Genomic DNA, 72,089 nt, shown 5'->3' on the forward strand with positions numbered 1-72,089 from the left:
TAACCTAAGTTGTTTCTGGTAGAACACAAGGGTCAACTTGCCTTTGCTGAGCATCCCAACATCAGGAGCTCCCACTCTCGCATGTAAGGCAACATCGACCAACGGGTGTGAGGACTAGCAACCCTCTCCCTAATTGTGATGTAGAACTCCTTCACAAGAGTACAAAATGCAAGCAAGAAAGCTTGCAGAAAATAATCACAAGTAGAGCAGAGTGCAAACAAACTAGCGAAGTGCAAGCAACAACTTTGAGATTGACCAATCTAGAACTAATTTGTGTACACACACAAACCTATTTAAAGTATTACAGTTATTTTAACAGTTACAAAGGATACAATAGTTGATAAATATGCTAACAAAGGATATAACTGCTGAAAATGCAATTTACACCAAAGCAAAATCATTATCATACAATTTAATCTACTTTTATGATCTATATATTTCGCTATTTGTTTTGAGTGTAAGATATTGCTTCATATAAAGCATCTGGATTAGGCTTTTGTGCAATAATGATGGGACTGTTATTGCAAACTATTTCTCGAGCAGTTGATGGCCCAATTGCAACCAATTGAACGTCATCATAAGCTTGACACAAAACCTTCTTCCATAAATCATTGCAGAATTTATAACCAGATGGACTAAAGTAAACAATATGACTTGGAGCTTTGAATTTCTTGATAAATGACAAAATATCTTGATGAATCTTAGGACTTGCTACAGTCTCATATGCAATTATTGTTTTATACCGCACGTTATTTGAATGCAACAAATCTGGCAATGTATCTTTTCTCATCTGACCACAAACAAATAGCAATGGCAAACTTTTGTTTCTCTTCTGATCAGCTATTATATAATGAGCAAGCTTTTCAGAATTTCCACACTCTTTTCCAACACAATTAAATCCTACTTCAGAAGCAAAATCATAAGTTGCTTCTCCAACAACATAACATGGTCTATCTCTCCATACAGACATTCCAATATTGGAGAAACATAGTTGCACCGCTTCAACAGCTCGTTTACTGGTAAAAACAATTCCACTCCAAAGCTGTGATGATTCAAGTTGAAACTTAAGCTTTTCTGAGTTGGTGAATTGAAATGATAACACAGGAATTGAAGTCACTTCACCCAGACTTGATAATGCATTATGATAAGGATCAGGATCATCAACAGTCCTCATCAAAACTATGTTGATTGTCATTCTATCAGTATTGCAGTAACTGATGATATTTTAATATTGCTTAACATGTAGCTCAGTTTAGTAGCCTACTAAATTCTAGCTGCCCAGCAAGATTCTTGCACAGTAAGCTTCTTTTGTCGTTTAGCTACCGGTATATTACTGCAAACTCAAGCAAAGTTTTCATATTGTTTTCAGTAGAAGTGTTAATAACAGTCTAATCAGCACTGGAGTTTGCAAATCGTACTCGCAGGAAGCAGAATATTTGTCAGCAAATCATTGCAGAATTTCACCTTGCAGATGCACACACACAGCAGCGCATTTTCGCTTTTAGTGATCAGCTGTCAAAACTGGCGCATTTTGGTAAAGGTAATTTCCCTATGCAGTGTCAATCAGGTCAACATCGAAGTGCAATCTTTATCACGTGGGCGTTTTTATAATTTTTTGTGAGGGTCTGTGAAATCCAGCAGATTTGTTGCGACTTTCAACCGTTTTTGTCACGAAAGTAGTTGTGTAGCGATTCATTATCACGAAGTCGAATAAGCATTCTTCAATTTAACTAATGGACCAAATTGACTTTTGTACAATTTTCAAAAGATTTTGAGACTTTTCACAAAACCAGTTCTCGCTATACGTAGAAAAAAGGAAGCAGACACGAGTAGGCTAGTTCCATAGGCCTACTCAGTACTCAGCATACATTAACCATACCAATTTTCGAATTCACTACAGCTAGAGCTTTTTCGGTTAGATCAGGGGTGGGCACGTTTTTTGGACCCCGGGCCAAAAACTTTTTCATCTTTGACAAGCGGGCCATGTGAGTATAGTTAGAAACAACAAACCTGATTTAACTTCCACACTGAAGCTATGTTACTACATGTAAGCATAACTTGATTAAGTTTGATACTCACAAAGTTTCCATTTTGTTTCCATTGTGATTATGGCTGTACAATTGCGGCATCCTACATTGTGAATTACAGATGGAGACAACCGGAAGCAGTGAATTTCTATGACAATAACGTCAGCAGTTGCCGATTTTGGCATAGCCTACCTGCATTTTGCTAAGACAGCTGCGTGCATAGTGTTATCAAGGCTAATCTATAAATCTTACAATTTACAAAGCCTGCTGCGTTCTGAAACTTTTTCGGCTGTGATAAAATGTTTTTAGACGATGTAAATTTTCTTGCCAATTAAAGAAAGAGTGTGAACTTTTATTTCGTGTGCTGCGAGAATAGCACGGTATAATTATACACAATATGAATAGAATAGCACCACAGCAATCTAGATACCACAACTGACAGAAAGCAGTGAAAGACTAGGCTATATCTATATCAGTCATCGAGTCAGCTGCTTCCCTGTTCTTAGTGTGACAAATGTCAAGCATCGGCAAATTGCGTTTTAGTTATTTTTCCGGTTTCCCCTTTGTTACTTTGCCGTTCGCTACTTGTTTGCTTTTTTCAAAATGAGCTAAAGCAATCAATAGGCCTAATCAGTGCAGGATTAAGGTGGATGCTATTGATGCTGCAGCATTAGGCCCATTCCTGAAATAGGCCCAGACGAAAACATACGTGAATTTTCCGGACGCTGAACAGTTTTCCTTTGCTTAATTAACCCACAAATAATTCTTATTATGAAATTTGTAGTCCGACTTTCGCACGCCTAGGCACAGTGTTACGCCTAGGCACGTAAGATAAAGCAAGATTTTGGCATAGACTACTTATTTAAGATGAAAAATTATAACACTTTTCGAGCTGTTTCAGGGCCCTTCATTACTTCAGCCGCAGATAAGATGCACGGCTTTATTAACTCTTCCCCAATCGTGTATGCTTTTTTTGGTTTTAACTATTCGTAGAGAAACTAGATAGGATTCATGAAGAAAGGATTTTTCGGTAGTCGTCATCTTTTTATTTGCTTTTTTTAATCGTTCATATCAGAGAATATTCGTCCAAAATATTCAAGTGGCTTGCCTTCAAGATTGTTGTGCTTTGAATGAAAGTGACGAACAACTTTAGAAGGTTTCATAACGTCATTTGGCAGAATTTGGGAACACACCAAACATTAGGGCCGTGACGATTGTTCACTACCCGGAACTATTGTAAAACCAAGCTCCAAGTATTTTTATTGTATTGCCTGACAAATTCCCCTTTTCGTTTCTTACTTCCCTCTGTGACACTCAACTTATCTGCATATGCCCTTTTCGTAGTTTACATTTGCACCTACTGATACTTGGTTCATTTCCATTTTGAGAATTATTTGTTTCAGAAGTCTTAGTTTTTTCCTTCTTGTTAAAATACACTTGTTGGTTCGTTGATTCCATATTAATCCTTCTGTAGTTTAACAGGACAAGCAATTGCAGCATCTGAAAAGTGAAGAATGACCTTGTATTACAAAACTTTTTGAAAGCTAGACGCAGTTTATGACGAAACAATCATAAACGGCACAAAATCTAGGTCATCGGAAGGTTAACCTTTATTATTAAACAGTAAGCGAAAAAGAATGCCTGATGAAGGAGCTGCAAACGAAGAAAACCTCACCCCTAGGGAAACATTCAAAACCCATATATATCTGGTCATGATCGACAGACTGTTAGCTGAACTGGAAAAGCGAATGAAGGCGTATGAGGATATATCTACAACATTCGGATTTCTTTCGGAGCTAACGTCATTGAGCATAAAGCAGATCGAGAATAAAGCTCAAAATCTCGTTTCCTCGTATCCAGATGACTTGGAAGACACGCTGGTGGCTGAGCTCATACAGTTTGCTGCATTTATGCGCACCCAGAAATCGGTGAGTGTGAACGAGTCAGCAGAGCTTACCATGTACAAGCTTTTGTCGTCGTTGAACCTTTCTCAAACATTTCCAAACGTCGAGATTGCTTTGCGCATCTATCTGTGCTTGATGGTGTCTAATGCCTCCGGCGAGCGGAGCTCTCAAAACTGGGAATAGTCAAAGGAGAGCTGCGGTCCTCGATGAGGGAGGAAAGGCTAAACATGCTGGCGCTTATGAGCATTGAACATGAGGTGCTGAGCAGCCTTGACTGCACTGACATGATCGAAGATTTCGCGCTTGCTAAGGCTCGAAAAACAGTAGTATAAGTAAGCAGCACTAGCGCAGCATTGACAATATGCCAACGTTAAGTTGATCTGGATTAGCCTTTTCTTCATTAACTCCGCTTTTCAGGCAATATTGGTATTGAATTGTGTTGGTGTTACATAGCCTGATGTTACTCTCGAGTTTTTACGATAACACGTCGTTATTATTGTTCATGTTCATTAAAATTTGGCTGACTGCGTCGAAAGCAATAAAGGCTCTTTGGTCGGTCTGATTACGCGTGTACGGTGGAGTCAGAGTGTCGAATGCATATGTACCAATGCCTAGAAAAAATAGGCCTGTTTTTGCGCTGCAGCATCAGGCCCAGTTTCGTCTTAATCCGGCCCTGGGCCTAATGTGTTTTTGAAAAATCTCTCTATAGTAGTAGCCTAGCCTATATGCTTACCAGTTTGGAAAAAAAACAAGACGTTTATTGAAACGACGTTTTCACATCAGACAAGTTTAAAGGGTTGATATAAAGAATCCCTCTTCTCTTTTTAAAATACTATTCTGCTACTTTCCTGAAAATCTTTTGTTATCCTAATAGGCTACATATTTCTCAATTGAACATTGTTGGTAGCCTACTATGTAGACTTACTACTCACGAACTGGTGCTACGTAGGCTACTGCTTGGTTGGTTGGTTTGGTTTTGAATGTTAAAGCCTTGATAGGTTAATCCTGCCAATCCTGGTAGTTTCTCATAGCCTACTTGTAGAGGCTCTTGACACAGGGCCGGTTGCCGAGATTGGCAGAGTGAAGTTTTCCGATTGTTGAAGTGTTGTTGCCGGGGAATTATTCCATTCACTCGGTGCCGCTGAATGGAGAGCAGTCCTGAAAGTGCATTGCTCAAGCGCACACCCCGAGAGTCGAACCAGCGCCGAGTGATCTTGGGCCTGGCGTGTAACCAGAATGCTTATTAATGGCTGTCATCTTATTAAATGTACTCAAGTCGGCCTATAAACTGACTATGGTTTCTCTCTCTCAATTAAAATACAATTTCAACTCATGTTTGAATTTAGGCATAAAAATTACATATTATTTATAACCAAAAACCTGTGCTTGCTGGCAAGAGGCAAAATTTGTTGGTTTTATTCTAGCTTATTTGTAAGTTAAAAAAACAAAACTCCTCACTTGGATAATATAAATAGGTTACCGTACTGCGTTGTCTGTAATGGAGAAGCTTTGTCAAGATACTTTGTCAGTTTACTAGTATGACCTTAGATGAAGAATTAGGCTATTTGAAATGGAAGCATGCCTATTGCCTATAGACCTAGGGGAGAGTGGGGGAAGTTGGGCCGTTTTTCACATTTTTGAATGTAGATCACTCAACTCTAATTCGATTGTAGAACGCTATGCATCATTATGATCTTGATCCTTCGAGTAATTTTTTCTGAATTTTGAATTTATTCTAAGTCTTTCAGGCAAAAAGGTATTAAGGTTTAAAAAACGATAACTTTTCGGCCCAATGTACCCCCACCCCTGGGGTATATTGGGCCGTGCATGGGGCACGTTGGGCCGGTGTGCAGAACAATAAAGAAATAACCATACTAAATCAGTGTTAACTGCAAATGATGAATTAATATCATAAATGGACACTTTCCCGAAAAGGACACTTTCCTAACAGGACACTTGCCCGAAAATAAAGTGTATTTTATGCAATGTTCTTTCAGGGAAGTGCAATTGCTGGTAAGGGTCCTTTCGGGCAAGTATCATTTTGGACAAGTGTCCTTTTGGGCAAGTGTCCTTTCGGGCAAGCGTCTTTCGGATAATTGTGTACAGGTTCCCATAATTACAACAAAACATTTATAAACAAACAATGCAGAAATAGGTCGAAAATTAATGTTTTTTAAAGTGGCCCAACTTACCCCAACAGCAGCCATATTGTTTTGTACAACTTGCCAGACTGACCTGTGAAAGATTCGACAAAATTGAGTACCATAAACTGACACTTATCCCCTGGCGATATAAATATATATGAGCCACAAGTATAGCACTTTCAGTTACAGTTCTGCATGCTTACGTTTCAAGTAGATAATTTTTCAAAAAAAACACTAAAAACTAAACTTTCTTACTTCACTCATAAACGGTGACTGCAATCAACTTCACCTCACCATTGTATGATCTGAGAACAAAACGACATCACATGACGCCATCACGTGACATGCAGTGATTGTGTATCGCAAGATATATGGGTGGCCCAACGTGCCCCACCGGCCCAACTTCCCCCACTCTCCCCTACATAGGCCATCTTATTTGAAGCTTTTTAAATTCCTTCTCGCAAGCAATCTACGTTATTGTAGCTGTATGGCGTCAGATAGTGGATAAATTTCTCAACAAAAAAGAATCTACTATCCATGTAAATAAGATAAACAATTAGACACAAAATAATATTCTATTTGAATAGTATGAAGAAGTCGCTTTTACAGTGATGAAGGCTATATCCATAAGTTGCGCAAGTTAACGAACCTGGCTAAATTTATTCACCAGAAGTAAAAAAGCTCAGAATATTTATTCGTCGTTAGATATAGATAGCCTACGGTAAGCTACATGTTGTCAGGTCAGTAAAAATACATAACAGTCGCTCTTAGAAAAAGAAAACAAGCAAAGGGATTAGTTAAATCAGTGAATAATATCAAATCGGATTGTGATGTCGGTTTTAACGCTAACCTAATATCTTTTCGCCAGTTCAAATCAGAACAAGAAAAAATATGATGAAAAAAGCTTTTCTACATACTGAGTAGGCTACAGTAATTGAAGACTTCCCAAAATGCCACAAATAGCTCAATCAATATAAATACAAAAATACCCCAGATTGAGTCAAATATATTAGTTACAAAATATTTACATATTGTAAACTTTTTCCACCAAGCAAAGCTAGTTTCTTGACAGTAAGCTAATAAAAAAAAAAAAACTTCCTGAGTATATCCAAGACACATTATAAACATTTCACCAGTTTTACACATTGTAAAAACTCATAATGTCTCACCCTATAATCTTACTAACATGTTTTATAACCTGATGGTCAGAAATAAATGTAAATTGCGCTGAAATTTAAATCTCAAGTAGCCTATCTTTAAAACAGCCTTCATCCGTTGTTGCGCCTAAACGTTAAGTACGGTACACTACTCTGAAAGAAATCAGCAGTTGCTTCGTGATTTCCAGAACAGTTTTAAACGGACAATGCTGTCGTCAAGGTATATAGCCTATTGGTCGTGTGGTATTTTCATTTACAAGATGATGCAATCGTTCTGTAATTGTGACGTCATTGCACAACGCATTTGCTCGTCTCTCGTTTCGCTCTCGCTCTTAGCTTACGTAGCTCAATGTTCGCGTCATCGATAACAAGAGCTACGTCACAAACATCGTAGCACTCCTGAAAGTTGTTTCGGGTGTACGCAATGCTGGCTTGGCGGTAGAACACGTCACAAAATGCACTACGTCCAGGTTTGATGTGAATAAGGTTTGAAGCTTGACTTCTGGAAATAAAAAACAAAACAGTTGAATTTATTTTGTTGCAAAATGCTGTAGTGGTATTATTACGTTCTTGTTTGTCGAGTTCATTGAACAAAAAAGCAACAGTAAGCTTGTACATCAACATCAAGCAAGGTGTTTTAAAGATCTACCAAATATAAATAATTAAAAGTGATTTATATCCAAAAATAAACCAATCAAGTGTCTATGTTTATAATAATCACAGCAATCACTGCTTATCTTGGTAGAAATGTACATAGCGTAGCTTTTATCCCAGGTACAATATTTTTATTTCGTAAATTCAAAAACGACAAATGCAACCTCACAAATTGTGTCAAATTTTAAAGAAGTCGATCATATTAAAAGGTGAAAATGAGAAAGCTTAGTGACAAGATATAGGTAGGCTGCAGAACGTTAGCAAATAGACAAAATTTCATATGGCCTAGGCTGATTGATTCTTTGCCAGAAAAGCACTGTTTGCTTAACAAATGCCGGAACAAATAAGTGAATAAAGTCTTTTACAAACTACTACAAACAAAGAAACAATTTTTGTCATTTTATTTCCCATTGTAGCGTAACCATCTTACTTGTCAACATCAATAGCTTTCATGTAATCCCTGCACGCCTGGAATTCTTTGCCCTCGATCAAATACAGATTTGCTCTGATGCAGTAATCGTGGGCTTGAGGTTTTCTTGCCAATTCTTTGACGACTTCAGAAATGTCGGAAATGGCTTTCCTGTTAACAATTTTGCTTTGATTTTTAGCCTAGACCTACTTTATTTGTAGAAAAAAAGCATTTTCCAAGTGAAAAATCTTCGTTTAATTTTTTTCCTCACAATTTCGGACAGCCAAACCTCATTAGTAGAAGCTTCTGTATTGGCATTTCCGACTATCCGACACAAATTTACTGGAACAAATGTCTGCAGTATACTACGAATTTCTGCAGAAACGCGAAGTTCAATTGAATGGAAAAGCTACAGCGCTTTGTCAACCAAACAGAAGAGAGTGTTTAACTGTAGACAGTTTATTGTTTTAAGGCAGGTTGCATTTTTTGAAATGACAAGATAAACGTACAATGTCATGATCAGGAAGTTTTACATTGTAACAAAGCTTACATGGTATCTCCTAGTTTAGCATGGCATCTGGAGCGCATTCGCAGTTTGTCGAGATTCAAATGAGAATCTGCCAATAAGCTGAGAGAATAAAAGTCACGTGCCGAAGAAAATTTTTCATCTCGATGCAATAGCTCAGCATGGTTGAATGCTTCCTGCCAATTCCAAAAGGAAATAGTTAGTTCTACGATTAGAAATTTTCATCCACATTCTCATACACACTTTGTCTACAATATTTGTTTAATGTCCTATTTTTGCTTTTTTTGCAAAAGCTGCATCAAAAACAGTGTTTCTAAAATAATTTCAATATGCTATTTTTAATTTTGAATCTTGAGTGTGCTATATTCATATTGTTCTGTTAAACAAGTGAAGCACAAAATAAAATTGACCTTCCTCATAATATTGTACAAGCAATACTTACACGCATAAACAACAATTAAGCATCTTCTTATTTTCTCAACACAGAAAAAAATGTAGTATGTTTTCATGCGGTGTTTTCATATGGGTAGTTGTTTCTCATTTATTTCTTAAAGAAGATCATTATTTCATTTAAAAATTTAATTTATTGCATACCGGACTGCAGTTTGTGACTAACTTACTTCACCAAGCCTACGACGCCTGTTCGAGTCTAAGGCTTTGAGGACGTATTTTAATCCACTGTTGTCGACATTGGCAAGGCTGCTTAGGAGATGACAAGCAACTTTGAAACGATTCATCTTCATGTTGATCAATCCAGCGCGTGCCGTCGCTGTGACGTCTGTCGGAGATAGATCCATCACCGCTTGCAAGTGACGTAAGGCTTCCTCATAATCACCTGTTTCGTCATAAAAAAGTTACTGTTAAGTGAGAAAATCAAGCTTTTATGACTTTACAATCGTAATTACGGTAAATTACCTTTAACAATGAGAATGTCCGCGTACATCCCATGCCACGCAGAATTGGTTCCATCCACGGTGATCAAGAGTTTTCCAAGTGCCAGAGATTTGTGAAGAATCTCAATTTTCTCTAATCCCATTATCGGATCATCATAAACTAATTGTGACGTCGTAGTCGTAGCGGTGGATCCCCTACTCGGATCATGCTGATTGGTTGAATTGCTTTTTTCTTCAAGCGACATCAACGTTTCATTAAGATCCTGGGCATGAGCATCAGATCTGTAAAATATTCTTACTGTGTTAGTAAAAGAGTGGACAAAGTTCTAAGCCTAATGTTTAGTGAGATTGTTCATTTTATGATATACAATTGCATGATGGAAAATCTGCAAATTTTGTCCCAATAACTTCTAGCTTTAACCATGGCCACCTGGAGATGCGGCCTGATTTGTCACATTTTGCAAATTTTGATTACAGCTACTGCTAGTGCTTAACTGACATTTTTTGAGATGTTTTTACTTTTTGCGGTTTCCTAATGACAAAAAACTTTTTTGTTGCCTTGGGAAAGCAATAGCAAATGAGAAAAAGTAAGTTGAAAAACGCAAAATCAGACTGTTATTGAAAATTAACAGTCTGACTAAAATCTACAAAATCAAATTTTCTTTGTTTTTCAACATGTGAGGATGTTAAAACCTATTGTGTCATCTGGGGAAAAGAATAAAGAAAGCGTAAAAATCTAATTTTTAGAAAAATTTATTTAAACGTTCGCCCAAAGTTAAAAAAACCTGGAAATTTCTGCAAAATGTGACAAATCAGGCCGTATCTTTAGGTGGCCATGCTTTAACCTAGGAAGCAATGCGAATCGATGTGAATTGAGAATAAAACTTAATTACAAGTTCTTGTAACAAAGAAATAACCCTGTGGAATCGTTTGCGTTTTTTGTTGCAGGACCTTGGCTACTTATTAGCTTTGACTTTAAACAATTTTGCTCGTCTCTCAAAATTTTTTCTGTCTTTTATATGTGTCACTTACTTGTGAAGCTTTTTAGAAGAATTATCACTTCTCGCTACGTCATTGTTGGTGATGTCAGGCGGTGTCGGGGGATGAATTGATGAAAGTGATGACGTCATCGATTCGTTTTCTCCTGGTTTGAACACTGTTTCGTCAAACATGCTGAAACATTTCAATACTTTGTTATCTTGTTTGTGATAAAGATTATCGCGAGTACGTTACCAACAAGGTGTGTAATGAAGCAACATGGGCTCGTAGTCAAACTATCAAAAAGCCCATTAGTCGACGGACTGTGGAATGTTCGGTCGTCGGGTCGGGAACTCATGGCTCGTGAGCCCATGTATGGCTTTTTTGATGATAGCATCTGGTTCGCAAAGAGCTTTATCTTAAGTTTTCATTACAATTTAGCGCTGAAAATGTGCTCAGAATGCACCAAATTGAACGTAATTTTCCAAATTTCTTGGGAGAAACCCTTCACACCCCACTTTTTTTCTCGTCTCCAGTCAACACTTTTGCAACTCACCAGTTCCCACCACATGTTAGTTGTACTAAATGTTAAAACATTATACTATGGTTCTCACGGAAATACATTTCCAAATATGTAACACCCCTGCTCCCGTTCTAGTATGTAACCAACGTTAGCCACGATCAGTGACGTGCGCAGGGGGCCATTGGGCCATATCCCCTCACCTCCTTCAAAAAATGTTGATTTTTTTAGCGTTGTAGTGATTGTGTAGTGCAGACATGTTATTGTTCAAGAGTGGTCTTGAACAGCAGGCCCGTAACCGCCTCTCATACCTCGGGGTGCACGGTTGTTTAGGTGCCCACTTATTTCAATTTGTTTAATGTTTTTAATGTTGCTATAGAAGCTCGATATTGTAATCTAAATTACGCAAGGCCCTATTTACGGCTTCCAAAACCCCAGTTAGTGGAATCACATCTCTGTTTAGGGGTCTACCCTCACTTATATTTAGTTGGTGCAGCGCTTTTCGGCATTTTAATATAAACAATGTTACTATATACTGCTATAAAAACTCGACCTTCTTTTTCGTTATACATATATATATTGATTATTGAGAGTGCGATGAATTTTGTTTGAAGTACCGTAATAAATTGTATTCGATATTTAAACTTTCACAGAAAGGTTCGATTTAAGTTACGATTTACTCTGAAGGCATTGCCTGTTATTAGAACTATTGCAGTTTTTACTTATCTGATTAGGCCTACTATCATGCTTTTCATATTCGCATATCTCCTGTAAGTTAATAATTCAATCCAAAAGTACAGTGACATACGCAAACAAATAGCCCCGGCTACCTTAAATCTTGGTCAGACTATAAAGTATAGCATTAGGCCAGTGCTTCCCAACTGGTGGGTCGCGAAGATATTTCAGGTGGGTCGCGAAGCATTTCTAAATGTTACTGAATGTTAAAATTTTCTAAAAAATACTGACATTCCTATGGATCTCACAAGCCGCAGTTTGGTCCTGAACAATGAACAGTACTGCGCCTTCGCCATCGCTACTCTTATCTTCACTTCATTTGTTGACTTTTCATTATTAGATCGGAAAATGATTGCATTATCAATACGTAACGATTATGCAACAAAGCAAAAATTTGCATTACAAGTGAGTCGCGAACTGAAAAAGGTTGGGAAGCACTGCATTAGGCTATATTCTTGATAAAAAAAATGTCAAGTTATATTGAACGCTCCTCTCTCCCAGTAACCACTGAACGTACAACGTCAATACGCGTGGTTTATTGGGTTGAGTAAGCTCACTACGTCGTCTATGTAAAACATTAGGCTATATGCGACGTAAAGAGTGTTATATCACTTTTTTTTTTCAATACAATATCTATCCAATTAAGTAAACTAGTTGCTGCAAACTAAACAACTATCGTCAATGCAAATTGCAAGCTGAGTATGGTAGGATAATCTTAAACAATATGATTTACTGGTTGTTATTGGAAAATGGGTGTTTTTTCAATTTGTTTTCGTTTGGATTCGAAAAAAAATTCGAATGCTTCTCACCCTCCCTTGAAAAAATCCTGCGTACGCCACTGGCTACGATAGTTAAAATCCATGTATGATAGTTATCCTGTTGGTGCAGCAATGGGGTATTTACCTAATAGTCGAAGCTGAACCTCCTGTGTTCAATCTATCGCTGGATCTGTAGCCGTAGTTGAGCAGCAAAACCACAACACGATGATCTGAAATTCCAAGTTAAGAAAATCAGAAACAAAAGTCGATTACTTTGTTTATAGTTTATGTTGCTTTGACAACAATGAGATGCCGCATTTTGTCTGTTAAGTTTTTAACACCATACACCTCGCCTAAATGGTGCGAGCATCTCCACGGCGCTTGAAACGACGTCGGTATGACATCAGCTCGACATCAATTGTGAGCGCACGACTGTATCTTGGCAAAATACTGAATGACATAATTGAAGGAAGATGCAGGAAATAGCTTGCTTACTGTTGAATGTTCAGCTACTGGGTATAAGCTACATTGTCGCCAGCTTACCTTATTCTCACTACATCATGCAATACAGGTGATACGTTTTTGAATTCTTTACAACAATCTAAGATGAAGTTGAACTAATAAGACAATACAGCATAACAGGATCAGAGGTAAAACGTCAAAAAAGGCACTGGAGCGTCAAAGAATGAGCTACAATGCCGCATGTCAGTTTGAACACAACAAGTTGCAACTACAGAAGCATGCACAGATTCTATAACTGTGCTTCAACCTTTCACAAAATGCGTACCAATCCAGAAAAGAAGTAGCTTCTTTGCCTCATCCGGGAGTGCACGTATATGCGCGACGACATTGAACAAGTCGAGGTCACACGCGCTTGTGATGTCATTGACGCAATCGTTTTCTTCACCAAGTGCCAGCCGCATAAAGGCGCGACCACATAATCCATCCACACATTGAGAGTTAATCTGTGAAAGGGTGAAGAAAATGTTGCTGTAGCGAATTTTAAACTTGATGTTTCAGCGGTTTGATGTATATTGCGCGAAACAAACCTCAATTGCCGCTGAAAAGTCTAATATCGCAGCTCTCTGGTCTCCCAAATGAGCCATGCACTCCGCACGGGCCAAGTAGGATCGATAGACCCCTGTGCCTCCATTCATTCCTGCAACAAACAATTCAAATATCTAAAAAGGCTGTGTTTATTCCCTAAAATATTGTTTTTATTACGACATGCTCACAATTAAGGCATATAAACAAGAATGTTAAAACTATTATCTTTAATGCAAAAATGTATCAATTATTTGCATTGACTACTTCAAAATGCATGTTGATGGCATGAACAGTTACACTGATAATATGTTTCATTATCATCATGAGCTCACACTGATAATGAAGACCACTTTATGGCACACAGAAGTCAAAATCAACCAAGTTTCATGGAATATTAGGTTGCTGACCTGACTCGCTTGGCTGTAGAACCAGCAACCCAAAGGTCCCAAAGTTGCTGGTTCGACAGTAGTCACAGTACCTGACAACACTTGCAGTGTGGTACCTGACAGTACCTGACAACACTTGCAGTGTGATAAACAAGACGCTCAAAGAATGGTTTAGTCCTATAACTGACTCAGCAAGATGATGTTCTCATGAGATCCATTGTAATACAAATAACAAGAGGTAATCTCTTGCAGAACGTGTCATCAAAACATTTTATTTATCATAAGTAATACATCTCAGTTGGTTGGGCTTAGACTAGCAACATTTAGGCTTACTACAAAGCTGCAAGTCAACAGCAACAAGAACAGTAGAGCACAGACAAATGACAAAGTAAAACCACAAATATCACCGGAGCAAATGAAAAGCAAAAGCAAAGAAGCAATATCACAAGATCACAAGACAAGTCAAGATCACAAGACCACAAAAGCAAAATGTTATCAATTACGGTATCATGTTCATTGTTTCGTGCGGTTTCTGTCTTTTGCTAGAGTGTGGCATCGCCGAAGCATCGGCACTTTTGCAAACATAGGGCAAAGGCCAACAAAAGTCGCTGTTCACAAGAAATTGTAGCCTTTTTGCAGAGTCAGCCTACAGTTCTGATGAATTATGTCACAAACTTATACAATTGAGTTTCAGCTCACACAAATTGATAGTGCGTACATAGCTCCATGTTAAAATAATTAATTAAATACGCCAACCATATAACCTGTGAAAATACTTTCACGTGCTGTCGGGACAGTTAAGCCTCAGGTTTTTGAAGCACTATTTTTTGGTTTTTAGCAAACAGACTTAGGCTACTCGATGTAAGAAAGTTTTGAAGATTAGAGTGATTAGCCAACTATATTTATTTTCAGCATAATATTGTATGGAAAGTGTCGTTTTAGAGTGGATATTTTGCATATGTTTTGTGATGATTTGCATTTATTCTCCACTCAATACTTTGTTCGTATACCTTTGTTCGTTTAATGTAGTCCGGCACGTTTTAGTCAGACACTTTCAAACTTTTTGATACCTCCCTACTGCATCATTTTGCACCCTCTGGTTAAAAACACTGCGTTAGATGAAGCTGGCCACAGCAAACTTACGTCTACGCTTGTATCTTCTAAGTTGAAAAAGTTTGTTTGGATGAAAGCGAAAATGAGAAGAAGGTGGGCGGTCCAGGGCGGCCAAAGACCACGCAGAGTTTGACATTTTGTCTGATGTTTTACGAATTCCAGACAAGCAGTTAGCGTCAGTCAGTAGAAGCCAAAGCTTAGCTGGAGTGTCTGTAGATAAGTCGCTGATAAAAGGAAAGAAAGAAAAGCACCAAAAACACACAAACAAGTTGCAAAAGAATAGGTTTGCAAAAAGCGAAGCACTGACATGGAATGAGTTAGGTCATACCTATACGTCCTTGTAAAAAGAACAATAAAATTTATTATAGTTGTACTTGTCATAACAATTTATAAAAAAATCAATTTGGGTCTAACATATAAAAAATCCCTTTCATTATGTACCGTAATAACTAAACTTTTATAAATCATTATCTAGTATGCTTTTTTTACAAAAGTGCTTTGGCAGACCCAGTCCACTCCACGTCGTTACTTCGCAAAGATCAACAACAAAAGCATACATAGTAATGCATTACGCTATGTTGAAGTGAATAAAGAGAAACAACACTCAGGCACTGCTGTTTTAACCCTAGATCAACAATGAGGAAGAGCAAGAAATGAAAGAGTGAAACGTAAGAATTCAATGCACAGTCACATCAAACCACGAAAACTCCCTTACCCTCCAGCACCAAGTCCGTGCCACGACAGCAGAGAATCGCTAATGTGAAACAATGGATCGCTTGTTTCACCGTGGAGACATCACGGTTGCTATGCAACAGCTCGATGCCATACTGGTGCGATTCGTCGGAAAGTTTTGCGCGTTCGCTAACAGGAATGTCACGCAGCAGTGATGACATGACTCGCTCTCCTTTGCTTATGACGACCTCAATCATGTCACGCATTCCGTCATCTCGACGTTTTGTGAAAATTTTCATCATTCCCAGATGAAGCTTGATCACGTGAATATCAACCCCCTGTGACGTGGTCAAAAATTGCAGTTATGTCATATATGGCATAACGTATCGTCAAAGTTTATTCATCAGTAATGGTGTTTCATTTATCTTGCTTTTTGCACAAGAAACATCACACTCAGTGATGAAATCAAGCAAACATACCTGAGATTTCTCCTGCAGCATTTTCTTGAGTTTCGTCTCAGCGTCGATCACGCATCCGGAGTGGAACATCGCGTGAGCCATGAGGATGTGGCAGGACTGGTCGGAGGGGTTGAGCTTTGTCAAAAGCTGTGAGATCTCAAGTGCCACCGATGAACCGTTCTCTTTCCCGATTGTGTCAGTGACAATGTTAGAACCTGAAATAGAAACAAAAACTAATTGGAGGTATTATTACACAATTTCCTTAACAAGGAGTAAATGCAACGTTTCTAGCACTAGCTGCAACTTTCATCTGATGAAAGTGAAATTAAAAACCACAATGAACAGATAGATTTATTGCGTCACTGACGTTTCGCGCATAATGATAATGCGCATCCTCAGAGCGAATAACATACAAAATAAAATTTACAAACTTATATAACCTACTGCAGTGCGGTTGAAGGCAAGAAAAAATGAAACACACATTATTTTGAAGATTAGCCAAAGATGTGTAAGCAGTTACTTTCCACGTTAAATTACGTAAAAACTTCCAACATTAAACATAAATTCGAAGCAGTGGAGACCAACAAGAAATAGAAACGATAACTGTCCTGATGAACACCCAAGCTTTTTAGTATTTAAACCCTCAGTTTCTGTCGCAAATGCAGCTATAGAACCTGGAAATGTGCATTGTGCATACATGACTTCATAAATCTAATTGATGTAAAAGCCTGTGTGGATTATATGACTGACATGGTTTCGATGAATAAAAGTTTTATAAACTCGTTTTAGAGACGTGGACTTTCAGCAAATTTTAACTTCTAGGTCTTTTGTCCAACCCTTTCGTATAATTTCCCACCCACTACTAACCTTTGTATATCCCAGTCGGTGCTCCCAGCAACTTCGACTTGGCAAAATCAAACAATATTTGCCTCATTCTCGTCCTGTGGACAAGAGGCTCCTTGTTGAGCTGTGTGACGACTAACTTCTGATTGACGTTGGTTGCAATCTAAATATGACATCATTGTTGGTATGATAACGTAATAGATGTTTTCCTTCACTTAACGCGTTTTAGTGTTATTTTTATTAAATATTGTTTTACATGTTTGTCTTATTTGAACAATAAACTTACTATGAGATTTTCGACAGCAGCAGTGATGTCATCATCTTCCATGTAGACCATTGCTCGTTCGCAGAGTAGTGTTACATCTTTGGGATTATTACGTAACAAAGCATCGTAGTCCTTTTTAGCTTCGATCTGAAACGCCACCAAAAAACTAAACTTTCTAATGAAATCGCTTCATTGACAAAACGTAAATATTAGCCCAATTTTTGAAGAAGACAGAATTTTATCAAAAAAATAAAATAAAAACGGCTGAAAAGCTGTAAAGACATTTTACTTGCTACTCTTAAAGGCAGTTGTCTTCCTGCTTTTATATTGAGGATTAACTTACTTGGCGTTCAAAGTGTATTTGCAGTCTTGTCACAATTAAAAAAGGATGCACCAACAGTAGATCAGTAATAACATTCTCCTCAGAGAATTGCGTTTGGTACATATGAAAATTATTTAGCCCACAAAATACATTGCTTAATCAGGAAAATTTCTCAATCAGTAAATAATTTACTGTTGGGGCTGTCAAACCTTAAAATCAAAAGATCAAAATATTTTTTGTCACCGGATAGCCTATACTAACTAGGCCTACAGCTTTGCCAATCTTTACATTACAATTGAAAGAAGTTGTAAAAAATGTAACTTCTTAGAAGCAAAATGGTTGAACACCTGGTTAATCAAATAAAAAAAATAAGGAGACCAGAATGTAGATACTAAACTCATGATAAAGAAATCATTCGAAAACTAAACTAACAGAATTTTCAGTGCTATATTTATTTATTATTGCTTATGTTTTAAAAGCTAACAAAATTTAGAATTTTTTTTTGAAGTTCAATAAGAACTCAGTGCATTGAGTAGCCGAAAAATTCAGATCTACAACAAAGATTTGTAGCTTACTTTATCACCAATCTCTCTGTAGCATGTTGCTCTTGCTGTAAGGATGGCATCGTTTTGGTTGGAATGCGAATCTTGTAAAAGTTTGTCATAAAGCTTGATCGCTAATTTGCTCTTACCAAATCGCGCAAAGCAGTTTGCTATTTTGAAGATTGAATCGTTGTTTGTTGGTTGTAGAACCAGCATCGCGCGGTAATAATCGATAGACAAGCGAATGTTTTCTAACTTCACAACGTTTTTAAATTTTTCTCCTGGATTAAGTTTAAACGCTGCTTTGTCCAGCATTGCGTGCAACTCCGTAACGTCAATTGGTTTTTCTTCAAAGATTTTCTTTGCGATTTTTGCGATAGATTCATTTCCTTTAAGCATTTCATCTATTTCCTTGTCTTCATCACAAATTTCGTTGTTCTTAATTTTTCTCTGATGATCCGTTCGCGCGTTCAAGCCTGCCGTGACGTCAGTGATGGCACGTTCGTTGTCAAGCTTGGTAAGGTGGCAAGAGGCGCGACGGAGCAGAACCTCAGCGACCTCATCCGGATTGAAGGTCTTGTCAAGCAAGAGATCCTCATGAGTCTCAGTGAGCATCGTTATTGCGCGCTCCGTCTTGTGTATTGATTGCAAGCGATCCACAAAGGTCATCTGCAGCTGGAATTTTTTTGGTTCTAATGTGAGGAGGAATCTACAGAACAATAAATGTTATTAGGAAGGTTGCATCGGAATTGACTCAAATTGTAGAGCCAGTTACCGATGTGAAGCAGAAACTTTAAATAAACTCAAAACTTCCTGAATAAATACATTATTTTTTCACCGCAGTCATGTACAGCGCTCAAGAGCAAAACTTTGATTATGAGTGTAGGGCTATAGAAGAGCTATTATTATTACTGACAACTTTTACCTTAACAACCAACTAACTTAACCTTACATGATTTTTTTGTGTCCACACTCAAGCATGCCGTTAAGTGCATGGACAATTGGATATCGTCCAATACCTCAACAGCTGTGTCTTGGCAAGGCATTTAATATGAATTCTGACTCTATGACAGCCTTCACTCCTTCCCAAATGTTTTGTTTTGTGTTGCATCTGGTGTGAGACTACTTTGCAGCTACTGTATGTTTCCACAACAGATTCAGAATATTTTAACAATAAATCTCACGCTTTGTCCTCTTATCCTGCTTTTCACCACTTGCCAATTAAAATATCATAAAGAGCTAAAATAACTCGACTTATATCATCACAATACCTGCAACAATCAACTGTCAAGGCCAGCCATTGTTTATATGCTTTTGCTTCTGCTTGTGGTGGCCGCTTTGAATGAATGCAGTTCCTCATCAGAGTCTTTACGCTCTCAATGTAATCGTTTTGTTCTTCTTTAACTATTCGTATTGTATTTTCTTTGTCTTTGAGGAACGCGCGAAGGTAATCTGATATGGCGTCCTTATCTTGATTCTTCATCAACGCCCGCGCCAAAGCGCGTTGCAAAAGCAAAGAGGTGGAGTCGAGACCGGATTGTTTCAAGACAGCAGTGCTGCTGTCAATCACCTGAAAACAGGATTCTGTGTTTACGTTTTGCTAGCATGACACATTCTGGTGTTTATGTTTTAGCAATTAGAGTCGTTTAGGTTGTTATAACAAAATTTCAAAATTTACACTTCAACAATAGGAACGCACTTTAGCTGTAGGTATACAGTAGTCAGTACGTTTGATGAAAGTTGATGTAAGGTTAAGACACATATGTTAGACATAAGATTAATTTACGCTTTCATTGATTCTTACATTCAGAACCACAGATTTATTATAAGGTCTGATCTTAAGTAGACATCACTTAGCACAACATATCATTTCATATGTGTAACGTCAAACTTTGTGCTTGTTTTGTGTTGTAATTTTTTCAGTTTCCAATGTCATGATAGCACAATAACATCTTGAATGGCCTATAAAGGTTACAACTCAAAAAATGCAGAACCGGCTTCAACAATAATACTAACTTATCGTTGCACAAATAGGTTGAGGCCGAACCAGGGATATCTAAAGAAGGGGATACGAAGGTCCCTAGCGATTGCCTTATTTTCACGACCCTACCAGGGCGGTTGTTTGTAGCAAGTTAAACATGTGGTTCTTTTTTAAATTGCAGGAAGTTTTTTAGCGCAGTTGGTACAGTCAGTTACAGATGACAGTTAGCAAATGTTACGTAGGCTAGAGCATATTTAAAGAATACTTGTTTGGAAAGACAGTTGAAAAGTTACCTGTAAGCTGCTTTTTCTTAACAAAGCATCGGCAGTAGGCTAAATGTAAATACACAGGTAGTTGAATTAACAAGTAGCCATGAGCATGCAGTGAATATACAGGCCTGATGCTTATAGCGCAATGCAGGTTATCATAACAAGATTTGTTAAACTACTATCGGTGCCAATTGTCATTTTACGATAAACAGAGATTATTTACCATAAACAGAAGCCCTTCTTTTGTCAGACGTAATAAAACCTTCGTAATCGTATCCCCTTCGTTTGATATCCCTGGGCAGAACGTATTTAATAGTGAAAGTGGAACCAAATGTACGAACAGCAGCAAATAAACAAGTGTACTGTGGCTGACTATAATACAGTATTAAAAATTCAGTTAAAACAATTGCAAATGCCCCATCGATATGGGCCGTTCAAAACGACCTTTCTTTAGTTGAAATCAAACGAACAAAATTCTATATACAAAAATATTGATTTGAAACAAGGTCAAATCAAGATTAAAGATTTTTGCTTAGAAACGCAGCGAACGACGCTTCGTTTCTGCAAATTTATAAAACAATTTTATTTCGATCACCCGTAAAGATACTTAATAATAGTTGGTAGTTCATTGGAAATCATGGTGTAAGACCAACCATGTTGAATTTTAAATATCTGTCTGAATTATGAAACGCTCGTAATACAAATAAATTTATTTTCACAAAAGTCAGTTCAATCATTAACACCTGTCAGAAGATATTTCATTTTCATGAAATGCCCGTGTGTTTCGAACAAGCAACGAGGAAAGATAATTTGGATTTTGAAATAAAACCAGATAAAATTATTTACCAAAAAATAGCATGGAAGCAAAACGAAACGAATTCAACGATAGTTTTGCATCAAAATAAAGTTAAACGATTCAAACTTCAAAATATTTCTATTTAGAATAGTTCCACAAGCCATCAGTAAATAAATATTGTGGTGTTACCTGCTACCATCCAACATATTGTTTAAAAAAAATAATCCCTGTTCCAGATAATGTATTCTGTGTTTTAAATCATAAAGCACTGATTTTATAATTAGAAAGTAATGTTGATTTTCTTAAAGACATGACGCCTGAATGAAATTAGCAAATTAAACGCGCCAACATGCGGTCGTTACGAGTCCCACAAACTAATATCAAACTACCTCATACAGTCGCTGTCAAGTCAATTTCAGGAGCAGTAAATTAAAGCAACTTGAAGCTATTATTTCAGAGACTTTACACCTTTCAAAGTTTTGCCAACTTTTTCCATTTGTCGACATGATGGTGTGCTATTGACATTTTTGCCCAAAAAATGTCAATAGCAAAAAATAAAGTAAAACGTAATAGCAGTGTCCGATCAATTCTTGCCCTTCAAAAGCACAGACCTCGAGTTGCACCAATGAATAAAAAATTACTGTTTTTTTAACATTTGGTCTAGAATGATTCCATGTCAACTGATTGAAACCATGATCAATCAGAAGCATTTGGAAACAAACTAACCACTGATTAACTGTTCACACGTTTCGTGATGACTGATGAGACATGCCATACTAGTCTACACAATAGCGGTTTCATCAAAGTGCTGCGAAGCTTCAATGCATTACATTTAATTCAAACTTTTATTACAAACTTTGAACAAATATTGGAGTTTTCTTTGTTTGTCAGTGATCTTTGTCAGGAACACACAAAATCGTAATGTTTTCTTTTGCAGAAATATAAAGCATTAAGGCAAAATTTGGACTAGAATCTAGCATTACAATTTTTTGTTAGAAGTTGCAAAAATTGAAGGTATTTTAACTGCAGTATAAGAGTAATAGGCAATTTACAGCCAATCTGTTTCATAAGATAATAGGCCGCAAGTTGTCAACCATTATTCAACGCCCTTAACAAGTATGCGAACCTGTTAGGAAGAAGCGCCCAAACAACTTCCCAATTTGTTAATAAATGTTTTTAGCTAAGTTCTGTACAAACCTCTTGGAAACGTTTCTTTTTGATGAGCTCATTTATTCTCGCCACGCACGAAATCACTTCATCAGGCTCAAGACTGAAGATAAATTCCCAGGCTTGGTCAGGTGCGATAGGTTCTGCATTGTCGAGTCTACAAATCAAATTTAAGCCTGGCAAATTTAGTTCGTGCAAGGTAATTAATGGCCTGATATAAGTTAGTAACACCAATATAATAGAGTAGACCATTCGTTGCCAATAAAAATTGACATCTTTCTTTCATTTCATAACTCATAGCATAAAAACTAAACTAAGCTTTTAGATTCCTTATCTTATTTCTGACAAAGACTAATGAGTTTGTGTCTGCTTACTTGAAAGAAATGTAGATTGGGTAAAGAGCTTTTCAATTCGAGCAACTATCCTACACTTTTCAGCTGTGACAGGATAGTCTGGTTTTGAACTCATTTAATATAAAAAATCACATTCTCAGGTGCCACGAAATAAAACATTTTGATGAAATTTAGGATTGATTCAACATTTCATGGGATCGTATTGGTAAAGTCAACCATGAAATCGAAACTAAATGAAAACAAGAGTTTCGTACAAGCTACTCGTAAAAAAGCATTTTAGGTTACCCTAACGTTTGTTTCTGGTTGAGAATTTTTTTTTGAGTGAAGCATAATTTTGGTTGGTTTTGTTTAAACTAGCTAGAAAAGCTAGTTTAAACAAAACTTCTGTTGTTCCCTAAACAAAAGTTCTGTTGTACCCTAGCGGTTTAAACAAAACCGCTAGGGTACAACAGAACATTTGCTTAATTTGAGTGAGCTAATGCTAACAAGCTCATATTTTAAAATCAAGTTTCTTGCTTTGCTGAAAACTCTAATTTATTCGAAAGCTAGAAAGCAACCCAGGCTGTTCAATCTAGCTTAACCTGCTTCACTGCGTTTGTTCACTCGCTAAACTTGGAAAAAAAGGCTCAAGAGAAACGTTAAAGTATTAACTTTACGACTTTCAATATTGAATAAGAGAAATCAAGACCTACTTGGTGTCTTCGTTCTTTGGCTTTGTCCACTCGTACAGAATTTCTAGAATGCTTTCTCTCTGCTCGTCAGTTAATGACGCAATGTGTTCTTTCGTCAATGCCGCGTCGATTGCATGTGCTTGCAAGTATGACGTCACTGCGGCTAGCGATTGCTTTGCCACAAGTTTAATTTCGCCGTCAACGCAAAACGATTCCGCGCGCCCAGACGACGACATTCTACAGACCTCCGTGAACTACAACATCATAACCGCAACTGACTTTCCATGAAAATATGAAACCAGTAAATCGACATGAAACGTGATCGCCTTGCTTTTATGACGTCACTACGGCACGGGAAACTTGAGATGAGACAAATAAAAATTTCTAGAACATCATCGAAATAATACCACCATGAAGTCGCAAAGGAGATAATAATGTTTTATGAAGAACAACTTGTAAGAAATCCAAAGTTTCACCATGGCCACCTGGAGATGCGGCCTGATTTGTCACATTTTGCAGATTTTGATTACAGCTACTGCTAGTGCTTGACTGACATTTTCTGAGATGTTTTTACTTTTTGCGGTATCCTAATTGCATAAAACTTTTTTGTTGCCTTGTGGAAGCAGTAGCAAATGAGAAAAAGTAAGTTGAAAAACGCAAAATCAGACTGTTATTGAAAATTAACAGTCTGACTAAAATCTTCGAAATCAATTTTTCTTCGTTTTTCAACATGTAAGGATGTTAAAACCTTTCGTATCATTTGGGGAAAAGAATAAAGAAAGCGTAAAAATCCAATTTTTAGAAAAATTTATTTAAACGTTTGCCAAAAGTTAGAAAAACTTGGAAATTTCTGCAAAATGTGACAAATCAGGCCGTATCTTTAGGTGGCCATGGTTTCACCTTTTGTGAAAAGGAAAGTTTTATAAACACTTTAGTGTTTTATCAATACAAAAACTACAGGTATTCGTTGGTAAGGTATGACAATTGTGAATGACATGCACTGATGCACATGAGCTGAGGCATCAGAACCCCCACACGTCTAAACACTACAATATAAAAATTACGAATTTCTGGGTATCTACTAGAAATCTCCTAATTTACTCACGACGTTCAAGTAGGCCTATTTCCTCTGTTTGGAAATCCTGTCCTTATTTTCATAATGACCACTTTTACTTTTTTTTCTGTTGTGCTCATTTCATGCTTTAATTTGTTTTTTATGTCGAAAAACACCTGATCGCCGAAACCAAACGTGGTTTCGCAGATTTGATTCAGTGTTGTGGCGCCAATTGTGAGTCATTTCCAATGCCCTCAGAAATACTGCATCTGTTTCCTTAAGTTTTTACGTATTACAGTAGAATTCGCCTATAACGGCACCTCTAGGAGATTTGCATAAACTGACGTTATAGCCGAATTGATGTTATAGACGAACTACCGCAAACTATTCCACAACTGTCTTTTGATTAAAGAAAGAGGTGTATAATCCAATCAGGGTTACTGTGTAGCCTACCACCAAACTGACATAAGGAACGCAGAAAATACAGTAAACAAAGAAATTGTTTAAAAAAAATAACCTACAGCGAAAGGTACAGGAAATTTGCGCAATGCAACTCGTTACATACAGTAGTAGAGAAGTTCATTGTTTATTAGCAAAAAAGGCATTGATCTTGAGCTGTTTCGGTTTTGACACAGCTGTAGAGCTGCTTTTTACACGTGATAGTTTTTCACGCGGGAAAAAAGTTAATTCAGTTAATTAAAGCCCCTGCTGAGAACGACGTAGCGAAATAAAGGGAAGACATTTCGCAAGCAGCAGCGCTAACTGGATTGGAAGACTGACCGTTCGTGGTGAAGGTGATGGCTTAAAGTAACGTTATAAACGAACAAAAGACGTCTGGGGACCAATAAAGGGTGCTGTTACATGCGAATTGACGTTATAGGCGATGCTGTTGTAGCCGAACTACAATGTACGTAAAAGATAGGAATTCTGCCGGGACCGAGCGAAATGTGACGTAATAGGCGAATTGACGTTATAAACAAAGCCGTTATAGGCGAATTCTACTGTATCTTTGTCAAGTGTAAGCGGTAGTCGAAAAAACGTTTTAGATTGGGCTGTAGACAATTGTTTGATGACTGTTTCTTTTTTTAACTGACATTTCAAAGCGCATTTTTTATTACATTTGGCTATGAGCAAATGTTATGGTTGTACCAAATGATCAAATCTAAACCTACGTAACCAAAAAATTTTGGGTCGAAACAAAAATTTGGTTTACGATTGAAAAATTTTGTTTTAAAACATTAGGTAACTTGAATAACGAAGTTAGTGATTCTTCAAGGGACATAGGCTAACTCAGTGCTTCTTAAACAGGTGAATGGTTCACCCTAGGGTGAATAAAATTTTTGCAGGGGTGAACCAACCAAAAAGGGTGAACCGTCAGAAATGGATGATAGCTCGCGAGCAGGGCGGATATTCCGGGTGTTCAACCTGTTCAGTGAACAGGAGAGAATTTCCAAAAACAAAATCAATTCTAAGTTTTTCATTTTTTATCAAAACCAATTGTTTTTTTTATAAATTTCAATATTTTTTTATAAATATATAGCCTAATAAAAATATTTTGTTATATATTATATAGACGAGATAGTTTTATCATATCATGAGACAAGGGTGAATGAAATCTGGAGATAGATGCTAAGGGTGAACAAAACTAAAAAAGTTCAAGAAGCATTGGGCTACTAACTCAAAGGCACCAACTTGTCTCAGGAGATTGTCGTATGTTTCGAGGTGACAACGAAACAAAATTAATATTTTAAAACGAAACTTTTCACTAAAAAGATGCTTAGAATTTTAGAAAGGCTATGAAAACACGGTATTTTGTGTCAAAACAACATAATATTGTTTCTAACTGCCTTTAAAATATTCCTGAAATCGCCTCCAACGCTTGAAGCTTACTCCTGACAAAGGTGCGTACTTATTTTACTCTGCTGTAACGTATATGCGTTAAACATTTTCGTGATTTAGCTCATATCGCGTTACCTGAAATTAGCAGCGCGGCTGCTGTCCTGTTGTATTCGCCCCACGTGTTTCACTTAACTGGTCTAAAGATGCGCAACCTTTTCACGCATGACTGATTGCTAACAAAAACAAGCGATAATAGTTTTGTCTGTAGCGTCATAATAATAATGCTGCAAGTAAGCCATCATGTAGCATGCAAATATTACAGGCATCACTAAAGCCGCTAAAACGCTTGGCGAAAATTTAGCACAAGACAAACCAGTCGGCCATCTTCTGGCTTTGGGTAGGAATACATAAAAAGTTAAAGCAAAAAGTAAAAGTATCGCATTGTGAATAGCCTATATTTCAATGAGCCAATCAAATTAAGGGAAATGTCTGTTCACGGTGTAGAGAGAAGATATCTTCAAATTGGCGGTGGTGTGTTATGTATATATGAGCCCGTATCGTGAAGAGCAGGCGTTGTGTATATGTTTGTGACTTATTGAAATTTTGCCTAAAGGATATGCAATCCATCGGCATTGACAGTACCAGTTATATCCTAACACGAGATCAGTCAACGGAACGCAATGCAAACCTGCACAAACAAACAAAAAAACTTAACAATTCAACGACATTGTTGACTGGATTCCTTTACGTTGATAATATAAAGCTTTCTTATAAGTTCTGCAGTCAAACAGTTCCAGAAATAATGCAATTTCAAAAAGACATGTAGAAAAGTCTCAAGTGCGAGGGTTAAAACAGTTGCAAAAAAGGCATGTTTTCTTCAACACATAATAGTAACGTCGCGTAGTTCATTACAAACGCGTTCATTTTATTGGTTGACAATCAACTGCATATATGCTGAGCAAGTTACAGAAAAAGCACATAAAGCAACACAAAAGAAGCGCGGTAGCCTATATACAGTCGTGGCCAAAAGTTTAAGACCAAACCTCAAATTTCGAGAAAATCAGTTCTCCATTCTATTTCTTGTCGTTTTTTTTGCTTATTTCTTGCTAAACTATATATAAGAAAACGTAATAAGCATTTATATTGTATTTTGCATCAAAATCTCAAATTTTTAATATTTGATGTGTCCTACTTTCGCTTTGATGACGGCCTTGATTTGTCTGGGCATACTTTCGATTAAATTTTTGAAAAGTTCTTCAGGAATTTCACGGATCCAGACTAATTTGATTGCTTCAATTAGGGAAGGAATACTCGAGGGATGCTTTTCAGCTACTTTATTCTTGAGAAAAGTCCAAAAGTTTTCGATAGGGTTAAGATTGGGACTGTTCCCCGGCCACTGCAGAAGAGTAATTTTTTTAGCCCTAAAAAACTCTGTTACCATCTTTAAACGATTGCATAGGGATCCATCTTGCACAAAAATAGTGCACTCATGCATCGAAATGTGCATTATTGTGCAGTTGTAGCTTCTCCTTCATTAAGTTCAAGTATTTTGGCCGTTCATCGTGGTTCCTGGTTTTAGAAAAAGGAGTTCCGCTGTACCTTTGGTCGAAATGACTCCCCATATCATCACACCTGGTGGATGTTTCATCGTTTGCCGGGTATACTTTTCATCAAATTGTGTTCCTGAGGGTCGACGGACATTTCTTTTTCTTGCACCAAACTGTTGGACACTTGATTCGTCCGAAAATTAAACTTTAGACCATTGGGAAGAAGTCCAGTCTGTGTGCTGCAACGCAAACAGGTGACCCTTCTTCTTCATCGCTGGTGTAAGCCTCGGTTTTCTTGCTGGTTTTTGTGACTTCAGATATAATTCTACAACTAAACGGCGGCTAACAGTTCTCCTGTTGATTGGAATACCAGCTTCATTTACATTGACCCTGATTTGTTTGGCTGAACATGTTGGAGACTTCACCACTTCCCTTTTCATGAAGGTGTCATCTCGAGGAATTGTTTTTCAGGGACAACCACTGCGTTTTGCATCAGCATGAGTTCCTGATTTTTTAACTTTCACAATTACTTGATGCTCAGCAGTTTTACTAAATCTAAGCTGCTCACCAAAGTGACATTCTGTGCATCCTTCCCTGTGGAGAACAACAATTTGACATCGCTGAACCTCAGAAAGAGAGCACCTTTTACCCATTTTAGGCAGATAAATAATACAGAAAAGTAATCTCTACTGGCTAATGTTCAATTGATATTCGCTCAATAATGACTGATTACATCAGATTCCGACCCAGAATAAAGATAATGCAACTGAAACAATATCTGATACAGTATTATGAAGTAATACAAAAAACGTCATAAATCAAGTGTGGTCTTAAACTTTTGGCCACGACTGTACAAAACTACTTCTGGGAAAATCAATTGTCTTTGTCTATTTCATTTCAACGTTATTGTGCCACTTTGTGACGTCACACACGCAACTTCAACTGACGATCTCTTTTGCCTGGAGATGTCTCGATGGTTTTCACGGTGAATGCAAATAAAATCTTCTGATGACTTGAAAGTTTTAACAAAAACGAAACGTTGCTGTCCCAATGGTTGTCATAGCAACTAGGAAAACATTTATAAGATGCGATTGCATGGTGTCTCAAAGAATTATTGGTGACAAACGCTAGTCTTCGCAAGCCATCAAGTTCAAGCTATCAATGTTGATTGACAAAACATTTGATTACATTTAAACATAGAAAGAAAAAAAAGTCCAAGCAATTAATCCAAAGGCAACTAACTAACAACAATTCCGCATTACAAAATGGCTTAGGGGTCCACAAATGACACGGCAATGTAGCGAGTCCCCTTGGTAGTTTGCAACCCCTCATGGTAGTGTGTGAGCCGGCCCGGGTGCACTAGAGCGTGTCCTTTCGGGATGCTTGTGACGGAACAATTGTAACGCAAAAACCTGCAGCCTCCTCCCTGTGATATATATCATTACATTGTAACATAAGATTTCGTAGTTAAAAAATGCAATACGGGGTTGTTTAAATACCATAGGACGCTCTTGTGTGTTGGTCAGAACAGTCAAAGTGCCTTATACACTAACAAAAATAAATATCACATATTAACATTGGGAGTCACACAGAGAGCGAAGAAAGGCAAGAAAATGAGGTCAAATTGCACTTGAGTAGTCCCTGCGTGTGTTCAGGACTAGCCGAAGTTGGCTCAGGGGTAGAGATACTCGTAACATTAGCTCCACTTCCACACCCAGGCTGGTGGTCGGAAGATACAATTAATCAAGAATTCCATAAATGCATCATCAACACTCACTATTTTCTCCAAAACGTTGAGAGGAACACAGCGCTTCATAAAGTATACTGCGGTCGAGCATGATTGTTAAAGCGACGAATAGCGCTATCGTGTTACAACTAAGTGTTGTGGCAGTTGTGGCAACGCACAGTGGTGTTCAATACACGTATTGTCGCGTGCCTATTGTGTCGCCACATAGAAAAAAAACTTCCCACACGACATTGAAAGAGCCACCGAAGCTGCCTGACAATGCCTCGCTAGCACTGTTGGTAAATAATTAAGATTTCACAAATAAACAAAAGATTTTTGTAATTGCTTTTAGCTGTAACTCAAGTCGTTGTTGTGTTTACCTTTACAGTACAAATGTTAAAATGAACAAATTCTATAAGACATAGCCCAAGAGCAAATATTTAGGATTGACTAACATACAAAAAGAAAGCTTCTATCCACTAAGACTGTCTGCTTTGTAAAGCGCTGAGGAGCAACGCATTCTGCTATGGACACAGTGCTATATAAAAACAAGCATTATAATTATCATTAAGCTCTTGCAATAACAATTGACAGCACAGTTATATCGAACGTAAGTAATTAAGTCTGCTTTACCTCATAATCGACTTCATGAGTGTTTAAAGCCAAATTCATGGTCCACGTGGAGGAGTCATGGTGCGGTCGGAGGAAGGATTGCTCGCTTGGTTTGTATCTCACCACAAACATCATGATGGAATGCGCCTACAATGACGTCAAGTTGCCCAGCAATTTGCATCCAGCCAGAAAAAATTGCCCTTGTTACAACGACGCAAAAAAGGCAATTTTTGCTGACTGAATATCACCCAGACGCAAAACACGCTGTGGAATGCTAAAGTCAAGTCTAACTGTGGAATCTTCCATGCTTCATCATTTCAATGTTATCTTCATATTTTGTCTTGGAAAAGTTTAAGATCACTTGGGTGTTTAGAAACTATAATTTGGGCAAACTAGCTCAATACTGTAGTATGAAGGTAGACCTGACAAGTGCATCATAAATCAGGATGCTGATTTAACTTTAATGACATATCAACGGAACATACAACTGAAGATGCCAACGATGAAGAGAAATGCAGAAGTCAATGCAGACGACTGATCGACCCTGATGTTTTGGGATGAAAACCAGACTTCTTTGAAGCAAAACGCAGAGAAAGACATATCAATACTGGCGTATGGCCAATTTGCAGCTTCTGAAAAGGCCCTTTTTGAGATTACGAAAGTATGGAACAGATATTGAATAGAAGAGTTTGGAAGGCAAACAATACACACAATTTTCATTCCATTTCATAGCATTTCCTGCCCTTGCATGTACGCAATGGTTGTGGAAATGAGACTTAGAGCACGATAGTGTACAAACTAAAGTCAAGTTCCAGCACAGCCAGCAATAGGTATGTACTTACCCAAACAGCAAATCAGTCGCTTTTGACATTAATTCAACGTTGAATCGATGTAAAAACGACGTTTGCTGTCTGGGTTAATATTTTCCAACATAGTAAAAATTGATTCAGCATCTAGCAAACTTACGATGAAGTTAAACTTGGCAAGAAACCTTCTCAGAACATGTAAAATAAGCCTGTTTCCGTACCACCTTTATTAAACTGCAAGCACCTGGTGCAAGAATCGAACCAGCATACCTTAGTATAGAAACCAGGGTAGACCTTCTCGACGATTTTCGTAGGATAGGTGGCAAGCATGTGTAGCCACTCCTTCTCATAGCCGACTTGATTCATATGAATGTCAACCGTTGGTACGTTCTCGTAGCCTCCAGCCAGTCTGGTGTCCTGCATTGCCACGTCGTACGTCACACGTTGTTGCGTAACAATGTTAGTTTCGAATGGCACTTTCTTACGTTCAGCTGGTGATTTTTACGTATTTACTGAATAAGACTATACAATTGCGTCACAAATCCACTATTTTTGTCATAGAAACTTGGTTAAAATAGTGACCTGATTCTTTCCACCCGACCATTTGCCGTACGTTTCCATGACGTCAACAAATGCGTCAGCAGCGTGTTCGGTCATCAGCGGAAACATATAAACGTCTGGACAGGGTTGTTTTATCTCGAAGTCATCCACAATTTGATTCCAGAAATCCGGGTGAATGTATTTCTCCTCCCAGTCCTGGAGAGCAAAAAACGACATGATGAAAGAGCTACAGGGGAAATCGTCCATATATTAAAGTTTGCACCAAAAGAAATTTAAAAGTATAAACACAAAACGGAGTTTAAAGCAAAATGAAAATGTTAGCCAAACCTTGATACTTTTGTCTACTAAAAATGCCATTTTTCAACGTATGGGGTACAACTTTACAACCATGGCACAATGGAATTGTCACTCACTGTCGGGTTATCCTTGATTTGCCACAGATCTGGTTGGACTTGCTTCGTCTTGACATTGTCAGTGAACAGAAGCCGACCGAAGGATTCCTCATTGGTGACAAACATGAACACGCCCTGCGAGGCATCAAGTGATTGTTTACAATGCACTGCACGCTTTATCCTATAACGCACAAAACGAGCGTTTTCATTTTGCTTTATTGAGATGAACTAAAATGGATCCGACATCGGATAACAAGGAGGTAAACACCGATTTAAGGCCCAGTGTTGTCAGTTGTAGCCTCACCACAGCAGGCCATAAGTAGCTGAGAAAAGTGCGAGTAACTTTTAAAGTGTCAATATCCTAGTGCTTTCAAACACAATCAACTCGGCTTCGAATATAAATCATAAAATTCATTATTACTTGATAAAAATAATCTCAGTCAATGCTATTGTCATAGACAAAAGTTACGTCACATATCACTCACATCATCACGCAGATGAGCACAGTAAGCCATGTCGGGGTCCAGATCGTCATAGCTGTAGAGTTTCACTTTCTTTTCTTGGAAATATTTCAGGGTTTCCCCTTTTGTTAAGTACAATGCGTTAATAAAAGGGACGTTCCAAATTCCTCTGAAATGAGAGAAAAAAATCTTGAATAAAACGCATTGAACTCATCGGCTGCAAAATCTTATTGTGACGTAGAAACTAAACGTAACAAAAGCACTGCACAGGAAATTAGTTACCAACAAACACATTGGTTTTTGTTGCAATACAAGCTTAAGTGGACAACAATAGTATCAGTGATACCATAACCATTGTGATGCTATAGGTACATCGAAAAGCTAGCCCTCATTTTTAGTCAAACCAACACGACTTGTTAATTAAATCTTCTCAAATCAATGTTGAGGTCAAACTATCGAATTATTCATTTTCGAATTGTATTCAATATTTTAGCAGCCATCTTTTCTAGTATTGTGCATTGAGTAAGATATGCTTTACATGCAATATTAATACATAAAGGAATGAAAGGAAGGCTACTATACAGGATTGCCATGTCTATATACACTGTTGTGGCATATATCGGCATGCAAATATCCCAAGGCAACGTACTGTATGAAACATAGACGCAACATGCATAATAATTAATCCATCACTCACGTTCTTTCCCCGTTCACAATGTCAAGGTAGTCATCGGATCTCGCATAGTAGCCGTCCATGTTTATAGCTCCCCAAAAATTGCTCCATAACTTGCCTTCTCGCTTTACCAATGGCGCCACCATCTGTTAACAATAAGGAACGAAGTCAAAAGCTGGATGGCGCAACATCCTGCAATGTCTCAAGAATGTGACTGTGATTGGAAAAACATAAAAATCATCTTACCTAACAAAACAACATCAATATATCGCGTACGTTTTTTGTGCATTGAGTTGTGTCTATCAGCCGCAGGACTTAAGTTCCAGTAGATGTTTAATCACAGCAAAACGAAAGAGCAATTGGGTGTAAAACCAAATCAGAAAAAAACACCACTAACAGAATGAATATACTGTACTTGGCGCGATACCTGCTTATTTTTCGAGATAAGAAACTTTATAGTTTTTGGATTTGTGATTTGAACGTTTGAATCGATGCTTAGCTGATAACCGCAAGAGGTACTAACACACTGCTCTCTGAAAAATAAATAAAATTGGCAGAATAAAAATACAAATTAAAAAAATAAAACACGAAGATCGCAACAAGCCTTAGTGCTGAAACATTTGCTTTGAACTTTAAATCCTGACGGGTTGCATATTTACAAAAGGTTCCCTATTTTGTGCCTATCTCGAAAACTGACCAATCAGAAGCTGTATCGCTTTCTTACGTCAACTCATTTGCAAAGTTTCTTTGCGTGATTGCGTCGAGTTCGTAGGTTTTCTCCAGGATTGCCAGTTCTGCGGTTTTCCCCTGGAGTTAGGCTAGTTTTATTTCAAAGTCGCGGAAAAATGTTAGCAGTGGAGTTTTTTCTTGTTTTGTTTTATATTCACAAAAAAAGCTTTGACTATATTCTGGACTTGTTTCATCACTTTCGACGACTGGGCTACTTTTCAGTAGCAGTTGGGCTATAAATTTTAAAAACATCTGGCAACTTTAGTTTGCTCGCTGTTCGTGTCTGCTCTGCTGTCTGGCAGGCTAATCGCTAGGCTAGTACTGTGGCAGGCTACATCTCGTAAGATTTTTGTGTATATCAAATAATCACTGAATATACAATGTGCAGTAATGAACCGTGATGATTATCCAATTCTTACAATACATATTCTTACAATCCAATTCTTACAATTTTAGATTTGGACTATCGGACAAAAAGAAAGCATTTCACCCCTACATCTCATTCCTATATATGTTGCAAACATTTCACTGAAGTTGAAATCTTGAAATTTTGACTTTATAATTTACAAATTTTGACTCATAACTTTCTGCGTTTGCAACCCAAATGCAAAATACAAAGCATATTAGAAATCAAACCGTTGGCGTTAAGTAAGGATATGTTTGTTTTTCTAATGAAATAAAAGAAAAATGTGGAAGACTCAACGACAAAATGAAAGACAAAAAATGGACAACAAATGTATTAGGCAAATAATAGATCAATAGCCGCCTCAAAATTGAATTTTTCGAGCTTTCGCCGAAGCAAAATCAGCGATAATATCTTCAAAATCAAGTTTTTGAACGTAATCTCTTTCTATAGAAAGAATCGATAGAGCTGATAGCCGATCATCATTCATGGTAGAACGTAAATACGGCTTTATCATTTTGAGAAACTCCTCTAGATTTATGACCTAATAAATGTTACTAAAAATTGAACAACAGACAAAGTAGGCTACAGCTATCCAACATCACGCAAGAAGCAACTCGAGCTTTTTAGCTGTTGTTATATCCTTAAATTTTTTAAGGTGTACTAGCTGTCTCTTTGTAAATCATTTTCTTGTTTTACTTTTTATTTATTTTTGCATTACTTCATTTCTCGTGCTGTGTGCACTGTGCAGCCTCATTTTGCCGCCCCTGGCGCAGAGCCAGAACCGCCAAGTGGCTGCTACGCCACTGCAGAGAAGTGCGTTGCATGGAACTTGTCTAGAGGATCAGTGTTCATACCTTTAAACAGGTTATATTGATCTATGGTCACAAAGAGCACGCTCTGCAGGAGCTCGTTGATACCAATAATCTTACCACCTGGCATGATTCAAATGTAAACAGCTGCTCTTCATCCTGCTTAAATATGTCCTGCATATGATTGGAATATGATTGTCATCTTTAAGGATACTTTATTGGTAAGATGAAAACATAAACGTTATGCATAAAATTCATTTACTACAATTTACTTCTTTAAGAAGATACATCAGATGGTATAACATGACAGAGCACAATACCATGCAATAGTGACAATCAAGGAAGCAAGTAAATGATAAGATTGATGATACAAGCAATTTGAACAACGTAATTAATGCTTCCAACACTTTGATCAAGTTTACCCAAGTCAAATATTCTATAATGTAAATATCTACTTTATATCGCCATTTAGATTACACTACGTTTCGTGATATACACAAGTAGATGTAAATATACTTAATCAATGACTAAGACAGTTAATCATGCAAACAGCTATAGGCCTATCCCTTCGTAGATAGGGTGATTACATATTAAAAGTCAGCATTTTGTGTCTGCTTCGTAAAGACGACCTGTATTTAATAAAATATATCACATGTTAAATAAAAGAAATAAAAAATAAGCAAATACTTCTTCGAGATATGGCCATCAAAAATAGTCCGGAATGACCAGGAGATTATGTAGTCAAATCACAACACACTGATAAACAATCTACCCTGCCACAATAAGGTATTGCTAATCAATGAAAATTTGATCTTATTCAATAAGAATACAACAGCAATTTCACCAATACTCACTTCATACGATTGGTTGTAAATAAATGTGAAGTAAGCATACAATAAACATTACAGTACAATACTAAGCACGCTTGAAAAAACTGTTAAGGTGTGAGAGTAGCAATTCCATTGGCTGTGAGGTATAACAAATAACATAGGTGAAATGATGATTGGTTACTGGGTTTTTTTTTTCGGTCATTTATCGGTCATTGACCGATTTTTTAGCAAAATGTCCGAAAAAAATATAGTCAATTCGGTCAAAATGTCCGAAAAAATACGTACGCGCTCAAATCGATTTCAGTGATTGCAAAGAAGCTTCTTGCGCCACTGTACGATTTCTTGTCAATCGGAAATACAAGACGTAGACTTAGTGTTTAAACGTTGATTCAATGTCTTATTATATGTGATAACGCAAATACAGAAGTCAGTCTTCGAAATTAGCGTGGGCAATCGGCACTTGCCGAGGTGATTGCCGACGCAGATGCGTGAATGGCGCATTAGCGTTGGCAATAAAAATGCTGAGGCCACAGGAGCGCTTGTAAGGACCAAAAGATTACAAAAAAAAATAATTTTCTTGGACTACACCAGACTCTTACTATTGCTGGATGTTTTATTTGGGTTACTTCCTACTTCGCCGGCGCTTAGACACGTGCCCAGCTGAGAGAATTGAATCTTTCATAAAAATATCATCCTATTTGCATTGATTCAACGATGGTAGACGTCAAATTAGTCTAAGCATCTACTCCTTATCGCGCCTCGCGACTTTGTGTTGCTCGCAGTATCTCAATTGTGCCGAAATTATGTTAGTGTAAACGTAAATCGAGGCAATCTTTTCGCAGGAAGCTATTAATTTGTTACTGGTACCTGGTTGAGCAATTAACGTTATTTTATGATAATTCAACGCCACTAGATGTCGAATTAATGTAAAACAAACGTAAATTTCTTATTGGGTACTGTTGTTACGCAATATAACCCGCCGGGAAAATTAAATCGATTTGTGTTGCCTCGAACATTGAATCAACCCAAAATTAACTTACTTTCCCCCCGTCAGTTATATAACGTTTATTACTTAACAGCGTGCGTATCGCGTTGCTCGCTTTATCGCTAGTTTTTGGTATTATTACATCACAATAAATCAAACAGTGCGGTCGTGATAGACTACTCTAGTATATATTTTGCTTTTCGCTTTACATGTTTTGGTACAATTTTTTCGTAATAAACGTTCACATGCAATTGCCGAGGCAATTTCAACTTTTGCCGTTTGACCTTGACAATGTTTTTGCAAAAATAAAAATATGTTAATTTCGAAGACTGAAAGTAACGTTTGTCTGTTCTAACTTTTCTCAGATAAAACACGACAACGTTTCTCAGCGAAACTTAATGTTGTAGCTAGTCAGGAAGTGCAAATTTTCGTTTGTATCAGCTACTTCAAAGGAAATATTTTCATCAGAAAAAATGACCGAAATAAATAAAAAATGACCGAATTTTTTCAAGTCATTTCGGACAAATGACCGAAAAGTCTCAGCGAAAAAAAAACCCAGGATTGGTTATCAATGTTGCGCGAACTCTGGAACCGCACCCATGGTCTGAATGCATGCAGTAAATGTCTGTGAAGTGAGCCCAGAAAGGTTTCTTTTTTTCCAAAGTATAAATAGATCTCTAGCTTTTCCCAAGAAGGTCAAACTCGGTTGTTGTTTGATTCCATCAGCTTCAATTGGAAAACACATCTCATCTCTTTTTCGAAAAGCTGAAAAAATACAGTGCACATTAGCAATTTCTGAGTAGTGTACACCCATTGGTACACAACATACAATTTAGACCTACTATCCTCGCTAAAACGAACCTTTTTTGCCTCGAATTAAAGTCAGAAGACGGTGAATAAATGAGCAAAACTTATTTGCTGGGCCGTAATAAGTACTGTTGTCCCTCTACACAATTTCAATCTAATTAATTAAATTTAACAATCAAACTAAAGCCATTCTTTTGATCTTATTCTTACCTTTTGTAGGTGTTGTAACAGACATGATTTTCCACACATTTGCAATTAAATTTATGAAACAGGCAGCATCTTTTTTTCATTTCTTCATCTTTCGGAAATTAAAACATTGGTACTTTCACTGCAGTCTTGCAAGACTTGTACCCACTTTTACAGCTTGTTACACAACACACAAACCCCATTTCACAAATATAGATTATTAAAGCACTGAATTAATCACAATAAAACCTAAATGAAAGATCCGATTAAAACCTTGGATTGCTACTAAAATTTAACATATGTATGTATATACTTTTGTTTATAAATAACTTTCTGGACTACTAACAAGCTAGCCTTTTAGTTAGCCAATATTGATTTACTTCCTACTATAGCCTAGGCCTACAGCTATAACCGTACAGAACCACTTTAGGGGGCAAAATGTGTGCAATTTTAATAAAACATTGCTTAATTCAGTGGCGTATTCTCCATACATGCACTGCATGCCTTACAATTCTGATGAAATCAGAAATCTTTCAAGGACAACGAATTTATGCGTAGAAATAGAAAATGTTAATAGCAGAACCTCCTCGCTCTCTTAATTTCAATATTCGAAACAGCTGTTCATTTTTGAACTTTGGCAACTTTGCTGACCCTGGCAACCAGCCTAGACTATCTGTGGTTTTGTTAGCCAGCTTGGAGAAAGATATTAATTGCACAGGCTTTCTCAAGTTTGCAACGTTCTAACCGCTTTACCAATTGCACAGGTGGTAGGCTACCTGAGAAGCCATGATGCCAGCAATTGCCTAGGTTAGGCTACCAAAGAATTAACATTGCCAATTTGTCAGGCTCAATTTCACTTGCACCAGTAGGCTACCTAGGCTACAGTTAACTGACTAACTTGCTATAACTTCTACATCGAGTGCCAAGAAAATTACACTAACTCATTTTCCATTGATAATTATTTTATGCGCGCTTTCATTCATTTCAATTAACTGACTAACTTGCGAACTTTAACCTACCAGCCTGCTCCTGTACCAGACATTACTAGCAGAAGACCAAAGAAAGAAAACGTAAATGACGCAATGACGTAAGAAAGCGATACGGCTTCTGATTGGTCAGTTTTCGAGATAGGCACAAAATAGGGAACCTTTTGTAAATATGCTGACGGGTTAGAAAATAGTTTGACGTAGTGGAGTTTTTTCTTCCCCTAATTGAGACAAAACAAGTCGGTTAACTTATCAATATGAAATATCACCGGAACCTTTGCAACTTACGCAGCCATATTTCTTGCCGTTGATTGGTCTGTATAGTCATGCGGAGCGATGACGTATACACCCGAGTATGCTGAACGGTAACTCAGCAGAAATTTCGCCAAGATTCGCTCAATATTTTCGTCCTGAAACCAATGATATAATTTTTGTTGAAAACTTTAAACTAAAATGCACGCACCACCAAACAGCGCGAGACAAGTTCCTTGGCAGTGAGTGGATGCTAGAGAGTTGAGGTTACTCATAAAATGACGTAAGAATATTCGTCACATTCTGGAATGTGGCCTTTGTGGATGATAATTTTCTGGCGTTCTGGAATGGGATGTAAAAACTTGTGATTTCAAAACGGTGCCAAGAAAAAGGGTTAACGACCTCTGTTTTATGCAGTGATTTGATCTCTTAAATATCAAGATGCAAAAACTATCGAAAGTCACAATAATCAAACCACGACAGTTTGGTGACAAAACATACGTCATAGGTGTTTGTAAACTCACTGTGACATGAACAAACAGATGGATCTTGTTCTTGGGATAATCCAGTAAAGCGACTTTGTCAAGAAACTCTCCAAAAAATGGGGTGGGGTGCTCCTGAAAGATGGCCACTTGGATGATGGGGAGGGAGTCCTGTAAAGTGGAAAGAACAAGGTGTCACCTTGACAATGACAAAGAATTATGGAATGACGAAGAACAAGTCAATTTTTGAAAAATCAAAAACAATCTTAATGTTTTTGTTGTGAATAGCTCTATCTTGGTATGTTTGAACTACAAAGAGAAGTAATATGTTAAATATAATGTTAAATGTAGTGTTGTTGCTGGGTCACGTCTGTTTATGATTTAACAAAAAGAAGTATTCATTCATTTCTATTTGCTGGCAAGGCCTGGACAACATCTTGCGTCATTAGAGTGGTCCGCCTGTTGGCAGTGAAGCATCCGTTTCTTAAGGGCATTCTAAGTCAGTGTTGCAAATGTTCAAGGAGTTAGTTGATTTATTAAGGTCTTTTTCTTAACATGACACGCTTGAGTCCTGTCATTCACTCACATCTCCCATCTCGTTGATGTTGATTAAATCGTGGTCGCATTTCCTGCATCCGTAGTTGCTATGCCAACCATCGGGAGCGTAGTTGGCGATGTAATTCAAATGGATCTGAAAGATCAAAAGACGTGAGAACGATGGAGACATGTACCGCTGGGACTTTACAATAACGGCATTTAACAAGGCAAACAATAATAGGTGATGATCGGTTGTAAGTTACTTGTAACACCAAATGTTTTGGAAACATGTCTCTTACTACGATCCTACGGTGACGTTGAAAGTCTCATAAAAACCGCATGTGAATGAAGGAAATAGAAAGTAAAACCAAATGGATTTCACGTCCTGTAGTTAAAATTTCACCTAAAAAAACTCACTTACTGTATGTTGCTTGAACTAAACACTTTCAAAGGATAAACGTTTTAAACATGTAACGTTTTTCAAGCAGTCGGTTGGTGATGATTTGTGTTCGTACGTGAGTATAACGCATCAAGTTGTACTACAATATTAACAAAAAGAAATATGTTCCTGCTCATTCAAAACTTCGTCCATCTAATCATTAGGCTTCGGTTTGTCAGTGATAAAATTAGACTTTTTCAGTCCCACACCCACCTTGCTTGGACCATTACCATGTACCATACTTGGGTAGGTGGAATACTTGTTATTCTTCACCCTCGATAAGTCACCTTGCTCAACAACCGACAGTTCACCTGCAGATGACAGGATCACTGTGAGTTTAAAGTAATAATGAAAAAAACAAGCCCTGCCGTTGCGATTTTTTCCATTGCCGTGTCATCAGCATCTTCAACATCTCACCATCCTTAATCAGAAAGCAGACATTGGTGGGCTGCGAAAGTTTTATAAGAATTAAACAATGTTAGTAATCCTTCGTTATAGTATGCAATCTATCCATGAAAGTGCCAATTGTAATTACTTTCCCCCAGAGCGAAAGTGCTGTCTTGCATATTTTGAGTGTAAAATCAAAGATGATTTTTTTTAAATGCAGTTATGCTCGCAACGTTCTGACGAATGAATTCTGAATTAAACCTACACAGTCTGAACAGTTCTAACAAAGATCTCATGGGAAATATTATAAAATGCAATCACTCGTAACAAGGACGTCATAAAATGGAACAATTACACAAGAATTTGTGTAATAAACACGATAAGGCAAACAGAATAGACTTCAAGGCAGGGATCGCCAAACAGCCGATCAACAGGAATTTTGGTCAAGATGGAAAAAATTAATGTTGTTTTATCAGACACGCTCAAATTAATAACTCAACGAATACACTAGCCTATGGGTGCATTACAAAATATCGAAATAATAACCTGGCTTTATTAATGACACGTTTCGTCAGCCGGGACAAATGATTTTTCCATTAGCTAGAAGAGAAGCTTACCCACGCAACCACACTGTGTCCGAATGCAGTGAACACAAAAACGTACAAAGAAATTATAAATACTGTAAACAAAAAGTAAAAAAATGGAGATATAATTTCAATTTATCAGGCACTATTGAGCTACATAACATATATATTATGTATTCCAATGACGGCGAGATACCCGAAATTGTGAGCTGCATACGACTGAATGAAAACACAATACAAGTATGATGTCAAAAAACCGTGTTGACTTACTCTTAGCAAAATTAATGTTCTGTACTAGCTTGCTTGTGTGATCAAGTGTGGCATTCAACTTCGTCTGCGTAGAAGATATATAAAATAACCATCATCATTTAAAAAAGAAGTAAATCTCAGAGCTTTGATCAACAGCTGATTTTGTTTTGCAATTAAAGTATAAGATCAAGTAATACAACAGCGATGATTTATCAAAATGATGCTAAATGTTGCACGGTATTACTTATTAACACACATTAGTTTTGAGTTTTGCAACGGACATTCTCTGTATTGCCTCTTTTCCTTGTTTCTGTTCTGCTACTTGCTTAGTTGGTTGATTTTTCTCATTTATTAGGCTGTAGAGTAGGGTAGGTCTATTAATTTGTTGTTGTACGAGGGTGGTAGCTGACTTCGTCAAGCCAAGTTTTTCGGCGAAATCCCAACAGTATCAACGCCACACTCATCATAATCTGTGGTACATTTCAACTCTGTGCTTTACTTTATTAAGAAAAACTCTGGACCTGCTTATAAAGAATTATTGGCTGAATTTTTGATACTTACATGAAAAAAAAGCAAGCTCAAGTGGTGAACTCAATTTATTAAGAGTTTTTGTCAACTTACTGCGGCTTTTTCAATAAATTTTTATTTCGTAAAATTAATTTTGTTTTTGTCACAGAATATTCACTAAAACTCCAACAAATATATGGTAGGCAACCCTAAAACGCCCATTGCCCACTGCCCAGTCTAGATGATGACCTTGTGAAACGGCGATACTGATAGAGAAAAAAAAGAGTTTTTAATTTGAGAACTCGCTTTGAGCGAGTACTGAACTCGTGACTAGATTCTTTTAACAGTTGCTAGTACAGTAAAAGCCGTTGAAATTCTTTTTACGAGCAGCTCTCTTCTAAGCAGTCAGACACAACAAATTACAGACAACAACGCACCCGGCGTGTGGGACTGAGGTATATCTTGGTATAGTAAAGCTGATCATCGTCCGAATTAGCGACTTCCCATTGGTTGATGGTTTCCCAGAAAACATTCGCATAACCTATGATGCCACCAGAGCAGAGAAATCGCTTTCCAACGGAAACTTCTGGATAATCATCCTGGAATATAAAAATGAGTTAAGGAAAGTCTTCACCAAAGCAGAAACAAAGACAAACTCACAGACGCAATGGCTACATAGTTTAACGGAATGTATTTGTCAAGGCAAAAGCAAAATGTAACAGAATAGTTAATATTACTTGGCAATTTAGTCCTAAATAAACTTTATATATGTCCCCGTGTACAGTGACAAATATGGTCATTTCCAAATTATAAGCTTGTGCTACTTCTTTTTGTATGAGCCTCTGGGGCCGAAGCCCGAAGGTCTCTATCCTTTTACAATACCAGATTCACAATTATAAGCTGAGTAAACGATAAGATCTCAAATCAATATCTTTAGATATTGAGGTCCCTGGGTTAGAAGCGTGGTATACGACACTGCAACAAATAGCCGCTCGTGGTTGAGTACAAAGTGCAACAGAAGCTATAAAAGTATGTCAGCAAACCTCCAGCGAGCGGTCAGGCCACAATGTTGCCTCGGCTGAAAAGATAATCTTCGAGTTGAATTCTTTGAACTTCGAAATAATTTCGTCCTCTCCGGCCATAAAGACGACGTCATAACTACAAACAAGAATTTGCAAGGTAAGGCATAGAAGTATTGGTTACTGATACTGCATTGCAAGAGCAAAATGGCATTGCAAACATTTCAACTGAGATTAGACGATTTAAAAAATTGTTCACCCAGAAATGTTTTTTACAAAGCAACAAAAACAGCGACACAGCGCTGCTCATTTATATCCAGCACTGAAGAGTACAGCGAAAATTATACAACTCCGACGCCTCGATTTATAAATTGCCGACTCCAATTTTACTGAAGTCAGATGTTTGAAGGTCGCTCAATCTTTTAAAATTATTGTCCTTTTAAAATTTAATTTCACTTAAGTTGTGATTGAAACTAAAGCAGCAACTTTTACAAAATACCAACTGCCCTGTTTATATCTTCTTCATAGCAACACACAGAAAATGTTAGTTTAGCACTTGCCTATCAGAAAAGAAAATAATAAGGTCTTTATTATCCTTGTATTTTGCAAGACTTTCTTTTAGCAAGTTGATTTTGAAACCACCTCCTGCTGAGACGCGCATATCTCCACCAAGCCATTCCTTGTGCATGCCAAGCACCTAAAATCAGTTGCACAATAAACAAGCTTGTGCAGGAAAACTATTACCGGTAACTAACACATGGGATACTGTCGGCAGAAAATATAAACCACTGCAAAAGATTAACATTTGGAAATACTGTATCAGGAAGAGAAAGATCAAAGAAGACAAGAGAAACTCAGTACTAAGCTGCTATGGAACTGTTTTTATCAAGATCATCAAGCAAAGTACACACTGGGCTTGGGATCATGGATAATGCAAACATTAATTGTATCATATCACAGTAAAACGGTGGGATGGCACAGCAGATAAGGCTTTCCAATCATGTAATCATGGTTCCACTCTGGCTGATGCTGATTGTTAAAAAACATCGCTCTCCTCTTCCAGGGTGTAATAAAATGGGTGAGCAAACACGCTGAGGGAAAAACGCTAAGAGAAAGGAACTGTCTGCCGCACTCTCATTAGTGCCAAAAGCTTAGTATTGGGTCATTCCATGCCAAATGAGCAAATTTTTTGAAAAATTACACCACATGTCATAGATTTTATTGAAATTTGGCATACTTGTAGATGTCAAAAAAATATTAAGAATGCAAAAAAAAATTTTGAAAAATTTTAAACATTGGTGGAGTTATGGTCGTTAGAAAAATCACCATTTTTGCCTGTTCTGCTTCAGTGATTTTGTCCAATTTCTTGTCATATTTGTAATTTCTTAACCTACGATCATACAATATGGCTGAAAATTGCTAGACATACATTTTAAGACCCAAGGAATCCAAAAATATAGATTGAAAAGTCGTCAGAGAAATGCTTGATATGATTATAAAGGTTTCAATTTGATACATGCATTTTTTGGAGGCCAAAGTTTGGGGGCCTATAAAAAAAATGGGTATAAAAATTAAGAACTGAAATTCACATATTTTATACTTATACCAATACTCTTTCATGTCAAATAAAAAAATTGAATTAATTTTGATTACTACTATGATAAAAGCTAAATTTTCTGACTTGCAAATTTTGTACTTTTTTACACTCATTGTACAAGATTTTTGTTTATGACATCACAATTTACATTATTGTTTGTTGATGACATCACAATCTACATATTGTTTGTCATGACAATTGTTATGTAGCTCATCAATGAATTGAATACTGGTATATAATGCACTTAGACTTAGGTTTAGTGTTGTAGGCCATGCACCATAGTAATATTAGTGGTAACTTGTAGAGTTAATTAGTTACTGTACTCTTTTAATTGTGATTTCAATTTTAGGTTGTCCTATTAGTAATGTATTATTCCTAACATACTCGACAGATCTTGCAACCAGGAAATCTACTTTTCCCACTGTTCAAGTGTTCAAAGCCCATCTATCTGCTTGAAGCAGAGAAATGTTAATGTTCATAATAAACATGTTCATCTGTTTCTGCAAGTCCACCAATGCCCACAAACCCACTGCTTCTAGCAAAGTGAATTTTATGGCACAATTTCTCCATTTTTTTGCAATGCCGCATTGCTGTGATGAATAATTGTGTTATTGTAGAAGTAAAACTAATGTAGTGCTAATAGGACAACCTAAAATTGAACACTAAACCTAAATGCATTACCAGCATTTAATTCATTCATGAGCTACATAACAATTGTCATGACAAACAATATGTAAATTGTGATGTCATCAACAAGCAATAATGTAAATTGTGATGTCATAGACAAAAATCTTGAACAATGAGTGTAAAAAAGTACAAAATTTGCAAGTCAGAAAATTTAGCTTTTATTATAGTAGTTATCAAAATTAATTCATATTTTTTATTTGAAATGAAAGAGTATTGATATAAGTATAAAATATGTGAATTTCAGTTCTTAATTTTTATACCCATTTTTTTTATAGGCCCCCAAACTTTGGCCTCCAAAAAATGCATGTAGCAAATTGAAACCTTTATAATCATATCAAGAAGTTCTCTGTCAACGTTTTAATTTACATTTTTGGATTCCTTGGGTCTTTAAATGTATGTTTAGCAATTTTCAGCCATTTTGTTTGATCACAGGTTAAGAAATTAGAAAGATAATAAGAAATTGGACAAAATCACTGAAGCGGAACAGGCAAAAATGGTGATTTTTCTAATGACCATAACTCTATTAATATTTAAAATTTTCCAAAAATTTTTTTGCATTCTTAATATTTCTTTGGCGTCTACAAGTATGCCAAATTTCGATAAAATCTATGACATGTGGTGTAACCCATTTGCTCATTTGGCATGGAATGACCCTATTATAAGAACCTTATCTTATCTCCCCGATGTTTGGATAAGTATGGGACTCACTTTTTCCCTACAAGGGCAACACACTGAATACAAATACAAGTAGTCAAATGTTATTTACAAAATACAACGTTACTCACCAAAACTTCTAATCCAAATTTATCTAGTGACTCTTTAAACCTCTTGTAGCCATCTGTTTCATCAGTTGCCACAGTCACAATAAGCAATTTAGGGGTTTCTGAAAAGTGAAGGTAATTTTTAAGATAAAATATTAACAATCGTCAATAAAGATAAAAGTTGTTGGTTATGATATCAATATCTGTAATCTACTCTAGACCTATGTAATTCAAGTCAAGACGGATGTCAAGTTAGGAGTTAATAAAATGTATGTCATGGCACTTTGCTAATTTTTGTGAAATTGCAGTATATATAGTATATATATACTGATGTATTAGTGGAACGAAGGATTTATGCATTACTAACATTTTATGTTATATTATAAATGTGATGCATCAGAGACAATACAAAACAACAGTAGCTAACCATATTACTTCCTCAATTAATCCTCATACAAAAACTAGAAAAAGATGCATTTACAATATTGCACTTTCTGATGTATAACACACGACTGAAACTGATCAAGGAAAGAATTTCATACAATTTACTCACCTTCTTCACCATTAATGATTGTACTATGAAAGTAAACAAAATAAATAAAATATAAAGACAACAATTTTAACATGATTAAAAATGATTATATTCTAAAACAGCATAAAAATTGAGCAGTTTGTTTCAAAAATTGTAGAGTAATGAAAAAACAGAGCTGGTGTACATTGTACAAGTCTCCACCATGGTTCAAAATGCTATGACACCACTTATCAAAATCAACCAAAATACAGCCTGATGAAGTGTTTTAATAGCTTCTTCACAACTTTACCTTTGTTTTGCTATTTTTTAACCGTAAATCCTAAAGGTTAGGGTAGGCTATAGGATGAGAAAATGGCATAAAACAGAATGAGTAATTATGGCATAAAACAGCTTTCGATTAGTGGAATGCTATTCACACACTAACTATAGCCTATTTGTTGGTTGATTCTAATTTATCATGTTATAGCATTTTTGGGAGTTGGTGTACAAATCTCCGTCCTGGTAAAAACAGGCTGTGGAGTGTAAATATAGCCTCAATAGCGTTGCCAGATAAGGAATTCTGCCCTAATTTGAGAAAAGTTTAAAGCTGTTAAAGATAAAAACTTATATTTTGGAATTTTTTTTAGTCCTGGGCAAAGATCAAAACCCTAACCTTATTCCTAATTCTAACCCTTACCTTTTAACTTTTCCTAACTTTAATCCTAACTCTGGTAACACCTGATTGTAACCATGGCAATAAGTGAGTAAAAATAGCCACTTTGTAAAAAATACCATATCATAGACAGGAATCGTCCAAATATATAGGGTAAAACTTTTACATTACTGTTTACACACTTCAACCCATGAGTCTTGGTCGATTCCTGTCTATAACGTCGTGGTATTTTTACCAGAGTGGAGACTTGTATACCAGCTCCCATTTTTGACCAGGGTGAAAACTTGTACACTAGCTGCAAAAAAATTGCTAATAATGGTAAGTACTTCTTGCGCCATTTCACCATCCCTTTTGGGCCATTTCAACATCTCCCTAAATAACATTACTCTAGCATCAATACACATGATTTGATGCCAGACAATGGCCAGAATAGGTTTGAAGCTACCAGAAACGAGGCCTTTTCTCTATGCCTCAACATTAGGAAACCACCCAACAATACTGTAGGAAGCCACCCGAAATTTTGATTTCTTGCCTAAGAGGCAACTTGATCATACACTGCCTATTACTAATGAACCTAACTGGGGTTTTTCTTTGGGTGGCAGCTGACTTTGATGACTTTTTGCTACCACCCTTGTTGCGTGAATTATTTCTGTTTATTCATCTAGTTTATATATTTTTGTTTATTCGCGAACAGAACAAAAATAAACTGATATCACGTTGAGGCATAACAAAAAAGGCCAGCTTTAAACCAATGAGAGCCGTAAGCAATCTTAATACATATCAACTACTTCAACAATGGTTAAAAGACTTGATTTAACTCCGGCAAACGTCTGTTGCCTATGCCTACGTGAGATTTTTGCGACAGTGTATGATGAGATTACTGCGTTGACCAGACAGAGCGGAAACAAGCAAACAAAAAACATTGGGCCTGTGTTGCCAGACTCCAGTTTGCTTACGACGCCATCTCAAACCCCAAATTACACCATTTCACCTAGAATTACACCAACGCCCTAAGTTTTATCCTAAAAAAAAGCGTTGTTAGAAAATTATAAGGAATAACAAAAATCACACAGTTACATGTACAACACAGCCAATACAGTGTGATAGCTAGGTGGAGAAACTAGAAGGTTAAAATAAAAATAGTCAAGTCTGGAAGCTTAACTTTTTGCATAAAGAATTTACGAATAATTAATTGGTTGATTGGTTTTGAATCTTTATCCTCGGACTGATAAAGCCTTGATTGGTTATTCCTGGTAGTTACGCATACTTTTGTAGAGGCTCTTGATGCGAGGTGTGTTATTGACAGAGTGAAGTTTACGATTGATTGATTCTTCTTCTTCTTTAGTATGAGAGGTTGTTTTTTGGACTAGGTACATTTCATTGGGGTCAAATGTCTGGGCATTCTTCTAGCAGCCACTTGATTGTAGAATCCTCCAGCGTTGACAGGCCAACTGCCCTTGGAGTTTCACAACATAAAAACGTCGGGCAGTGGTAGAGGATATGTGATCTGCTGTCTGTTCCTCTGCACCACAGTTGCATGCCGCAGATGTTGATAGGCCCCATTTGTGCATCAAGGAAGCGAAGCGCCCAACACCCGTGCGGAGGCGATTCAACCGTACCCAGGCAGGTCGTCTGAGCTCCTTTCCTGGTGGCATGGGTCCAGCGTCGGGAACAAAGATGTGGAGTCTGGAGGTGTTGTCTGTCCACTCCTTTTACCAGGTATTGGCGATCCAGGATGAGGCACTGGTGTTGTGCTCCAGCTAGGATTGTGCTTGAGCGACAAAGGGGCTTCTCGATTTGAGGCGTTTCTTTATTACCGATCTGGTGATGTAGCTGTGGAGCGCATGATGTGGCTCCAGTGACCGGCGAGCCAGGGAAAGTGTGGCAGCTTTGATGCGAAGCTCAGCAGGGGCGATGCCTGAAAGAATTGGTAAAAATTCAGTAGGTGTAGGTTTCAGGCATCCCGATACAATACGCAAAAGGCGTCGTTAATGGGTTTGTCGAGCAAGTGAGCATGAGCACTACGACACCATATTGATTGATTGAATCTTTATCCTTGGACTGGGAAAGCTTCTTGCAGAGCTTAATCCTGGCAGTTTCGCATAGCCTACGGTAGACTACTTGTAGAGGCTTTGAATCACTGACGCAGGCCCGGTCGCGAAAATTTTTTTCCCACCAGATTTCTGTCTCATTTACATATTTTGGTAAAAGCTTGTATTAAAACCGTGTGAATGCAACATTTTCTCGTTGGCACGGTTGGTTCAGTGGTTTCATCCTCTGCCTACTGATCGGGAGAACGGGGGTTCGACGCCCGTCGTAGTCAAACTTTTTTTTTCTTTAAATTAATTTTTGCGGTGCACAAGAGCTTTTCAAAAAAGTAGGGTTAGGGAAAGCTTATATTTTATTATCATTGCACAATTTCATTGGCAAATAGTTATTTCGCAATCTGAATCAACCAATCTCTCAAAACACTTTCGGAAAATCTTACTTTTAGAGTGACTAGAATCAATGAGACAAAAATCTCGTGGGAAAAAAATTTCGCGGCCCGGTCACGAATTTTTTTCCAACGATTTTTTTGCTACTTCGCATAGAGTTTGTATTTATACCGTGTGAACAGAGTCACTATATACATAGTCTGGAAAGTCAATGGCAAATCTGCCTGAGGTTGTTGTTTACAGCGCCACCTAGGAGAGCTATGGTTAAATCACAGAATCTGCTTGGAAGGTATGCAAATACAGGCATATTGTCTACTATCAACGGTGAAACTGTGCATGATATTGTGGTTGCAGACTTGTTTTAACTATTGCAGAATGTTTAGGATGTTAGTTACAGTTATTATCTAGAAAAATTCGTTTGGTCTACTTTTCTGAGGCTTAGGTTAGCATGACTACAAGTAGTTAAAAGATGATGTGACTTTTCAAATTACTAAGGAATTGATTAGTTTATAGTTTGAAGTAGTGGTCTTTAAAGTTAATAAGTTTCAATGTACAAAGTATATACATCAGCTTACTAATTGAAGGGATTAATTACTAAATATTTGTGGAAGCTTTAAGCTAAAGTAGGCTTGAAATTAGTACCGTAATTGGCAGATGCTACTTAGCCAGCATCATTTCCAAAAATATTGATTGATCGATTAATTCAGTTGACAGTTATTTTAAAAAGGTCTATAAAGTTGTTTTATTTAGTGATACAACAAAACGGTGATAGGTTTCAATCTGTGATACTCAAAATAGCCACTCCCAAAAATAATTTATAAACAAAGAGCATTAGCAAGACAAATTTGAGTACCGGTAAGTATGTAGGTTCAGTAATTTAATGCAACAATGTCACAAATATTAAAAGTCCTGAGATTTAACTTAAAACTAGTTAGGCTGAAGGAAGATACAGCAGAATCAGATACTTACCGTAACTTGTTCCATATTTGGGGAACCTGGTTTGCGACATATATAGCATCTTAAATTAATTGGTTATGTACAGACTGGAAATTTGATTGAATGGACCAGTTAAGGCAGTTATGCTGACAAAGGTTATGTTTTGTTTATTTCCTTTGTGTTGTAATTTCCTATTTTTTATTAGCATGCCGTTTTTTTGTAGGTCATCAGTCTACTTTGAGACTACTAGCAAACACTGGTTTAATGCAGTAACCGGTTAACCACTACTTTGCTTTGTATCATCTTCTTTTCGCCCTTTTTCACATCACAGAAAACATAGCTTATGACTGCTTGAGGTTTCAGTGGCATGGCTGAAGTTTTTCTTGTTGAAGTGGCTACCATTACTAATTGCTTGTGATCTGCTTGACATATGTTACAAAATACCTATAGGCTATCATAACGTGTCAAAATCAACAACTTGGCATGAGGTTGCATCCCAATTTCTTAACTAATTCACATATTTAAAATGAACTGCCAAGTTGTTGATTTTGACAATTTGAATATTTCGGATATGTTACATTTTAGCATGTTACTTGTGGGCCTGTCATTCCTGATTTTGAAAACAATTTATGCTTATGAAAACAATTATATGCTTAATACAAATAGAGAATGTTCATAAATACAGTATATAATATATATATTATATATTTCTTACAATGCAGCAATAAGTGTACAAAAAGGTTTACAATTATACAATTCTTAAAAGTCATTAAAATGTTGTCACAATGCTTGGAAGCTCTTCAAGACATGAGTGAAGAACATCTTATATTTTTCGATGAGGTATGTTGAGCTTGACTTGTTTACATGCAAAATACTATTCAATCAAATATAGTTATTACTATCTAAACCTAAAGCTTACTGGTTAACAATTCTCCGCAACAGCATTGTCTGTTAACCGGGCTATTATATTGTGATTATTCTTGTATTTTTTTTTTGTCTTTTTGCATGTATGGTAATTAATATGGACTTATTGGTGTGGTGCAAATAATTTGTAATAATAACATTATCAATATGAAATTTGGAAATCTAACCAATGAAATACTTAACTGCTTCAGGGCCTTCAGGTCGAAAAAGTTAGCTTTCAAAAGCATAATATGCAATATACACGATTATACTGGTGCTACTTTAGAAGTGCATTAATTCAATAATTCCGAGCTATATTTACATTTTGAGGTACCAGTAATGAACGTTCTTCTTTGGTGCCATTTTTTTGCATACTATATATAGCAATTGAACGTGACTTACTTTACATTACTGGTATGCTAAAGAACAATGGCATCACATGGTCACCTTAGTTCGGAGAGATTAATGGCACTTGATGAAGATGGTGCATTACTGAATTTATTTGTATTTTACAGTTGAATGAAGATTTGGATGGTGGAAATTCGCCTATGAAAGGGGAATTTTCTTCGAAAAGTGGCGTATTACACTGACATATTGCTCAATGAAATCAACAACCTTAATCTGCCTAATGCATATCATGAGTATTGTAAAGAAAGCTTATTGCCGGACTTGGACTGTGGAAGGTATACAGCAATCCATTAACTGGAACCTCTACGATGGCGCTTTTGAAGAACTTTTCTAGACCCTTGCTATGTTGACATGTATTGTTTTCACTGTGATGGTCAGAAATAAAAAAAAAACTAAACTTATAAAAAAAAGTGCTGTATGCGTATGAGGAGTCATATTTTTACTTACCACTACAAGACTTCTTACATGGTAGAAACAAAACAGCTAAACAATCGCATAAGCCGAACAGTGCACTTCGTAGGCCTAGCACTCCGAAAAGTATAAACAATTCTAAAAGCAAACATTGAAGGGGGATTCCTGTTGTATTTTGTTATCCGTTTTTGATTTGTACAATAAACATCGTAGCATGCTTTTCAAGCTGATTTCACAGCACATTCCTTTAATAAAGAATAAAATAGGCTTTCTATTAATACCGTAACTTAAATACTGTAAAAAGTACACAGAAGGGTGCCAATGCGGCAATGATGTAGTTGCAGTGAAAGTACAGTAAACCACTTTTATAATCCCCATTCATTCGAATGAACTAAAAAGTATAAGAAACCATGCGGATTAAAATTCTCGTTTATATACCCATACTGTATGTTATAACTTATGTGAGGTTTACTGTACCGGAATATACAGCATGCATTGTAGATACGGAGTTCCTTCAATGTAGGTACAGATTCTCAAAGTGCCAATTTCAATCACTGTTTTATGCAGTCTCGAGTAAAGCGCAGTATGCCGGGGTGGTTAGTCTAATGTTCACTCTAGACATTAGATCCCTTCACTGCAGAGTGCTTTACAATATCTAAAGTTTTGGCGGTACTGCTAAACATTCGAACTGCAGGCGCGGTATCACATGCAACTCTTTGATGCTGTCGACCGAAGTAGTGTTCAAGAGGATCCTGCTTTATTCTTGCAAGTATGGTACCGTACATAATCTGCGCCAGTAGCAGACGTTTCTCGAATTATTGCTGGTAAGGACGATACAAGAAGAGCATCTGAAGCTTTACTTAGTAGCATATTCTCTCTATTGACATCCCCAACTAAATCTGAAAATCAATGACCTATCATAAATAACATTTAGCAATGTATGTTACAATTAGCACACGTGTTCATCACTAATCAACTATACACACTACACAGGGATGCTAGATTAGTGAATCTTCTCAATATACGAGTAAAGTAGCAGTGAGCACCATATGCTTATTGCTTAAATTTAAAAAAAAACATAATATATATATATGTGATTCACTAGGCATAAGCTCTTAATTTTTACTAATGTCAACCATCATGACATACAGCATAAAATTATACTATTTTATTGTGCTGATCTTACCTGATGAAACTGTTTTTCCCACTGTGCTGTTGAAACTGAAAACCTTTTCTTTTCATCACTTGGAACTTTGTACAAGTAACAAAATCCCATAGTTGTAGTGTTGTTACATTGTGGTAAACAGCAGTTTATTCCACTCCATTTACGCGTAACTTGGGACATTATCAAACTAAATAATCATAACTAAGATAATTCACAACCCTACATAGAGTACAGCATTTGATTATAACTGTAATGCTAATAACAACAAAAGATAATTGCTAACAAAGGTAGTGGTTAACCGGTTAATGCATTAGTGTCTGCTAGTAGTCTCAAAGTAGACTAATTGATCTTCAAAGAACGGCATGCTTAAGATAATAGGAAATTACAACACAAAGGAAATAAACAAAACATAACCTTTGTCAGCATAACTGCCTTAACTGGTCCATTCAATCAAATTTCCAGTTTGTACGTAATCAATTAAGATGCTATATACGTCGCAAACCAGGTTCTTCAAATATGGAACACGTTACGGTATCGGATTCTGCTGTATCTTCCCTCAGCCTAACTAGTTTTAAGTTAAATCTCAGGACTTGTAACCTTTGTGACATTGTTGCTTTAAATTACTGAACCTGCATAGTTACCGATACAGTAGCCTACTCAAAATTGTCTTGCTAATGCTCTTTGTTTACAAATTATTTTTGGGAGTGGCTATTTTGAGTGTCACAGATTGAAACCTATCAACTTTTTGTTGTATCTTTATAGACCTTTTTTAAATAACTGTCAACTGAATTAGTTGATCAATCAATGTTTTTGGAAATGATGCTGGCTAAGTAGCATCTGCCAATTACGGTACTAATTTCAAGCCTACTTCAGCTTAAAGGTTCCACAAATATTTACTAATTAAACCCTTCCATTAGTAAGCTGCTGTATATACTTTGTACATTGAAACTTATGAACTTTAAAGACCACTACTTCAAACTATAAACTAATCAATTCCTTAGTAATTTGAAAAGTCACATCATCTTTTAACTACTTGTAGTCATGCTTAACTAAACCTCAGAAAAGTAAACCAAACGAATTTTTCTAAATAATAACTGTAACTAACATCCTAAACGTTCTACAATAGTTTAAAACAAGTCTGCAACCACAATATCATCCACAGTTTCACTGTTGATAGTAGACAATATGCCTGTATTTGCATACCTTCCAAGCAGATTCTGTGATTTAACCATAGCTCTCCTAGGTGGCGCTGTAAACAACAACCTCAAAACATGACTTTCCAGACTATGTATATAGTGGCTCTGGTGTGAATGCCAAATTTTTTAGTTGACGTGTTTGGTTTAGTGGTTTCGCCTTTTGCCTTATAATTGTAAGGACATCGGTTCGACGCCCATCGATTTTTTTTTTTTTTTTTTTCTTTAGGCCTACAATAATTTTTACGGTGCACAAAAGCTTTTCAAAACAAGTAAGGTTAGGGCTAATGGGTTAGGATTAACTCTTAATCAATTCGGAAAGTCTTACTTTGAGACTAGTGGCCACAATCAATTTCTTTTCTTAAATTTTTTAAACTTGACTAGGACTAGACTAGGCGTGTCTCCAGGCTAAAGTTACGTATGTTTTTAAGTTCAATGTTTAGACTTGGACTTGGAGGGTGAAAATCGGCTGCTGTGAGAGCAAAAATCGGTAAAAACAGTTATGCGCGCCGCGCAGTAACCAGTTGGGGAAGGTGAGGTAAGTTGAGCCACCCCCCGTTACTCGCCAAATAAAAATCGCAACAACTTTCTACTGCCACCTACCTGACCGTTTATCTTATATGGAGCTGTTCTGTAAAGATTATAGGTCTTTGTCTGGTTGTTACGGCCAATCTCTGTACAAATCAAACGTCATATAAAACCGTTCAAGTCTACTGAATATTACGTCATGGAAGTTGCTAGAAAATGTGCCAAAATTGCACCATCGTTCATAGACTTGTGTCAACTTGTTTGGACTTGTTTGGGCCTGTTTAAACAGGAAATATTACATCAGCTTTAAACACCTGTTGGAATGACTTCATAATTGTCTTTCATTTATTGCGTCACAGTTACTTTCTACGTGAATTTGAGATATTGATATCTATTCTGGTCATTCGTAAAATGATTGTTTGAAAGTTGGCCGCACATTTAACTGTTGGCTTAGTGCTTGCTAGCTGGACAAAGGTTCCGTCTTTTATCCAATTAATCTGTATTGTAGTGACAGTTTTTTTAGAGGTGTAGGCGTTACACCTATTTTCGATAGCCTCGGGCTAATTTTACTGGAATACACTGTTTGAATAGACGTTTCGAAAGTGTGTTTATTTTTGGGTCATTGCATGCAGACGAACGGATTTGGGAATCTTACGTTACAATTTTCCCACGAAGAGATTATGGTTTACCGCTGTGACCATAAAAAATAAAAGACGAGTTCTTGTTAGCTGGTAGGCCAAGAAGCACTAAAAGCATAAAAAATAAAAGACGATTCTCTGTCTAGTGTTTGGCACAGAAGCACTTAGAAGCAAAAAAATAAAAGACGATTCTCTGTCTAGTGTTTGGCACAGAAGCACTTAGAAGCAAAAAAAATAAAAGACGAAGTTAGTTAGTTGGTAGGCCAAGAAGCACTTAGAAGCAAAGAAATAATAAAAGAAGATCTTGTTGGTTGGTAGTCTAAAGAAGCAAAGAAAATTAAAGACATTTCTTCTCAGTTTGGTACAGAAAAAAAAATAACTTTGACATTCATTGGCAAGAAAGAAGATTAAAGGCAATCCATCTGTGCTTGAAGATTCAAGTGGAAGAATCCAAGCAAGTTTTGTGGACGTTTGGACTTCACATACTCGTACAGCTACGGTATCGTGCATTTAAATTCTTTTTTGTATTTTTACGGTCTTTGCAGTTAAGTTTTTTATAACTACTGTAATTTTGTGTGTTTGTGTAACTTAATTTTTTAATTGTTAAATTTAGCCCTAACATTTAATATGTCTACACTCGGTGGTGACAGGGACTCGACCGCCGTCGACTCGACTGAGTTTAAGCCTGATGATGTTCTTTGCGGTCGGGCAGGCCATTCTGGGGAGGGACCCATTAACGATGAGGCTAAGTCAGTTCGAGAGGCCCGGCATCTTAGACGGGATATTTTGACTCAAATTGGGAAACTTTCTGTAGCCCTAGGTTCTTTGAGTGATAAGCAGGAACTGTTAATTTTTAGATCTAAGTTATCTACTTTAGAAGAGGAATTACGGCATTTCCATGCTCTTTTGAGTAAAATTGTTAACTCTGCAATCTTGGCAGAACTTCGTGATAGGGTAGATCCCGAATTTAACTCGTTAAAAAATAACTTCGAACAAAAAGAAAGTGAGTTCTCAGATAGGTTGGATGCTGACATACATCCTGAGGATAGCGCCTCAAATGTAAGCACTAGGATGTCTGAGAGCTCGTCACGGATAGTTGCACAAATTAACCTACAGTTAAGACGAGAGGAGCTCCAGATCCAAGCTGAGGCCGAAGCAAGAGCTGCTGAGGCCATCGCAAGAGCTGAAGCCATACGAGCTGAGGCTGCCGCGAGAGCTGAGGCCGACGCGAGAGCTGCTGAAGCCATACGAGCTGAGGCTGCCGCGAGAGCTGAGGCCGACGCGAGAGCTGCTGAGGCCGCACGAGCAGAGGCTGCCGCGAGAGCTGAGGCCGAAGCGAGAGCTGCTGAGGCCGCCGCGAGAGCCGAAGCTAGAGCTGCTGAGTTCGCACTCAAAGACGCTCAATTGAGGGCCGAACAACGTAAAGAGGTAGTTTTAGCTGAATATCGTTCTGAGTTGGGCTCCCGGCGTAGTTCTAGGAAGGGCTCTTCTAGGCATTCCAGAAGTGAACATCAATCACAGTTTAATTTACCTAACCTTTTCCAGACGCCTGTTCAATCCGTAAGTGGACCTGTACAATCCACATGTTTTCCAGCTGTTTCAGGAGGTCTCGGGGCCGCGGCTAAGGGTCTTCCGAAGGCTGTAGAGCCAAGGCCTGCAAATTACAACCGAACTCCTCCCCCAGAGCGTACAGGTCACGGAGCCGCCATTAGCAGTAATGCTTTGCCCCCTTCACAGTTTTCAGCGCCGCTAGTTTTTGATCGCCCAGCTACACGTAATTTGGGTGGTTGTGAGAGGCGTATCGCGTCTCCTGATTTTAACGTGTGTGAGGATCGTGATCGGGCTGTGCATGTGACTGAGCCCACTCAGCCCCTTAAGGGATATAGCTTGTCTTCTCCCGCTAAATCGAGTTCTCAACAGCAGGATTGCTTTTTTGAATACCAAAATAGTAGGACGTTCTTCGATAAGGCGGCCTTGATTGGTTACGATGGTAATAATATGCCATTTGTCTTCTTTAAAAATCGTGTTATGGCCTTGATGGCAGCTTCGCCCTTTAAGGGAACTCGTTTGACTTTGTTGCAAGCAGCTTGTGTTAGAACAGCTGCACAAACGATTGCTAATTTGGTTTCTGACACTCCTGGCTTGTCAGAGGAAGACAGGATAGAAATGTCGTTAGCTCGCTTGTCCCAACGTTTTGGAGTTCGTGGAGGTCTTTTCGCAGAACCAGAAATTAGAAAGTATCGCTATGGTAGCAAATTGACTTCTATCTCTTCCAGTGATTTGAAAGAGTTTAAAGATGAATTGTCGCAGTGTTTGCTTTACGCGAAAGCTTATGGTCAGCGTGATAAATTAGAAGGACGTTTTGTTTTGGATTTGGCTAAGCGACTCCCGTTTGACGCTAAGCAGCGTTATCTTGACTTTTTAGGTGATCAGTATGGTAGCACTGAGGAACCTACTTTTCAGAGTTTGTTTGATTTTGTAGTACGGGAGGAAACGCGCAAGTCGACTGATTTTAGCATTATGCTAATGGGCGATTCTGGTGAGTCGCAGCATTTTAAAAAGTTTGGCAAAGGAAAATTGCCTTCATGTCCGGTTAGGCAGACGTCGGTAAAACCCCATGATAATGTGATTTCAGGGAGTTCGCAGTACTCGACTGCTGTTGGCGCACCGCGCGGCGGTGTGGCCAGACATAGTGACATACCGGCGTGTTTTTGTTGTTCGTCACGTGGTCAAGTTGAATATCATTTTTTGTCTAATTGTAAAGAATTTTTGCGCTTGACACCTAAACGTCGGAGAGATGTCATTGTGAAAGCTGGAAAATGCTTGAACTGTTTGCGCCAGCAGATGGTTAGAGACTGTAATCATGCAAACAACTGTCGTAAGTGTGGACCTACCAACGATAGGAAACACTATTTTCTTCTGCATGATTTTTATGTGACGTCACGTGATTCTCTGGATTTGGTCGGTAAAGATGATGCTGGTGCCAGAGTTCCTGTGCGTAATGTTAAGATTGGAAATGTTAAAGCAGCCTTTAACCGCGTTACTGCTGCTCGTGTTTTGAATCCAATGACTGGCAAATCGAAGTTGGTGTATTGTCAGCATGATCCTGGTTCGCAGTTGACCTTTGTTTCGAGTGACTTGGTGTGCGAACTTGGTCTTAAACCGTATGATAAAGCGTCGTTTAAAATGGATACTCTGGCTGGTCAGAAACCTACTTGTGCTGACCTTGTTAAACTCAACATCCAGTCGTTAGAGACTGATGAACTGTTTTGTGATATAACCTCGGTGGTTAACCCAGCTTGGGCTGACGATGTTAAAACTTTACCCCATAAACAAGATTTAAGTGGTTTCCGTCATTTTCATGACGTGAATATGTTTCATTTGAATGATTGTAGTACTGTAGATGTACTGATTGGCAACGACAACGCTTATTTGATGTGTGCAAAAGAAGAGCGTGTTGGTGACAATCGTAGTGAACCGCATGCTTTGCTCACTCCTCTCGGTTGGTTGGCTTGTGGTGGTAAGTCACCCTTAGTTGAAAGCGTTGCTAAAGTGTGCAGAGTGCAGACGTCTTCAGAGTCGGATGTCATCTCTGGCTTTCAGCGTAAAATTGAGTCTCGCGATATGGAAATAGCAGACCTGAATAAAGTCATTCAGGATTTGACTTTGCAAAATGAAACCTGTGAATTGTCTCGCAATGATATTTTGGCTAGAGAACTTGTTGAACCGAATATTGAGTTGAAAGATGGTCGATTTGAGATACCTGTTCCGTTGAAGGAAGATATTGATTTACCTAACAATTTTGTGTTGGCGTCAGATAGAGCTGCTGCTTTAAGGAAGAAGGCTTTAAAACAATCTGAATTTCGAGGAACTTGTGTAAATGATGTAATGTCTTCTTGTCCTGACTTGTTAAACCCTCTGGCAGATGTCTTGGCTAGATTTCGGCTTGAAAGATTTGGTTTCATGGCTGATGTGACCAAATACTTTTTTCACATTTTGGACTCTTCAATTCGTAAGCCCAATTTTATTGAACTGCTTACGTACACAGGCAGTGCCGTTCGGATCGTGAACGAACGCCCTTTGGTACCTTTGAGTGACGACCCTAGGGATTTTACTGTCATCACCCCTACCTCACTTTTGACCCCATACTTAGACCCATACTGTGCTGTTGGGCAACCACATGATCGTGACCAATTAAGAAGGGATTATCGGTTCAATTTGTCACTTTCTCAGCAGTTTTGGAATAAATGGATCGATTTTTACTTGCCAGGTCTTCAGGGCCGGAAAAAATGGCTAAAAATGGCCGAGAATTTGGAGCCTGGTCAACTTGTAGTGGTAGGTTCTCTCCAAGACATTGGTAAACGTGGGAAGTATCAACTTGGGAGGGTGCATGAGGTAGTTCCACAAATTAGGAAAGGGAAGCCTGTGGTTCGTAGAGCCAAAGTTGCCGTCTGCAACTATGATGAGAGTACGGGGAAAGTGAAAGTAGACTACGTGTTGAGGGATATTTCGTGCCTCGCCCCCGTAAAGAACACCTAAGTGTTAGGGTTTGAGCTTGGTTTGTCTGCGGTGGCCGACCCTTGTCTGAGCCCGGAACAGTCGGTTATTATCGCAACTATTGTATATAGCGTCATTTAGCGTGTACCTATGGTACCAATTTCATGTATCGTCGTGTTTATTCTTATTGCTGTTCATTCTTTGCATGCCCTTTGTATTTGCGTATTAACTTAAACGTGAGTGATTCAAAAAATTTGTGTATCGTGTGTTTTATTCATTGGCTCACGATTGTCCTTCAATTCTTTTTTAGTTATGCCATGTTAGACTGTCATAACTAGGGGCCGCTATGTTACGGCCAATCTCTGTACAAATCAAACGTCATATAAAACCGTTCAAGTCTACTGAATATTACGTCATGGAAGTTGCTAGAAAATGTGCCAAAATTGCACCATCGTTCATAGACTTGTGTCAACTTGTTTGGACTTGTTTGGGCCTGTTTAAACAGGAAATATTACATCAGCTTTAAACACCTGTTGGAATGACTTCATAATTGTCTTTCATTTATTGCGTCACAGTTACTTTCTACGTGAATTTGAGATATTGATATCTATTCTGGTCATTCGTAAAATGATTGTTTGAAAGTTGGCCGCACATTTAACTGTTGGCTTAGTGCTTGCTAGCTGGACAAAGGTTCCGTCTTTTATCCAATTAATCTGTATTGTAGTGACAGTTTTTTTAGAGGTGTAGGCGTTACACCTATTTTCGATAGCCTCGGGCTAATTTTACTGGAATACACTGTTTGAATAGACGTTTCGAAAGTGTGTTTATTTTTGGGTCATTGCATGCAGACGAACGGATTTGGGAATCTTACGTTACAATTTTCCCACGAAGAGATTATGGTTTACCGCTGTGACCACTGGTAGAAAGACAGAAAAACTGTTTTTAGTGATTGTCACGCTTTTTTTCTATCTCGTACCAGGAAAAAGACTTGGAAAGGTTCAATGACGTAGTTTAATGGGTTATAACCGAAAAGCAGTCAATTAAATGTCGAATAGTTCTACTAGTGAAATGATATATATGAAAACGCTTGAAGGACTCCAACGAATAGTTCACCACTTCCAGCAATTAATCAAAGTAACAGTAAACAGCAATAGATTCCAACGCTTGCGGCTTTTGATCGAGTTTAACGTGATCCACTCACAGCTTCTCATACGATTCTAATTTCAATCAGAAATTATATTAGCATCAACTTTGCTTTACTCGTATTCAATACTTCAACTCTCGATCAACAATAATTTTTGCGTCCATTAACAACTGCTACTACTACAACATTGATCTCTCATCACCAACTCATCATAATAATCAACTCATCATAATCGACTCCCATAAATAATCATTACGCAAATTACATCACTATTTATAGAAGGTTTTTCGGTATAGTAACTTCGAGAAGGTTACGTAATGTTACATCATAGGACTCATGGTTCTGTCAAGTCGCACTAAATCGTAAACAAGCCGAAGTTTCTAGATTGTCACGTAGGGAAAATGATTCTAGAAAATACATTGCATAATAATGATTTCGCAATCAGAGATCCATTGGTAAACACCCTTGTGACATCATGACAAACGATAATTGGTGATTGAGAAAACAACAGAATGTTCGAGGTTCGCATCTTACAGAATGGTCCAGAACTACGTTACATAACAAAGATTCGCAATCAAAGGTTACTTCAGGTTACATGCTCTCTTGATCAGTGGCGTATGGAATAAGTTTAGATCTGACAGACAACGGAAATTGATTTAAAAAATTCACATTTGGAGGTTTATCAGGATTGTGTATTAATTTATCGTTTTATTTTCTGTTCTGCAACTCAGTTAACACGATCTGCTAGCACTACATTGATTCAACGTCTGTTGACGTTTAATTAACAAAAAAGTGGCAGATTTGTCGGCTGGGAAGTGTGCAATTTCCAGTCGATCAGTCACAACAAAATAAATTTATCCTTTCACATGTTGTTCTTTCTTCCTGGTAGCAACTATGTATTAATTAACTGCTACCCAACCTGTCTTCTTTCTAACTTTCGACTCAAGTTCCACATGTGTTGAGTAAAGATTACATAATATTGTCAACAAGAGACTCGATCAGTTGTGAAGTGGAATAGTCACTGCACACTCTAATAGGCCTACGTCCGTCCGATAGATTTATCACATCGTAAAAGGCCGAACCACGGTTTCGCCAAGCAGCGAAAACACGAGTTAGTGAATAGAGAAAAAATAATGAGAGATTGTCGCTCAAGCATGACAGTGTATCGCAATGATGACGTCACCATTGCGTCACAGTCCATGTTACAATTCGGGACAAATAGGTGGGCAATAATTTCGTGAACACATGTATTGCACAGCATTTTATATGTAGGCTACCATCGCTACCGCTTTTGTTATTGAACTTAAACGAGTAGCTCAACTTTCCTCACACCCCGGCTCAACTTACCACGTGGGGTAGCTAAGTTGAGCCAAAATGACGTAATACTTAAAACATGTTTTTTTTTCAATGTTCTTATGAGTTATGAAAATTTTTTTTGTTAAATTAAGGCCAAACCATCAACCATTAGGCTGCCACTTTCACTTTTATTGTAAACCAAGCGGTTTTCTTAGTAGAAGCGTTTAAGTAAAAAGTGGCTCAACTTACCTCATCCTCCCCTAATGGCTATACTTAGAGAAATATGCAAATAAGACAGAAAGTTCGTGGGAAAAAGTTTCGTGGCCCGGTCACCGAGATTGACAGAGTAAAGTTTCCGATTGTTGAAGTCTTGTTGCCGGGGAATTATTCCATCGATTAGATGCCGCTGAATGGAGAGCAGTCCTGTTAAAACAAAATAAATTGACTTGACATTAGTGCGTTGCTTAAGCGCACACCCCGAGAGTCGAACCAGCGCCGCTTGATCTAAATCAATCGCCGCATTTATAAATGCATTTAATCACCAAATTTTTTATTTTGTTTTTAAATTTTGTGAAATCTTGATAACTTTCAACTGAAATTTACTAATCAAACCTTATCTAAAAAATAAATGGTGCGTATGTAGCCTATTTGATTGTAGGCCTACTTATAGTTGTGTCTCACGCTGGACCTAATTTTTTTTCCCTGAATTCATTTGGTCACACTAAACCGGTTTCCTGAACTTTTAACTCTGCTGAGTCTTTATTTTGTGACATCATAATTTCTTTAAACTTTCAAAGCGAAAAGTTTTGGAAACTTGTCATTATTTTTTTTTGTGTGTGTGCAGTTCTGTAAAGTTTAAATCGCCCTTGTTGCAAGTGTTCATTGTAGCCTACAGTAATTTTCGGCCTATTTTTTCTTTTGTTGGAGAGAGCTGTTTGTTTGTTTGTTTATCTTTATCCTGCATTGCGGGAAAGCAGACTTGAGCGCTATGCATCGGTGTACGCCTTCCGACATACACCTAACCCACGCTGCAGCCGACGGCAATGTCTGTTTCCAGTTGTCTACTCTACTTATGACTTAAATTTGGTACTACCCATTACTCGAAATCGATCACCGGGCAGAGTCAATTATCGTAAATTTCTTGCCCAGAGAAACAACAGCAAGTGCGGGTGGCTGGAGTCGAACATGTAGGCTCTCGACTGCGAGCCCAACGCGCTAACCACTCGGCCACTGCTGCCGAGTGGTTAGGGCTTGTTGTTTAACCTCAGCTCGTGTTGTTTAACTTCAGCTCGTGTTTAAAATCGCCCTTGTTGCACTGGCGAGTGTTGATTGTAATTGTAGCCTTATTTTTGTATTATATTTCACATAAATTTTTTTTCTGTTTTCTAGGTTTGGTGGCTGTGCAAAATAAAAACAGTGACATCCAAACACTATTTTTGCATATTTTAAACCTTTTGGTTTTGCCATTTTTCCTTTTTGTTGGTGCCAAATTCGTGTGTTTACTTTACCGTTCTCTACATGTTCGCGCCAGCAATGAAAAATAAAATTGAATTGATCTTCTTTGTTCACGAAGTCACGCGTTAACCAACTGAGCTATCGGGTAGGCACTTTAACATTACCCACTCGTCGAAGAGTGCCTGCTTTTCAATGTGAAATTGCTTTGTGTTTTAGTAACAATTTTCCTTATAAACTCCATTGATTGCAGTCATTAAGATCCTTCTTGCATTAAGTTCAGTTGCAGAAGAAAAAATAGTATTAGCAGAGGGTGGGAATCGAACCCACGAAATCGAAATTACTACTCCTCTGTCCTAACCATTAGGCAACAATGGTTGTGGCGAAGCATTCAGTTAAATTTCTTTGTATCAAAATTTTTCGATCAGAATATCACATGGCGAGTCACATGACTGAAATCAGCTGAATCGCGAGTACGCTTTTTCGACGAGTGGGTGAAGTTAAAGTGCCTACCGAGCTATCGGGTCGGACTACTCATGGTGTAGCACAGGGATGCCAGCGACAGATTTCCAATAAACTTAGATTGTGTGCTAAAAAAAAAACAGATGAGGTAAAAAAAAAACAGGTCCAGAAAATACGTAGTAAAGCGGTTAAAAAAACCTGCATGTGCTTTTAGCACCACTTGCATTTCATTATTTCATATCTATTTTTTGCAATCGCACTATCACTCAGGAAATGCTTTCCTATAAACATCAGCAAGATGATTAATGTGAGTGAATGGTACATGATGCTCAGAAAAATAACCAGCAAGCAATGCTTCTGCTTTGGCAATTTGATCTGACTGCGTGGCTAAATTTTGTGTTAAAAAGGTATTGATTTTCACATGAGACTTAGCAGTCACTGTACTTTTGTTTGTGTTTATCAGTCTTGCTGTGAGCTAACAACATTGATTTATTAGCATTTTTCAGTATGGCTTTGCAACATTTCAACATTTAAAATAACTGTTGTTTTTATTTGAAGCATCTTCTTTCATTTGCAACCAATCTTTGAATTCAGGAACTTTTAGCCAGTCCTTTTTGAATGATTGTCCATACCACAATTTTTGCTTCTTTTTGGGTTTTTTATTTTCATCACTCATTTTTGTAAGAATACCGGTACCTACTGTAGAAGAGTTCAGTTAAGTTTATAACATTATATCTACACTAACAGTCGTATTTGAGTCTTGTAGCTCAGGCAGCCTATTACCAATACCCCTGAGAAGCGTAATAAATGATGACAAATATAATGACTCACAACAACTCACTAGACTATTGTAGCCTATACCAGCTGTGCCTCACTGACTACAGTAGCTGATGCAAAAAACATTACCTTAAAAACATTTTTGTGTTGCAGTGTGGACCATTTACCGAGGATCCCAGTGCCTGAATACCGTGCAAGCTCTGTACAAAGTTAAAAACCTAGATTTACCTAAATTTGAAAAAAAAAAAACTTAAAACCCAGACGTGGTCAAAAAAACCCAGATCTAGGTGGAAAAACCAAGCTCTGGCAACCTTGGTGTAGCATATAAAATTAGCCGATAAACGTAGTTCAGCAATAAACAAACCCTCAGAACTCAGCAGACGAACAAGATTCAAAGCAGCCGGGCAATAGGGCAGCAATAATTATGGACAAGATTACGGATTAGGATTACGGACAAACAGTTTTATTAATGCAACACAACAATAAATATAATTCATTACAACAAAGTAGCAAATATTTTCAAAATTACACCAAATCTGTGATTGTGTAAAAGAAATTTTTTTCTACACCAAGCCATTTTAAATTAAACCATTTTTTCAAAACTGGTGTCGTAGAACACCATCTGGCAACGCTGCATTTGGCCATACTAACGTTGCCAGTATGCCAGATGCCACCACGCACAGCCACAAGCCCACACCACAAATTTATCTGATTCAATGCAAGCAAAAATAAGTCAATTTTTGTTTTGATAGTTCCATTCAACAGAATTAAAAAAACTCTCAAAAACAATTTGAAACTCGCCACGCGGGTTTATAGCTCCGTGGTCACAATCAGTGTAGCCTACCTACTGCAGTTGCACTGATGAGGCTGTAAGACTGTGTTACGGCCAATCTCTGTACAAATCAAACGTCATATAAAACCGTTCAGGTCTACTGAATCTTACGTCATGGAAATTCCTAAAACATGAGCAGAGATTGCACCATCGTTCGTTAGACTTGTATCACACCTGTTGAGAATTACTTCACAATGCATATGGACTATTACGTCACAGTACTGCGTACGTGAGTTTGAGATATTGCAATGTATTCTGGTCATTCGTAAAATTGTTGCTTGAAGTTAGTCGCAAATTTAACTGTTTCGCTTAGTGCTGCTAGCTGGACAAATTTCCGTCTTTTATCTAAGTAGTTTGTATCGTAGTGACAATTTTTCAGTGGTGTACGGTGTTGCATCCCAATTTCGATAGCCGCGGGATAATTTTACAGGAATACACTTTTTGAAAAGACGTCTCAAAAGAGTGTTTGTTTTTCGGTCATTACATGCAGACGAACGGATTCGGGAATCTTACGTTACAATTTTCCCACGAAGAGATTATGGTTTACCGCTGTGACCAGACTGAAATGATGTGCCACTGTCTGCAGGCTGAAATGGCTTTGCCCGTGATAGGATTTCTTTCTGGGGTTTTCTTTGCTTACATTGCTTTTCGTGATGAGCTAACGCATCAAGAGTGTTCCCCTCAAGACCATCAATTACACTTTTGATAACCCACCAAGGTCGATCAACATATAGCAACTGTCTTTTTGTCTTGTTTTTTTGTTTATTTTTTTACTCATATAAATTGTTACAGAAAAAAAATTCACTTACCGTACCGTAGTTTATTTTTTTCTCTTTTTTCTAAAATTATAAAAAAAAATATTAAGGTGTTGCGACCGTGCCATATTTTAAACTGATTGTCCTGCTTTAGTATCATGCACGCTATAACGTCCGCGTTTTGTCGCTTCTACCTTTTTCTAGACCTCTGTTATGTTTGTCATATATTGTTTTTCCTTTAAATTTCGTTTGGATCTTCAAAGCCTGTTAATTCAGCTTTGTTATGCTTACCCAGTGCTCCTTTTTTCATGATGAACAACAGATTTTATTTTCCATTACAAAAAGCACGAAGGAAAATTTCCGCAAGCTACACGTCTACACTCTCTTTTAAGCCTATCTTTTGACCTTCTAAGGCTAAGATGAAGATGAAGGGTAATAAAATTGTTTGTAAGGCAAGCCTCTTCGTAACCCCAAAAACATCTTCGCCTTTTCGGACTTTAACTTTTAGCCTACATTGTTCCATCTCTTTAAGAAATTTTGCTTCCTGGAGAGAAAGGTGCCCTAAAAACTTTTTCTAGATCTGCTGCTGGAAACAAATCGAAACCAAAGATTCTGGATTTAATAGACGTAGAACAAGAACTTTACTTTTCAGTTAGTCAGCACTCAGCACTAACGTTACTGCACTCCCACGGAAGCTAAACCATAATTTATAGCAACAAAAAGCAGATCTTGCGTTTTAGTCATGAACCAGACTCGAGAGCCGAGCTTGAATAACAACTCTAGCCTACTTCTGTCACAGCAATAAACCATGTAGGAAAATGTGCTAGCCTTTTCACTCTGCATCACTTAAAACGGTAATGTAGCCTAGCCTAACCTACGTTAGGCCGCAAGCAACGCCAAAAAATATGAGCACATTTTGTGGACTGCTTTTTGGCTGCAGTAGCCTACCGTTATCCGTTATCATTGAGGTCATGTTGCGCTATTCAGCTGACTTGGCGTTTTGTTTTAATAGAAACGCTCAATCATCCACGAATTCCTGATAAAAGTCGGTGCCAACAAAGAATTAATAATATCAGTAAAGAGTACCGTACCGTAGATTAATTAGTTTTGAAAGATAGCCTATCATGTAATCTTGAAAAAAAAATAGCCTACTTTTGCAGTAACTGTACCGTACACCGGAAATTCTGGATCAAATAACAATCAAGCTTCCCAATTTCATAACAGGTTTAGGCTATAAGAACGTGCTTGTAGGCTATACATGTAGACCTATAGTGGGTAGAAAACTGCAGTTACTCACATAACCAATACTAAGTAGGCTATTAATTTAGGTAATATCCTGATATTACAAAGCAGCATAAGTTATGCACAGTTATTTTACAAGTCTGAAAATAATTTATTGCCAACATATTTCTGTGATTACTTTGTTAAGCTTGACGATATAGCCTAAAGCAGGGGTCACCAACCTTTTTTCTCTGAGGGCCAGATTGCTGCGAAACAGCTGCGGGCCGGATGCAAATTGCGAAAAGATATACAACTATTAAGAATTTCCATTGACTTGAATTGAGCACAATAAATAACAAAGTCAGCGGTGGAATGGCAAAGCTGTGGTGAAAATCGAAAGGGTGCTGGAAAAGTTAATACCCCCTGCTGTGATACACTACAGGGCATCGTGCTCTTGAAAAAAACATTACATCTTTCCAAATTTGGCCTAGGCTGTCCCCATTTGTGATGGCCTAATGATAAACAGCAACGTCAGTCCTTTACAAAAAGTTTGGTAACTTTTTCCTTAGCAGTTGTAGTGCAGCTGTTATTTCCGCAGCACGTGGCGGGCTGGACGAAATCAGTTCGCGGGCCGGTTCCGGCCCGCGGGCCGTAGTTTGGTGACCCCTGGCCTAAAGTATAAGTATAAGATATGTTCATAAACAGATGTTCTTGGATAAATTTTCGACAAGTATTGGCAAAAACGTTCCATGTCTTGTATGTGGGTGTGTGGGATGACATTTCAAACGATATAAAAATTTTGCCCTTTCGTACTTTTTTAACAAAATGTCCAAAGACCAAAAGCCAAGGGTTACATCTCGCTGTGTATGTGTAAATGCAAATTGTACTTCTCGCCGTATTGCAGTATCGTACTTCTTATCACCTACGTTCTACCGAGTTAGTGACTTGAACAAATCATTCTGTAATCTATTACGTTTTTGTCCGGTGCTTCACATTGTTATCACATTTATCTTGGTGTCCGCTACGTTTTTGGTTGCTTTTGTGTAACTTCGATACTTTGGCGGCCAGTGGCGTGACGTGTTATTGCTTTAAGTTGCATTGTAATTTACGTTGTTGCTGATTGCTTCGTTGCTGATTGCTTTGTTACGTTGCCTTAAGTTCCTTTGTCGTTTTTACTGGTGTTTATTTTCAGTCTCAATTCAGTTTGCAGTTTATGTCGTCAGAACAACCTAGTTGCATTTTAGCGTAATAAACTTCTTAATAGAGGAATTGTAGATGGTTTCACTACATTTCTAAATGGGAGTGTGTTCTACCTGATGTTTTACATTCTATGCGCTCTTTATTATGTACTGCAACAAACGTGACGCCACACGAGCGATTGCAAAACGTTTGGGCATCATCTTCTGACAAGATTCAGCCTCTAATTCGAAACACTACCTTTCCTCTGAATGATGCAGCCCTAAACTCTTTCGCGACGTTGAAAGCTGAATTGGCTCAAGTTACGCTTGGGGTGATAGATGAAGAAATTTCATTTACTGTAGAAACTGACGCATCTGACATTGCCATTTCAGCCACTTTAAATCAGAACGGGCGACCCGTTGCTTTTTTTTCCAGGACACTCAACAAAAGTGAAAAAGTTCACTCAAGCATAGAGAAAGAAGCGACGGCAATTATCGAAGCCATTCGAAAATGGAGTCATTTTCTAGCGGGACGCCGATTCAAACTTGTCACAGATCAAAAATCGGTGGCATTCATGTACAACAGCAACAACCATGGCAAGGTAAAAAACGCAAAAATTTTGAGATGGCGACTGGAACTATCACAGTACGATTATGAAATTGTTTATCGAGCAGGGAAGTATAATACTGCTCCCGACACTTTATCTAGAGCAGGGGTTCTTAACCTTTTTTCCCTTATTACCCATTTCTGTCCAGATCAAAGTCCCATTACCCAAAATCTATTTTATCTATTTTGCCGTATTAAAAATATAGAACAGGGTTATTCAACAAAAATAACATTTAATGTGAGACATTTGTTCTTGTTTTTTGTGTACAATCGATGCAATATTGGGTGCGATTTTGGATACTGCACAACTCAAATCTGACTCCAGATCTAGCAGCTTGTTTCGGGATTTTGATTTCAAAGCAACAACACTTGAAATTGCTGATTCACAGAGATAAGTAGAATATATATAGGCTACATAGTCAACAATGTTACTGATTTTTGCGCAACTTTTGTATATGCTTTCCCCAGAATTTTCCCAAGCTTTTATCCTCAAAAGAATATAGCTCGCTCGTCTCAACACTATAAACTCAAAATGTACACATAGCTATACTACTTCAAACAGCAACGCAGCCATCAAGCTTGCTCATAAAACAACTGTAACTGAACTGATTATACAAGAAAAATATTATTATTATGTCACAAAAATAAAATACATAAAACTGGCGTCAAAAATGATGAGAAAATAAATTACTATGACGAAACAATTTTAGAAATGATAAAATATCACTGTGCTTGTTTGGTTGTTTTGAAGGGACTCAAAACATCAAAAAAGTGTAAGTAATAAAGCAACTTTACCACTTACAGCTGTGACATTGTTTGTTACATCTAGAATTCAAAATATATTCTGGTTCCGCTGATTACCCACCTGCTATCTTCAAATTACCCACATGTGGGTAATTACCCATAGGTTAAGAACCACTGATCTAGAGTGTATTGTGCAACTATGATGGACAATTCGTTGTATGAAATTCATGCGGCCTTATGCCACCCTGGAGTAACTCGCATGCATCATTATGTTAAAACAAAGAATTTGCCTTATTCTATTGATGACATCCGTAAAATGACATCCGCTTGTGAAATTTGTGCTGAGTTGAAACCTAAGTTCTACAAGCCAATTGAAATTCCATTGATAAAAGCTACGCAACCTATGGAGCGCTTAAGCATCGATTTCAAAGGACCTTTACCTTCTGCTACGAATAACAAATACATTCTGACTGTAGTAGATGAGTACTCTCGATTTCCTTTCGCCTTTCCTTGTAGTAAAGTAGACACTGAAACTGTAATCTCGTGCATGTCTAGTCTTTTTGCAATGTTTGGTAAATGTGGTTATGTGCATTCGGATAGAGGTGCATCGTTTATGTCTAAGGATTTTGTGTCTTACATGTACAGTTTGCGTATTCCTACCAGCAGAACCTCTATATACAATCCACGGGCTAATGGCCAATGCGAAAGATACAACGACGTAATTTGGACTTCTGTAAAACTTGCTTTGAAAACTCGAGATCTTCCTATTTCTAAATGGGAGTGTGTTCTACCTGATGTTTTACATTCTATGCGCTCTTTATTA

At 37.6% G+C, this 72,089-nt stretch overlaps 3 protein-coding genes across 4 annotated transcripts; all 3 read right to left on the reverse strand.

Moving 5' to 3' along the window:
- Window positions 1-289: 289 nt before the first annotated feature.
- On the reverse strand, window positions 290-1,308 carry LOC145764742 (uroporphyrinogen-III synthase-like). Its single transcript, XM_082576400.1, has one exon. It carries the CDS (start codon window positions 1,193-1,195, stop codon window positions 443-445), a length of 753 nt encoding a protein of 250 aa, XP_082432526.1. The 5' UTR covers window positions 1,196-1,308; the 3' UTR covers window positions 290-442.
- A 5,278-nt stretch (window positions 1,309-6,586) lies between these two features.
- Window positions 6,587-24,108, reverse strand: LOC145764689 (uncharacterized). 2 transcript variants are annotated; one of them, XM_082576339.1, is made up of 18 exons: window positions 23,612-24,108; window positions 22,597-22,723; window positions 19,625-19,923; window positions 18,387-19,062; window positions 17,511-17,636; window positions 17,249-17,387; window positions 16,403-16,596; window positions 15,967-16,261; window positions 15,282-15,461; window positions 13,755-13,864; window positions 13,493-13,670; window positions 12,851-12,935; window positions 10,747-10,887; window positions 9,737-9,996; window positions 9,442-9,656; window positions 8,846-8,997; window positions 8,317-8,466; window positions 6,587-7,734 (listed from the first exon to the last, which is right to left on the reverse strand). In XM_082576339.1, the coding sequence occupies exons 1-18, from the start codon at window positions 23,824-23,826 to the stop codon at window positions 7,521-7,523; spliced, it is 3,756 nt and encodes a 1,251-aa protein (XP_082432465.1). In that variant the 5' UTR covers window positions 23,827-24,108; the 3' UTR covers window positions 6,587-7,520. The 2 variants fall into 2 exon arrangements, with proteins under 2 accessions (XP_082432465.1, XP_082432466.1); XM_082576340.1 differs by lacking the exon at window positions 15,282-15,461.
- Window positions 24,109-26,742: 2,634 nt separating this feature from the next.
- Window positions 26,743-47,147, reverse strand: LOC145765673 (procollagen-lysine,2-oxoglutarate 5-dioxygenase 1-like). Its single transcript, XM_082577491.1, has 18 exons — window positions 47,054-47,147; window positions 46,525-46,622; window positions 44,016-44,152; window positions 43,480-43,594; window positions 42,874-43,035; window positions 41,951-42,014; window positions 40,923-41,020; window positions 40,320-40,424; window positions 39,776-39,904; window positions 39,288-39,409; window positions 33,689-33,794; window positions 33,286-33,407; window positions 32,613-32,757; window positions 32,149-32,262; window positions 31,757-31,930; window positions 31,445-31,591; window positions 30,390-30,515; window positions 26,743-29,456 (listed from the first exon to the last, which is right to left on the reverse strand). The coding sequence occupies exons 1-18, from the start codon at window positions 47,124-47,126 to the stop codon at window positions 29,301-29,303; spliced, it is 2,193 nt and encodes a 730-aa protein (XP_082433617.1). The 5' UTR covers window positions 47,127-47,147; the 3' UTR covers window positions 26,743-29,300.
- Window positions 47,148-72,089: the final 24,942 nt, after the last annotated feature.

The sequence above is a fragment of the Aplidium turbinatum genome, chromosome 2, assembly GCF_918807975.1.
Source record: "Aplidium turbinatum chromosome 2, kaAplTurb1.1, whole genome shotgun sequence".
Lineage (NCBI taxonomy): Eukaryota > Metazoa > Chordata > Ascidiacea > Aplousobranchia > Polyclinidae > Aplidium > Aplidium turbinatum.

Coding starts and splice junctions, on each gene's coding strand:
- LOC145764742 (XM_082576400.1), bottom strand. CDS start 1,195: ATGACAATCAACATAGTTTTGATGAGGACTGTTGATGATCCTGATCCT.
- LOC145764689 (XM_082576339.1), bottom strand. CDS start 23,826: ATGTCGTCGTCTGGGCGCGCGGAATCGTTTTGCGTTGACGGCGAAATT. Junction 22,724..23,611: donor CCAAAGAACGAAGACACCAA/GTAGGTCTTGAT, acceptor TTTGATTTGTAG/ACTCGACAATGCAGAACCTA. Junction 7,735..8,316: donor AAAGCTATTGATGTTGACAA/GTAAGATGGTTA, acceptor TTTTATTTCCAG/AAGTCAAGCTTCAAACCTTA.
- LOC145765673 (XM_082577491.1), bottom strand. CDS start 47,126: ATGTTAAAATTGTTGTCTTTATATTTTATTTATTTTGTTTACTTTCAT. Junction 41,021..41,950: donor GAACATTAATTTTGCTAAGA/GTAAGTCAACAC, acceptor TGTCATCTGCAG/GTGAACTGTCGGTTGTTGAG. Junction 33,795..39,287: donor ACGGCAAGAAATATGGCTGC/GTAAGTTGCAAA, acceptor TTTATTTTTCAG/AGAGCAGTGTGTTAGTACCT.